The sequence below is a fragment of the Oryctolagus cuniculus genome, chromosome 8, assembly GCF_051225735.1.
Source record: "Oryctolagus cuniculus isolate XC-2025 breed Fujian yellow rabbit chromosome 8, ASM5122573v1, whole genome shotgun sequence".
NCBI classification, from domain to species: domain Eukaryota; kingdom Metazoa; phylum Chordata; class Mammalia; order Lagomorpha; family Leporidae; genus Oryctolagus; species Oryctolagus cuniculus.
The window spans coordinates 67,265,062-67,337,150 of record NC_142874.1 but is presented as its reverse complement, the minus strand read 5'-3'; the positions used below and the strand labels follow the sequence as shown (position 1 = coordinate 67,337,150).

The 72,089-nt window shown below is 36.8% G+C and overlaps 1 long non-coding RNA gene across 3 annotated transcripts; it reads right to left on the bottom strand.

Moving 5' to 3' along the window:
• Positions 1-28,555: 28,555 nt before the first annotated feature.
• On the bottom strand, positions 28,556-56,326 carry LOC149125040 (uncharacterized). 3 transcript variants are annotated; one of them, XR_016212561.1, is made up of 4 exons: positions 55,865-56,326; positions 38,633-38,733; positions 31,601-31,810; positions 28,556-29,571 (listed from the first exon to the last, which is right to left on the bottom strand). It is a non-coding gene; the product is annotated as an uncharacterized LOC149125040 (long non-coding RNA). The 3 variants fall into 3 exon arrangements; XR_016212559.1 differs by having other exon boundaries at positions 28,559-29,571; positions 55,869-56,321; XR_016212560.1 differs by lacking the exon at positions 38,633-38,733 and having other exon boundaries at positions 28,558-29,571; positions 55,869-56,319.
• Between the last annotated feature and the right edge of the window lie 15,763 nt (positions 56,327-72,089).

Sequence of the window (72,089 nt, the reverse complement as noted above, 5' to 3'; positions counted from 1 at the left end):
CCTGTGCTTTCTTGCATATGCTCAGGTGTACTCTCTTGCCCTTCTATATTCAGCCATGGTATTTCTTTCTTTTTTTTAAACTTTTATTTAATAAATATAAATTTCCAAAGTACAGCTTTTAGATTACAGTGGCTCCCCCCCCCGCCATAACTTCCATCCCACCCAAAATCCTCCCATGTCTTGCTCCCTCTCCCATCCCATTCACATCGATTCATTTTCAATTCTCTTTATATACAGAAGATCAATTTAGTATATACTAAGTAAAGATTTCAACAGTTTGCACACACACAGAAACACAAAGTGAAAAGTACTGTGTGAGTACTAGTTATAGCATTAATTCACATTGGGCAACACATTAAGGGCAGGTCCCACATGAGAAGTAAGTACACAGTGACTCCTGTTGTTGACTTAACAATTGACACTCTTGTTTATGGCATCAGTAATCTCCCTAGGCTCTAGTCGTGAGTTGCCAAGGCTATGGAAGCCTTTTGAGTTCGCCGACTTCAATCTCATTCAGACAGAGTCATAGTCAAAGCAGAAGTTCTCTCCTCCCTTCAGAGAAAGGTGCCTCCTTCTTTGATGGCCCTGTTCTTTCCACTGGGATCTCACTTGCAGAGATTTTTCATTTAGGTGCCTTTTGTTTGTTTGTTTGTTTGTTTTTTCCAGAGTGTCTTGGCTTTCCATGCCTAAAATGTTCTCATGGGCTCTTCAGCCAAATCTGAATGCCTTAAGAGCTGATTCTGAGGCCAGAGTGCTGTTTAGGACATCTGCCATTCTATGAGTCTGCTGTGTATCCCGCTTCCCATGCTGGATAATTCTCTCCCTTTTTAAATCTTTCAGTTAGTATTAGCAGACACCAGTCTTGTTTATGTGTTCCCTTTGACTCTTAATCCTTTCATTATAATACATTTTGAACTGAAACCAATCATTTTGACTAGTGAGATGGCATTGGTACATGCCACCTTGATGAGATTCAATTGGAATCCCCTGGCATGTTTCTAATTCTACCGTTTGTGCAAGTCTTATTGAGCATGCCCTAAATTGTACCTCTCCTCCCTCTCTTATTTCCACTCTTATATTTAACAGGGATCGCTTTTCAGTTAAATTTAAGCACCTAAGAATCATTGTCTGTTTTTTAAAGAGTTCAACCAATAGTATTAAGTAGAACAAAAAAAAAATACTAAAAGGGAAAAAGTATTAAGTTGTTCCTCGACAGTCATGACAAGGGCTGATCAAGTCACTGTTTCTCATAGTGTCCATTTCAGTTCAACAGGTTTCCTTTTTGGTGTTCAGTTAGTTGTCACAGATCAGGGAGAACAACTGATATTTGTCCCTTTTGGACAGGCTTATTTCACTCAGCATGACGTTTCCAGATTCCTCCATTTTGTTGCAAATGTCCGGATTTCATTTTTTTTTCACTGCTGTGTAGTATTCTATAGCATACATATCCCATAATTTCTTTATCCAGTCTACTGTTTATGGGCTTTTAGGTTGATTCCAGGTCTTAGCTATTGTGAATTGAGCTGCAATAAACACTGAGGTGCAGACAGCTCTTTTATGTGCCAATTTAATTTTCTTTGGGTAAATTCCAAGGAGTGGGATGGCTGGGTTGAATGATAGGGTTATATTCAGGTTTCTGAGGAATCTCCAAACTGAATTTTATAGTGGCTTTACCAGTTTGCATTCCCACCAACAGTGGGTTAGTGTCCCTATTTCCCCACATTGTCTCCAGCATCTGTTTTGGTAGATTTCTGTATGTAAACCATTCTAACCGGGGTGAGGTGAAACCTCACTGTGGTTTTGATTTGTATTTCCCTGATTGCTAGTGATCTTGAACATTTTTTCATGTGCCTGTTGGCCATTTGGATTTCTTCTTTTGAAAAATGTCTATTGAGGTCCTTGGCCCATCTCTTAAGTGGGTTGTTTGTTTTGTTGTTGTGGTGTTTCTGGATCTCTTTGTAGATTCTGGTTATCAACCCTTTATCTGTAGCATAGTTTGCAAATATTTTTTCCCATTCTGTCAGTTGCCTCTTCACTCTCCTGACTGTTTCTTTTGCAGTACAGAAACTTCTCAATTTGATGCAATCCCAATTATTCATTTTGGCTTTGACTGCTTGTACCTCCAGGGATTTTTCCAAGAAGTCTTTGCCTGTGCCTATATCTTGCAGGGTTTGGGTTTCTCCAATGTTCTCTAATAATTTGATGTTGTTGAATTGTATATTTAGATCTTTAATCCACGTTGAGTGGATTTTTGTATAAGATGTGAGGTAGGGGTCTTGTTTCATGTTTCTGTGTGGGGAGCAACTGGGAGCAACTCGGACTAGACTAAGTTACTGGAATTAAGACTTATTCTATGCATCTGCTCTCCCACAATATGGCGCTGGGAGAGGAGGAAACAGCTTCTACGCAGCTGCCTCTTGCCAACTTGAGTGATGACCTCCAGGAGCTGATCCTGCTCCTGATTGGAGGAGAGCAGCGTACTCGGCGTGTGGGCAGCAGAGTTGGGATTGGCGGAAGAGGACTATAAAGGAGGAGACAGACAACATGCACCAGGAACATCTAAGGGGAACATCTGAGGGAACACCTGTGCAGCCCCCCGAGAAAGCCTGCCGGCGGTGTGCCACTCCCCTGCGGAAGTGGGGAAAGTGGCCAGGGGGAACTGCCCTTCCACGGAGGTGGAAGGAACGGTAGCCAACCCAGGAAGAACCAGCAGCAAACCCAGGGAGGGCCGAGCAGACAAAAGAACAGCGCAGGGTCCTGTGTCGTTCCTCCATGAAGAGGGGGAGCGACATAATGGTGCCGTGACTCGGATAGGAAGCCTAGGCAGGGTTTAGTGTCATTCCTCCACGAAGAGGGGGAGCGACACTTCTGCATGTGCAAATCCAGTTTTCCCAGCACCATTTATTGAATAGACTCTCCTTGCTCCAGGAATTAGTTTTAGATCCTTGATCAAATATAAGTTGGCTGTAGATGTTTGGATTGATTTCTGGTGGAATTTATTTCGAATAAATAAATACAGTAAGTTCAAGAGAGAATGAAATTTAGTTATTTTCCACAAAAAAGATAAAATTTCATTCATATATAGTTGCCTAAAAAGCTTTGAAATTATTTACTTAGAAATAGGAACTATGGGGGGCCGCAATGTGGCATAGTAGGCTAAGCCTCTGTCCGTAGCGCTGGCATCTCATATGCATGCTGGTTTGTATCCTGGCTCCTCTTCTTCTGATGCAGCTCTCTGTTATGGCCTGGGAAAGCAGTAAAAGATTGCTCAGGTTCTTTGGCCCCTGCACTCTCATGGGAGACCCAAAGAAGCTCTTTGCTCCTGGCTTTGGATTAGCTCATCTCTGGCCATTGTGGCCATTTAGGGAAGGAACCAGCAGATGGAAGACCTTTCTCTAGGTCTCTCCCTCTATCTCTCTCTGTAACTCTACCCCTCAAATAAATAAATAAAATATTTATAAAATGGGAATTAGAATATAACATTAAAAAGGAAAAATAATAGGGGTGGATATTTGGCTCAGCAGTAAAGCCACTGCCTGGAATGCCAGATATATCAGAGGGCCAGGGTTCAATCCTACCTCTGCTTCTGATTCCAGCTTTCTGGTAAAGCAAATTTTGAAAAACAGCACAGGATGGCTCAAGTAATTGAAATTCTATGCCTTATTATATTCATAAATATATTTAAAAAGTACTTTAGAGGGACCAAGTGGTGTGGCATAGTAGGCTAGCCTCCACCTACAATTCTGGCATCCCGTTTGAGGACTGATTCATGTCCTGGCTAGTGCTCTTCTGATCCAGCTCTCTGCTTACGGATTTGGAAATCAGTGGAAGATGGCCCAGGTGTTTGGGCTCTTGTGCCTTCATGGGAGAACCCAAAGATTCCTCTGGCTCCTGACTTTGGATTGTCTCACCTCTGGCCATTGTGGCATTTTGGGGAGTAACCAGCGGATGGAAGACCTTCCTCTCTGCTTTCTGTCTCCCTTTCTCTCTGTCTCTAACTCTGCTTCTCAAATAAACAAGTAAAATTTTTTAAATCTTAAAAAAAAGGGTTTTTGGAAAAGCTAGAAGAAATTGACAAATTTTTGGACACACACAATCTACCAAAATTGATCATGAAGACATAGAAAATCTAAATGGACCAATAAGCTAGATGAAAATTGAATCACTAATAAAACCCTCCCAAGAAAGAAAAGTCTAGTAGTGGATGGCTTCATGGCTGAATACTACCAAAACTTTAAAGAAGAAATAATTCCAATTTTTCTCTAAAAGGGAGGGAATCTTCTGAATCTCCTGCTATGTGGTCAGCATCACCTTAATTCTAAAAACCAGAAAAAATATACAACAAAGAAAGAGAACTATAGACCAATAACCCTGACGAAGATAGATGTAAAAATCCCCAACAAAATACTAGCTAATTGAATCCAATAACGTATCACAAAGACCATTCACCATGATCAATTGAAATTTATCCCTGGTACACAAAATGGTTCAACTATATAAATAAATAAATGGTTTACATCACATTAACAAATAGAACAAAAACTATTTAATTATCTCAATGGAAGCAGAGAAGGTGTTTGATAAAATCCAACATCCTTTTATAATAAAAACCTTAAGCCAATTGGTAGAGAAGGTACATTCCTCAACACAATAAAGGGAATTGATAACAAACCCATGGCCAGAATCTTAATGAATGGGGGAAAGTTGGAAGCAGTTCCAATAACATCTGAAATCAGACAATGGTGCCCACTTTCACCAATGCTATGCAATATAGTTCTGGAAGTTTTAGTAAAAGCATCAGGGAAGAAAAAGAAATCCAAGGAAAACAAATTGGAAAGGAAGAAATCAAATTACCCCTATTTGCAAATGACATGGCTCTATATATAGGGAAATTGAAATATTCCACTAAGAAACTATTGGGACTCACAAGAGAGTTTGGTAAAGCTGCAGTATATAAAATAACACAAAAATCAATAGTTTTTCTCAACACAAACAATGCCATGCTGAAAAAGAAATTGTAGGAACAGTCCCACTCACGATAGCTACAATTTTTTTTAATATCTTGGAATAAATTTAACCAAGGAGGTGAAAGTTCTCTACAATGAAAATTTTAAAAAAATTAAAGAAACAGCAGAACACATAAAAAGTGAAAAAAATCTTCCATGTACATTGATTAGAAGAATTAATATCATCAGAATGTCCATATTATCCAGAGCAATTTACAGATTCAATCTGGTTCTAATAAAAATACCAATGACATTCTTTTCAGATAAAGAAAAAATGATACTAAAATTCATATGGAAGTATAAGAGACCTCTAATAGATAAAGCAATCTTAAACTATAAAAACAAAGCCAGAGGTATCAGAATTCCAGATTTCAAACATGTTACATGTCATTTATAATCAAAACAACCTGGTACTGGCAGAAAAATATATATGTAGACCAACAGAAAAGAATAGGAACCTCAGAAATTCATCCATGCATCTCCAATTAACTGATCTTTGAGAAACAAGATAAAATAAATCCCTGGACAAACAACAGTTTACAACAAATGATGCTAGGAAAATTGGATCTACACATGCTGATGTAAGAAACAATTCACCTTCCTTATACTTTATGCAAAAATCAACCCAAAATGTATCAAGGATCTATATCTATGACCTGCTATCTTCAAATTACTAGAGAAGAACATTGGGGAAACTCTACAAAACATCATCATAGGCAAAGAATTCTTGGGAAAGACTCCAGAAGCACAGAAATAAAAGCAAAAATAGACAAATTTGATTACATCAAACTAAGAAGTTTCTGCACTCCAAAGGAAACACTCAACAAAGTGAAGAGGCAACTGACAGAATGGGAGAAAATATTTGCAATCTATGCAACTGATAAAGGGTTACTATCCAGGATCTCTAAAGAGCTCAAAAAACTCAAAAACAGCCAAACAAATAATCCAATTATGAAATGGGCAAAGAATATGAACAGGCATTTTTCAAAGGATGAAATCCAAATGGCCAAAAGCATATGAAAAAATGCTCACCTCACCCCAGTCTTTATGGCTCTCACCCAAAAATCAAAAAACAATAAAAGCTGGTGAGGGTATAGGTAAAACAGTACCCTAATCCACTGTTGGTGAGAGAATGTTAAGTCATACAACCACTACGGAAGACAGTATGGATATCACTCAGAAATATGAAAATAGATCTGCTATATGACGACCCAAAAATTACACTCCTTGGAATTTACCCAAACAGAAATGAAATCAGTGTATGGAAGAGTTATCTGCATATCCATGTTTTTTGCAGATCAATTCACTATAGCTTGATATTGAATCAATCCAGATGTCCCATCAACTGATGTCTGGATAAAGAAAATATTAGATATACATACTATGGGGTACTATTCAGCCATGAAAAAGAATGAAATCTTGTGTTTTCCAACAAAATAGATGCAATTAGAAGCCATTATATTTAGTGAAATAATCCAGTCTCAAAAAGAAAAGTATTTTTGTTTTCTCTAAAATGTGGCAGTTAATGCAAAAAATGTATAAGAACTATGTGGAAATTTTGTGATATGATTTTTCTTTTTAGCCTTTTTTACATTCTGATGGAACTGTGGCCTTCCTACTTTTTACTTGCTAAATATTATCATTAGTCCTAGGATAACTTCCCAGAACAGTTTGCAATCAAAAGGCAAAGTAACTGGATCCACTCTCAGCGCAGGATCCAGATGCCAAGGCAAATCTTAAGGCAGAAACTGATGTGCAGTCAATGTACAGGAATGGAAGTTGCTGAGGGAAACAGATGGGACATTTGCAGCGTTGGCTAAATATATCTTTGGTAAAAGCTACAGAGTAAAACTTATTGGGGAAACTTTGATTTGACATATAAAAATTTACCAAAAGGAAGTAAAGTCTATATAAATGATGCCTTCTTTAGGAGTATGATAAATCATTCCTCAGGGTAAAATGTGGATGTTCTATGGAAACAATGGTAAAGGGTTTACCATAAAATTAACTCAATATGTGACACTACAGAATTATTTGGAAGAATTCATTGAACCTTTGGTATTTAAGGATGAATGATAGATAATTCAGTAGTAAATATAAATATAATGATGATACTGACTGTATAAAAGAAATAACTGTATAAATTAAATAACTAAGTATCAAGAGATAAAATGAAATACAAGATGACAATAATATGTGAGATTGTATGATAGTCAATGGGTTTACATGAGGCTTTAATATTATTTAGATACCAATAGACATACCATTAAAGGCTTTTGCCTCAAAAACTAAACATTCAAAATTGGAAGAATCACCATTGTTAGATTAGGAATGAAAAGTAGAAAGGTTGGGATAGTTGAAGGAAAAGGGATAATTAGGAAAAATATAAATCTAATACAGTGTGTGAAAGATTTTAAAAAGAAGGTAAAAATAAAACAAATAAATAAATAAGTTATGATGTAGTAAAACTCAGTTATACTATAATTAATGTCTCATAATCAGCCCTTAAGGCATGCAGATCCGGCTGAAATGCCCATGAGAGTATTTCAGGCATGGAAAGCCAAGACACTCTGGGGTGGGGGGGGACCTAAATGAAAGATCTCCACGAGTGAGATCCCAGTGGAAAGAACGGGTCATCAAAGAAGGAGGTACCTTTCTCTGAAGGGAGGAGAGAACTTCCACTTTGACCATGGCCTTGTCTAAATATGATCAGAGTCAGTGAACTCAGGGGGCTTCCATAGCCTTGGCAGCTCATGACAAGAGCCTAGGGTGATTACTGAGGCCATAAACAAGAGTGTTAATTTGTTAAGTCAACAACAGTAGTCACTGTGCACTTACTCCTCATGTACGTAGGATCTTTGTCCTTAGTGTGCTGCACATTGAGATTTAATGCTATAACTAGTACTCACACAGTACTTTTCACTTTATGTTTCTGTGTGGGAGCAAACTGTTGAAATCTTTACTTAATGTATGCTAAACTCACATGCAGAAATCTACCAACAACAGATGCTGGCGAGGATGTGGGGAAAAAGGGACACTAACCCACTGTTGGTGGGAATGCAAACTGGTCAAGCCACTATGGAAGTCAGTCTGGAGATTCCTCAGAAACCTGAAGATAACCCTACCGTTCGACCCAGCCATCCCACTCCTTGGAATTTACCCAAAGGAATTTAAATTGGCAAACAAAAAAGAGGTCTGCACATTAATGTTTATTGCAGCTCAATTCACAATAGCTAAGACCTGGAACCAACCTAAATGCCCATCAACAATAGACTGGATAAAGAAATTATGGGATATGTACTCTTTAGAATACTATACCGCAGTAAGAAACAACGAAATCCAGTCATTTGCAACAAAATGGAGGAATCTGGAACACATCATGCTGAGTGAAACAAGCCAGTCCCAAAGGGACAAATACCATATGTTCTCCCTGATCGGTGACGACTGACTGAACACCAAGAGGGAAACCTGTTGGAGTGAGGTGGACACTATGGGAAATGGTGGCTTGATCAGCATAGCCCTGACTGTTAATGAACAACTAAATACATTATCCCTCTTAGTAGTTTTTTTAACTGTTCTACTTAATATGACTGGTTTAGATCTGTAATTGATGCACAGTTATTCTTAAGTGTTGAAAATTAACTGAAATGTGATCCCTGTTGAACATGGTGGTGGGAATGGGAGAGGGAAGAGATGTATAATTTGGGACATGCTCAGGCTGACTTGCCCCAAGTGGTGGAGTTGGAAGCATACCAGGGGATTCCAATTCAATCCCATCGAGGTGGCATGTACCAATGCCATCTCACTGTTCTAGGTGATCAGTTTCAGTTCACAGTTGGTCATGGTGAAGGGACTGGGAGTCAAAGGGAGCACATAGACAAGTCTAGTACCTGCTAACGCTAACTGATGGAGTAAATAAAGGGGAGAGTGATCCAACATGGGAAGTGAGAATCTCAGCAGACTCATAGAATGGCAGATGTCCTAAATAGCACTCTGGCCTCAGAATCAGCCCTAAAGGCATTCGGAGCTGGCTGAAAAGCTCATGAGAGTATTTCAGGCATGGAAAGCCAAGACACTCTGGCAAAAGATCTCTGCGAGTGAGATCCCAGTGGAAAGAACAGGCCATCAAAGAAGGAGGTACCTTTCTCTGAAGGGAGGAGAGAACCTCCACTTTGACTATGAGCTTGTCTAAACAAGATAAGAATCGGAGAACTCAGAGGGCTTCCATAGCCTTGGAAACTCATGACTGGAGCATAGGGAGATTACTGATGCCATAGACAGGAGTGTCAATTGGTAAAGTCAACAACAGGAGTCACTGTGCACTTACTCCTCATGTAGGATCTCTATCCTTAATGTGCTGTACATTGAGATTTAATGCTATAACGAGTACTCAAACAATATATTTCACTTTGTGTTTCTATGGGGGTGCAAACTGTTGAAATCCTTACTTAATGCATATTAAACTGATCCTCTGTAAAAAAAAAAAAAAAAGAAATTATCAATTCCCAACTTGACTCTCACTGGGATTAAACATGACAATAGGTCTGCTCTGATTTCATCATCATTTTAAAAAATCATCTATTATTTTTCACTTTATGTTTCTGTGTGGGAGCAAACTGTTGAAATCCATACTTAATGTATACTAAGCTGATCTTCTGTATATTAAGATAATCGAAAATGAATCTTGATGTGAATGGAAGGGGAGAGGGAGTGGGAAAGGGGAGGGTTGTGGGTGGGAGGGACGGTATGGGGGGAAAGCCATTGTAATCCATAAGTCGTACTTTGGAAATTTATATGCATTAAATAAAAGTTTAAAAAAAAAAAAACCCAAAAAAAAAAAAAAAAAAACCACCTTGGCTTCTTTAGACTAAAAAAAAAAGTGCTGGAATAAGAATTGAAGTATGGGGGCAGGTGTTGTGGCAGTGGGTTAAGCCTCTGCTTTGGATACCCACATCCCGTATCAGAGTACCTGGTTTGAGTCCCACCTTCGCTTTAAAAAAAAAAAAAATGTATGCTAAACTGATCTTCTGTATATAAAGAGAATCGAAAATGAATCTTGATGTGAATGGAAGGGGAGAGGGAGTGGGAAAGGGGAGGGTTGCGGGTGGGAGGCACCTTATGGGGGGAAGCCATTGTAATCCATATTCTGTACTTTGGAAATTTATATTCATTAAATAAAAGTTAAAAAAAAAGAAAAAAAATTGTTCTCAAACATTTTGTGTGTGTGCACATGCAAATTATTGAAATCTTTACTTAGTATAGAATTGTTCTTCTGTATTAATTGAAAATGAATCTTAATGGAGAATGGGACTGAGAATGGGAGAGGGGGGAGGAATTGGGGTATGGTGGGAAGAATCACTATATTCCTAAAGTTTTACTTGTGAAATTTGTACTCATTAAATAAAAGACTTTCTTTGGGGAAAAAAAAAGAATGTAAATGAAGCAAAAAAAATGAAGGGTAAAAAACTGTGAAAATATTCTTTTTGTATGCTTGTTCAATGCCTACATTTATGGAAAAGAATTTCTTTGACTCAAAGAATCATATCTTCAATGATTTTGAAGTGTCCTCATCTTCATAAAATCCAATACACTGACATTGTTTGAAGAGCAATTGCAAACATAGTGTCTTCAGGATTTGCATATTTACTAGATGAATTAAAAATAAATATACCATTAATCACTAAGTCTTCTTAAGAATTGGTAAAGTATTTTAGAGACCAAATGCTGTTCAGAGTTTTAAAAATAGGCTACCTTTTGATAATAACATTGTGTTACAAACACCCAGGTAGAATGTGATTTTTCAAAAAGGGTCAGTGTAATGCACAATAAAATCTTTTTTATGATCTGATCATAGTGTAGTAGTACTTTTCACATAGCTTGCTTATAATTTTCACAATTAGAATACCATCATCTTCTTACCAATAAATGCTAGTCTCTGTGACATTTTATTTTCTTTGACAGGAAAAAAATGCAAATATAAATACAAAAAGAAGATTGGACAAGAAAAGTCAGTGAGTAGATCCAAATAATCAAGATGTAAGAACATGGAGAAATAATTTCATCTGTTCTTCTCCAAGTCAAATAAATTGATTTAGTTAATGATCTTGTAAAATTTCCAGTGAACATAAAATACTATATTAAAATTCACGTGGCTTGAGATTTAGACACAGGTGACTGAGCCCTCATCAAGAATAGCATCAGGCATTTAAATAATGATCATTTTTTTCTTTCACTGAACTATATTAAGATAATAGAAATTACCACATCACACATAAATATAAATCCAAACGTCTAATCCCATAAACCCAAAGCAATAAATTTTAATTAGATTTTCATTATTTAATATATCTTCCTTGAATATTACATCCTATACTAAGATTCAAGGTGGGCATTTATATTTCTTCTCACTCCTCTCATATCCAATACCACAAAATTTATCAGCTTAATTTAAAAAAATAAGATTCCTGCTCTGTGTTTTATTATTTCATGGCTGGTGGCTATGAAGTAGAGATTGTCACATTTTTATTTTCAATACACAGTAATTAAGAACAGGGCATTCTAGTTTGGGTTATCACCACATCCTGAGTGATTTTTAATATTTTATTAGTAAAAGGTACCCTTTTAGCCCTATGGTACTATGGCCTAAAATAAGTTGGGCATCCAGTCATGATATGAGATATTTCAAGTCCTCCAAAATTCCTTTGTGTTGCCCTTTTTTTTAACCAACTTGGGAGTATTTTTTGATTCTATACACCATCATTAGCCTTTCAATTGTCTCTATTTCTAGATATTTTGGTTTATGTAGGAAATAAACTTCTTCTCAAGTTTTACATTTTGGTTATGTTTTTGACACTCAAATCTGAATGACTTCTAATTAATTTAAAGTCTAGGATGTATAATTAATAGAATTAAGATTATTAAACTTAACTTTCTCGTTACGTAAAAGAACAAGCATTCGAAATCTCCAGATAGCAGAAACAGAATGAAAAATTTTAATGGCGTATTCAAGAAAAAGTAGCAAAGAAAAGATATAATCCTTGGCATTTGGATTAAAGTATTTGCCTTCAAAGAATAATCATATCTGATTTTATAATTAAATGAAGGGATTACAAAAGAAGCTATACATGAAGAATTTGGAATCTCAGTGATTTAAAATTTACGAAATAAAGGCAAAAATATAGGTAAATGAGTACTATAAAAATATGAAGACAATACAAAAGAAAGGAAGAAAGAGAAATAAAGAAAGAAAGGAAAATAAAGAAATTAAGTGAAAAATTTTAAAGGAGAATTTGCAGGACAGTGTGGTTGAAATATCCTCATTGTTGTAGATTCAAAATCTGCATCTCAGTTTTTAAAATTAATTCATTAATTATAGTCTCTAAATAAGTGCTTGTATGATTATGACCAAATCAATTTAATTTCCTCATAGCTTACCCAAAATAATTAATAATGAAAATATGCCAAGTTACTTCAAATGGCTGCCATAGTCAGGGCTCTGCCAGGCCAAACTTTACAACCCAACACTTGTTAGCAGGGAACTGCATCAGAAGTGGAGCAGCTGGTATATGAATCTGCATTTATCTAGGATGCCAGTATTGTAAGTGACAGCTTAACACACTGCGCCACAACACTGGCCCCAGAAAGCTTTTCTTTTAATCTGAGGCTTTCCTTAGGATACTCGTGTTTTCATGCAATTTGGGTATGAGTGAAACTACATGACAATATTCCATTCCCCCTTTTGTTATTCTCCCCAAATCCTCATTAGACCTAGGAATAATAGATGGTATCAACTATCTCCAGGATTCTCAAGGCCATTTTCCCAAATATCCGGCATACATTTTCTTGCAACTAGAGCACTCTAGAATTGGTTGGAACTCTCCTGGTATGAGAAGAGTGAACACAGATGGTAAACAAAGTCCAGAGCTGGACTGCAGAGGCAGCTGTTTTATGCTTCCTGGGGGCAAAGAAAACTTACATATTTGGAAGGAGAATTCTAAGCAAAGAAACTTAATGGTTCAAAGAGTTATTAATAATATCCCATTAGCAAATGGGGTGGCTCAGAATTTTCTTTCGCTGGGGTCAATTCCTATTCAACGGAAATAGAGTATTTTGCATGGACTGGAGTTGCATGAAACATGATTATTAGGGAAATTCATTAAAACTATTATGTCTGAGAATTCATATACCACCATAGCTGAATAATCAATAGAGTTGTAATTATCCAAAAAAGGTAAATTGAGAAAATACATATGCTTGAAATATATATGCATGTACATATGTGTGTGTATTTATCTTAAATAGTTATAGATAGAATCAGCAGTAAAAGCACAAAAGAAAAATCAAAGGTAGCCTGGAGTGCATTTAGAAGAATAAAAGATGTTCTAAAAGGCAACTATACAAAGGAACTAAAAAAGGAATTACATGACCCATGAAACTAACTGTGATATTGTAGCTACAGACACATGACATTTCATTAAGAAATCTGGCACAGAGTGGTACAGAAACATAACTAAGCAAGTTTAAAAGATAAGTCAAATACTTAATGTACTCATCTTATTCTTTTCTTCCCTGTGTTCCCAGCTCCGTTCCTACATATCACACATGTGCCCACAGAGGGAGATAATGGTACTGAGGCAATTAACTTCACTTAGAGTAAATAATATAACAATGTGATCATGACATATCAGAGATCAGATACAAAAACAAGTTCTGTTTTACTTAGCTAAAGACATGCTATTGTATACTCACTTGTAACCGCACTATAATTGGGTGACATCAATGATTTATTCAGATTTTACTCTAGAATGTAATATCAGTTACTGCTCATTGAAATTCTACTTGGCAGGCCAAGTAATACTTCACCCATATTCAATCTCTGGGATTGGTAGGCAGGAATAGTTTTTAAGCCCTTCATTCAGATAATCATTAGAACTCAACTTGGGTCAAAGTCAACAATCTGTATATGTTATATGCTTTGGAGATTACTCTGGGATACATGGCAAATGTGCTCATGGTCAAGTTTTTTTCCAGTTGATGCTGTTGCTGCTGTGATGATCATCTTTGCCAATGCCCCACCAGGAAGGGTAAAGGAAAAAACTCTGGTTACTGCTGGCAGCACCTATGAGTAATAAAGAACATGAGGACAAAGCTTCATGTTTGTGTGACAATGGCTGGTTAGAGAAGAGGATTAAAGTATTCCCATGCTTTACTCAGATTACTGAGCTATTTCTTTTATTTTTTAATTCAATCCCTCCTCTCACTGGGATTTATGAATAGATCCCAGTTAAGGAGAGAATATACTCATTGTCCCTCTTCCAATCCAAAACTTAAGGCTCTACATCTAGCTCAAGGCTACAGTGCCTGAAAGACTTTTCTGTTATAATTATTTTGTCAACAGTATCATTGTTGATTGCTGTTTCATGGACAGACTTCTCAAAACTACCTTTCTTTCAGGTTTTCAGAGCGAGCCAAAGTATGAAGTCTTTTCCAGGAGGTACTGAAACCCAGTGAAAATGGGATTATTTTGGTTATTATCCTCCAAAATTATCCAGAAGTGCCTGGTTCCCACCAATGGGATGAAGGTTTGGACACAAGCTGAGATCTCTTGTTATGCATTAAGTTTTGGAGTAGATGACTAGACTCAACCTCTACAAAGCCTAATCTTTCCATACCCATCAGCATCAAACATGCTATATTATCTACCCAGTTATTGCATTAGTGTTTTTTAAAAGGCATATTTATATGAAAGTCAGAGTGATGAAGATAGACGGAGAGACAAAGAGAGATCTTTCCTCTGCTGATTCATTCCTTAAATGTCAACAACACCCAGGTTTGGGCCTGGCCAAAGCCAAGAACCAGGAACTCCATATTGGTTTCCCACATGGATGGTAGAGGCCTGAACACGTGAGCCATTCTCTACTGCCTTCCCAGGCACATCAGATGGAAGCTGGAAGAGCAGCCAGTTCACGAACCATTATTCCAATATGGAATGCTGGTGTTGCAAATATTTTAGTTTTTAACAAAGTGCATTTTTGGATCTTGAGTCAATATGGAGTTCCACGAGAAAAAAAAAATCCATGTTCTATATTTTCCTTCAGGAATGTTTGAATTAACAATCTTGGCTAATCTAGAAAATTAGATTTTATAATTTTTCAAGATCCAATTACATTTTGCACTCTTTCATGTATGCTGAGTGAAATAAGCCAGTCCCAAAAGGACAAATATCATATGTTCTCCCTGATCGGTGACAACTAACTGAGCACCAAAAAGGAAACCTGTTGAAGTGTAATGGACACTATGGGAAACGGTGACTTGATCAGCCCTTGCTCTTTCTTAAATCTTGACCAAATTATTTTCACTTGTATGTGTGTTGATTAGGAAAACACATATTCTGCCATGATTACATGCACTACCATGTTTCTTAAAACATTTTTATGTTTACATTTTAAAATAATTTTAGACCTACAAAAGATTGTAAATATAGTTCAGAGAATCCATATACTACTCAGTAATATATGATAAAAGGTAACATATTATATAATCACAGTAAATTATCAGAATCAGATAGTAACAGAGATTTATACTATTAAATAATCTGTACAAACTATGTGTTCTGCTAATATCTTTTTATTAATCAGGGTTCATCCAGTTGAGGATCTCATATGCATATAGATTTCATGTCTTCTTAGTTTTCCCTTATGTAGCATAGTGTTTCATTATGTTTTAAGTCTGACACATTTTGAAAAGATAGCCAATTGTTATAGAATAGCACTCCTTTTATGTGTATCCATTTCCTTATAAAATTAGGGTTTTGCATTTTTTTGAAAAGAATTCTACATTAATTATGCACTCTTCTTAATACATCAAATCAGAAGACAGATGATATCAATATATATGTTTCTGTGATTTTAACTGTTGTGACTATTGAGATGGCACTGTAAAATTAACGATTTCCTGTGTAATTAGTACATATTTTAAATACATATTTTGAGATTGAGAAATATCCTATTTCTCATATTTTTGTCCGCTCATACTAACATCCATTGATGCAATAATTATTGTGGTGATATTATATGGTGGTTTCTATTTCTATCCTTTTTTTCTTTCTATTTATTACTTAGAATTCTACTCTTAGAGAATGCCCCCTTCTGTATTTATTCTTTCATTTATATCAACATGAACTCATAGATTGGGTTAAAATGTATAGTCTTGTTACACTGTGATTAAAGAATATTATTTATAATATTTCTATTTTATGGAACTGGTTGAAGTTTCTGTGGTTGTGCTTGTGTGTGTGTGCTAATATAGGTACCTTTTCAGAATTTACAGACATTTGAGAAGAAAATATGTTCTCTCTCATAAGAGTAGAAAGTTTGATCCATATTTATCAATTTTAGCTTACTGATTATGTTTCCAGTTCTTCTAACTTCTTACCTACTTTGTATGCCTTTCCTAAGTTACTGAAAAAAGAGAAAAGTAGTTCCTGGAATCCAGGAGCCGGACTTCAGTGTTGTTACAGCTGGCCTGGTGCTCACATCCAGGCCATGTTTTTCTGCTGTTGGAAAAATAACCTGACATCTGACAAGGTCATAGTCTGTGAATATGACGAAGTAAGACAAAACAAAACAAGACCACTTCATAATTTTGTCTAAGCACAGACCTAGAGACAGAGTCACTATGTAAACCATGAAGCACCAAATATTTCCCTACCAGCTACTGCAGAGTGGCTTCTGCTACTTTACTAATTAAACTTTTAGTTTCACACTAGTCGCCCTCTTTCTACCTAAGATTTACAAATTTTACCTAAGAAATACAAATAGAATTGTCCCTAGCCCAATAACCTTCCTCTATAAACTCTCCCTAAGACTTCTAAATAAGGCCAAGTCTTATAAATAATTTTTCACACACAGCTTTACACATTGGAAAGAGCATTAAATTGAACTTCATATATTTTGGATTAACTTTTGTCATAATGCTTGGTAATCATGTGTATAATTCTTGCTGTATTTCTTTACCTACAAAATGTATATTTATTTGCTTTCTGGATAAATACACATAAATACTTGTATTTAGGAAGGTTTGGTTTTTGTTCTAGTGGATATATTTGTATGTATACTTTTTAATGCCATTAGTTCATTGTTTTCTTATTTTTTTAACTCTCTCATTTGTCATTTTTAATGGAATCCTTAATTTTCACCTACTGCTTACACTGTGCTTTTTTTTTTTCATTGTCAAACATAATACGTGGCCATTATTATTTCACCCGCCTGTCTAACTTTGAAACTTTGATATCTGTGTGTGTGTGTTCCTCATCATTACCCTTTACGGAAGCATTCCTGGTCACATTTTGGAGGATGAAACACCTCTCACTATACACATATATACAAATATATGCATATCTGTTTGTATGGTTTTGTGTAACCTTAATGTTTCTCATGTTTCTCAGTATTACCTATGGAAGAACCACTGAGCGGCTTGTTACTTGGCTGTGTCCACATTCTTTAGCTATTTACATGTTTATTATATTCACTGTGGTAACCGTCTATCACTCCATTCTAGCTTTCATGTTCATTAGTTCCTCGAGGGCAAGAACTGCTTTAAATGATGTTTACATCAGCAGCAGAATCTAGACTCCCAGTACATGTTAGTTGGATGAAAGTACAGACTCTTGGTGATTGAGTCCACCCTCTACCCATTGTGCTAGTTCTTGCTGGTCTGTAATGACAGCTATAGATACGAGCCTTGAAAAGGTATAACACATCTTTACCAATTAGAACATGAGATTTTAAAAATATACTTACCTGATGAGAAATTAAAGTGAAATGAAATATTTTCCAATGGATTTCTTTTAAATCCCTGTATCTAGCTTAATATGTAAGAGAGCATTACTATTACCAAAAAAGCTTTAACTTTCTGGGTACATAGGTTGATTCCTCCTGAGAATATACATTGTGGATTTTCTGTTTAATCATATTTTTCTTCTTCTCCCATGTCCATATAGTTCTGATTTTTGTTCTGGCCTTCACTCCTCCTTCACTTGACCTGTGATAACAATGATTGATTTATGCAGAACAGGATTGCCCCACTCTTCTTGACTGCCTACTGAGATTTAAAGGGCATTCTGCTGAAGATATCTTGTGAAAGGTTTTTGTTTTGCACCCACAAATATTGATAAAAGAAAAAAAAACTAACCTTTTTGTGCATCTGCATGTTAGCATGTGGAGATGGGCTATTTGTATCTGACCTGATTACCTTGGAAAGTACTGAGTGAAAAGAAACTGGGTAGTTGATGAGGTCATAAAAACACTGTTTTGAGTATTAACCATCCTCAAATCTATCTGACCTCCAAACTTTTAGACTGTCAACCAATACCTTCTGTTTAAGCTATGCTGAATTAATGCTCAGTATTTTCTGAAGCTGGTGTTTCTGATAAAATGAAATGCATATTTTAGTTGCACTTTATTTCTCTAGATTTATTTTACCATTGTAATAGTGAAAGGAGAGGTTAGATCATCTCTTGAGATTTGATCAAGTAAATGTTACAAAAAATAACACAAACTAAGGTATAAATAAATAACTTTAAAGAATATCATGATAGGGATATTCTGAAAATGTAGAGTTTTTGCAAAATGGCAACAAGTGATTTTAAAATTTCTTAAATATTGGATTTTTACAATGGACAAAAAATCGTACATACTTATGGTATCTAATGCATTGTTTCACTATATGTATATATTCTATAATGAGCAAATCAAGGAAATTAGAATATCTCTCACATCAAACATCTATCATTTCTTTGTGATGAGAACATGCAATACTCTCTCTTCTAGCTGCTTGTAAATATACATTAGCAACTATAGCCAACCTGTGTAATAGGACATAAGAACTGACCTTTCCTTTCTAATTGTAACTTGTATACTTTAACAAACCTTTCACCTCACTTCCACATCCTCCATTCCCTTATTCTCCCCAGGCTCTGGAAGCCATTGCTCTCTTCTCTACTTCTATAAGAACAACTTTTTCAGCATCCCCAATAAGTGAGTTCATTTGGCATGCGTTTTTCTGTGTCTGGCTTCTTTCAATTGAAACAATGTCTCCCAGGTTAATTCATGTTATAAAAAATGACAGTTTTGTCATTTCAATGGCTGAATACTATTCTATTGTGTCTATATCTACCACATTTTCTGTATCTATTCAGATGTTGAAGGACTTAGGTTGATTCCATATTTAGGATATTGTGAATAGAATTACAAAAAATAGCAATGCAGATATCTCTGTGACATACTGATTTCATTTTCTTTTATATATCCCAAAATATGAGATTATTGACTCTATGGCAGTTCTAATTTTAATTTTATGAGGAAGCTCCACATTCTTTTCCATAATGACTGTGTTAATTTACATTTGCACTAATAGTTCATAAGGACTGCCTTTTCTCCAATCTTTGTCAATAATTGTTATACTTTTTCATAACTGCAGTCTAGCACAAGCAAGGTGCCAGCTCATTATTATTGATTTACATTTCCCTGGTGATTAGTGATATTGTGCATTTCTTCATATAACTATTGAAATGTCTATGTCTTCTCATGAGAAATCTAGCTTGTTCTTTAGCCCATTTCTAATTGTATTATTTGGCCTTCTTACTTACTATTGATTTCAGTTCCATATATATTCTGGATATTAAGTTCCTGTCGAAAATAGAGCTTACAAATACTTTCTTCTGTTATGTACATTGTTTCCTTGACTGAGGGCTGTTTCTTTTGCTACACAGAATGATTTTATTTCCCATTTGTATCTTTACTAGTGTTGCCTGTGCTTTTGTGGTCACATTATTATTAATATTATTATTGCTTTTAATACCCTTGCTCATGCTAATGAGATGAAACATTTCCCCAATGTTTTCTTCTAGTAGTTTCATAGCTGTGGGTCTCATATTTAAGTCTTTATTCCATTTTGAGTTTATTTGTGTACAGAGTGAAATATAGGGTTCAAGTTTCTCTCTTCTGCATGTTGTCATCTAATTTCCAAGCATCATTTATTGAGGAGACTATCTTTCATCTGATGGATGTCCTTGGAACATTTGTCAAAGACTAATTGGCTGTAGATATGCGGGTTTATTTGTGGGATCTCAATTCTGATCCTTCGCATTAAGTGTTTCTCTTTATGCCAGAATTATAAAGCTGTAGCTCCTCCCTCAATTTTGATTACATTATTATCATTTTTTCCCACAAATGATCAAAATTCCAAATTAGTATCATATGAATTAATCATTTTTCCATATTCTAACTTGATAATGATACTACCAGTAACATCTGTGTCACATTTTTTAGATATTCTCCATTTCAGGTTCCATTTAAAATATCTGGATTGATTTCATGAATCTCTTTAAAAAGGCATGTTTTATGAATATTTTTGCAAAATTTAAAATCCACTATGTTTAAAAAGCTGTCAGCAAATAAACACAATCTAAAACAACCCCACCCTTTAAATTTCATCAGATAGAGACTAAAATTTAATATCTGATTTTTCCACTAAACTTGAGCTATCTTTTGGTACTATTTTTATTGCAATTGTTTGCAATATAAGTCCACGAATAATGACAGTTTTATTTAATCAAAACATTAAAAATACTTTCATAAAACTCAATAATTCTTTTTTGTTTGTTTTTTTTTTTTGCACATTTGTTTGAGAAAGGGTAATAAGTGTGCTAGGAGGGAAATCAGAGTACAAGCAAAAATAATGTTTCAAGAAGGAAGAGAGCACCTATGCCTAATATGCAGAGGAGTCAAAGGAGTAGAAGACTGACAGCTGACTGTGAGATTCAGCAAATGGTAGGCATTAATAACTGACAGGAAAGCCACTTCTGTAGAATAGATGGGTGAACATAAAGTCTGACTGCAGTGGGTCCATAACATATTCAGAATAATTACTAACTGTGAATACACACTCTATGTTGTCAAACTTGCTCTAAAATGGAACAGAAAAATGGAACAATAGAAAAAGTCAAAAAATATTTTGGTATATTTGTTTTAAATTAGAGGCCCTTATAGCTTTTAAAAACAATTAGAGGAAAATTGATGAAGCAAGAGACGTAAGGCCTGCTGGAATGATGCCTTCAAGCAAGAAAAAATACTGAATATAGATTTATAAATACCGGCTTTGATATAGACAATACATGCACAGTAACAGGCAAACAGGTAGAGTGTATAATCATAAATGATGGGATTGTAATCATAAATGATGTGTAGTACTGGATTATAAGAGTTCCACTCTGACTTACTCTTTTGTCTCTGTGAAGTTGAATATAAATCTGGAGGTCCCAAAATTTTTCCCAAATGGGCTAAGTTATGAAAATGGGATCAAGAAACGAAAACGTCTAGGAAATACAGTGTGATTACTGGGAAGCAACAGGACACACTTGAATTTAGAGTCCATTGCAGTTAAACATGTGACACCAGGAAGGGAAAAGTATGAAATGATATGGATGCAGCAAATGCAACTAAGGATGTTTCAGTATAACCTATATTAGGTATTTGTATTCTCTTGCTTTGAATTTTTTGGAAGAATCCATTTTCTATAATTTATACATAAAGTGATGATTCATAGAAAGATAAATTTATTCTCTGAAGTGCACATGTTATTCCAGGTCCAGTCTCTTACATTTATATATAAATATATATATATATATGTTTATATATATATATACACATACGCATACACATACCGGTCTCTCTTCTGCTCACTTAGCTACACAACCTCCAAAATATATTAGATCTTATAGATTTATGAATTATTTGGATTATGTATTCTAATGCTGTAGTTACTCAATTACTGTACCACAATTTCAGGCCACTAACTTGCATTTGAAAAATAATAACTGAAAATATTTCCATAATTCAACCAAATTTCTTGAGCTCAAATGCTACCAGATGGTAATAAATTAAATATGATTCAGGAAAGCCTCTCCCAGTCCCCCAGGTTTGCATTTGAGGGATGCCGCTAGTAAGGTATCATTTCTATCCAAATATACAGCATGAGGCATCCCACTATGCCCTCCATTTTAGGCCGTGAGTCCTTGAACCTGGTGTTTAGCCACTCTGTTTTTCTAACCACAAAAACCTTCAGGACTGAAGCCCTGGTATACATCAAAGTCACCTCATGCCCCAGTACACTGAGATTACCAAAGGGCCGGGCAACAGGCAGGGCAGAGGGGGAGAGCAGGCAAGGAGAAAGAGGAAGTAAACGCTCTGCATCTTGCCCTCCTTCTGTTTCTCGTCTCCCTCCCCAGTCCTGGGAATCTATCTAAATTTAATAGTGGAAAGAGTTTCTCTGTCTCAAAATACAATTTTCCCTTATATTAGCCTGATTCTATTCAGTTCTCTGCAATTTCCTTCAGGGGCTGACAATTTGATTCTCAAAAGTTAGAAGACATTCTTTTTTTCTCTGTTTCCTACATGTCTAATTTTAACATATCCCTTTTCTCAGGTCCTGTTCCAGCACTGCCAAGCCGCTATCCACACGACCATTACTGTCACCCAATTTCAAAGAGAAGAGTTCCCAGGTGTTACAGAAAATAGGGGGAGGGAGGGGTAACATGCAATATTTCAGAGAATTTTCCTGCCTCACCGATGTGATGATGCTGAGCCAGGAGGAGCGAGTCAGAGTGCTATGGTACAGACAGCAACACTAATGCTGGGGAGGACTTGCTGGGGCACACATAACAGGAAGCAGCACAAATGCGGGGCATACTTGCATTTTTCAGCATGTACCTCTTTGAAATTACCTCAGCTGGACTGCTGGAACACCAATAAAAGGAAATATTCTTAAAAAGGAAGAAAGAAATCTATTTCTATATACACTTTTTAAAAAAATGTCCGCCCATGTAACCGGGGTATGCTTCACAATAAAATCAAGTCAGGAAAAACCAGAGTGCTTGCAGAATTTCAATCCCTGCCTTCAGATCCAGAACATCTGCAGGAGTAATAAGTTTTGTGATTTCTAAGAGGCTTGTGGTTAACCTCACAGCATGGAATGAATTATCTACAATTCCATCCTTCATTAAAACACCCTTTCCACGGAACGTGTCAATGAAGTCAGAACCTGGCTGGCCACTGATCAACCAGAGCACTGACCATCCACATATTTTTTCCCATTATATTCCTTAATTACAATAAAATACACTCGTTCTCTCCTAAGAGTTATAAACTGTTTATGCCTTGCCCTGTGTTGAGAATACCTATAATGTTTTAATGTGAGCAGGATGTGCATACACAAGGATCAAATTTAAATGACAAACACATGTAAACACAAATATCTTTGACCTCAAATGAGACAAAATTATTAAATTTAGTAATTTCTTACTCAGACTACACAAATATATTCCTCTGAAGCATACTTAATAGTATTTAGAAACTCTTTAATTTATAACTCAGCCAACAAAATATATAATTCCCCAAGACCACCTAATTTTAAGAGAAAACAAAGGGAAAGTCATTTCAAAAGTTGCTTTGGCAGCATTAATAGCACATTTTCAGTTCTGAGCACATGCAAATTATTCCTTTACTATTCCCAGTCCCTTTCAACTCTTGTAGTTCATGAGCTTGTTTAAAAAAGAGGGAGGGAGAGTTAGGTAAAGCAAATTCTTGTCTGTTTTTTAAAGTCTATATATCTACTGCTATGACACAATCAACCATAAAGATCCCCAAATTAAAAACATATCATTCCTTCAGTTGAATACTTGAGGAGATTTGCCAGAAGCCATTGGTTAGACTCTGGCTGTAGTTAGGAATAATGACCTTCCAACAGCTGTTAGAGATAAACAGATATGTACAGTAGGTAATAAAAATAACAATACTTGCACCTGATTCGAAATCCAAAATTGAACCAAGTGCTCTTGGAAGCAACAATTCTCTAAGGGGTGAAGGACTATATTACCCTTCAAAACCTTTACATTGGCTCATAGATCAATATAAAGATAAAGAAAGCCATTTAGAAAGGCATTTATACTCAAATCTCACATAAAGAAGAGAACTTATAATCGAATTTGCCTTTCTCAATAATATAACAAACATTATTTTGCACATTTTAAAGGCTATTAGTAAATAACTCTACCCAGTTTGCATAAGTGATATTAAGAGAAAACATATTTTCAAATTTGAATAATTCATCACTTTGAATAACTGTGTTGATATGTATGCTAGAAACTATTATTATGGTGCCAAACCACATATCAAAATCAGTTGTTTAAGTTCTAACTTACCATGTACTACTTATCCTTTTTCTCCTTATATTATTCTAAAATTTATTAATATGGAGTTTTATAATATTTATGATGAAATTTCTAGTCATTACATGCAAATTTTTCTCCACATGTTATGGTTTCTACAGCTGTTCTTAGAGGTGTAGCTTGATGAAGAAAAATATTAGCTTTGTTGTAATGAGAAATAAGAACACTACTTAATAAGATTTACTACTACACTGTGGGAAGGACTTCTAACACAAGCTAGCAGAGTCAAATTGTGTCACAAACTATTTTTATACAGATTTCAAAACTTTCTGGAAATGATTCTGCACCTCCTAACCAAAAGAGTCCAGGGATTTTTTTTTTAATTTTGGCAATGAGAGAGGCCTTGGCTAGAGTGCCATAACTTCACTCCCTTCTCCAGTTCCACAAGAATTCTTGTCACTGATTTATGAGAGAATCATTGGACAAATTCCTGCTGGTGATATTATTTTCAGAGGTGGGATTAGGAGTCATCTGTATTGATAACAGATTTATGCATTATATACAACTTTCTTTACTATGATTTCTTTTTAAGTGATGGAAAAACTTATAGTAGTATTTTATTTAATTGTCTTTATGTTCAAGTACATTCTTGTTCATATTGTAGGATTTGTTCAAATTACATCTATCATGTCGTTGGAACTGAAAAACCTAAATGAGCTTTATCTTTAACACAAATGAATTATAAGTAGATTAAGAAACAAAAAAGGTGATTTGTAGCCATACTATTTAAAAGTATGTTTCTTTAACACTCTAATTCTTCAGTTTTGCAAAGGATATGGTATGAAATCAGAAAGAAGATTTATGAAATTATGCATTAATTTTTTTTAATTAACATTGATTTATTTCCTATGCCAAGTAAATCCCAAGTGCTGTTTTTAGAAGACTAAATATGAGGCTGATTCTACATAGTGAGGTTGAGGAAAATAGGGTCTCTGGAACCAAATTATTTCTACCATGGCCTGTATGGATAGCACTGATGTGTTAACACTAAATGGCATTTTTTTTAGTATTTTCACTCAAGCAATTGTTTAAACTGTAAGCTTTGCAAACTCAAGAAGAACAAGATCCTAACAGGCATCTTGCCATTGAGATTTAATCAACAAAATTTATATCACTATTTTCCTGTAAGCCACAAGGCTCTGCCTTCCTTTGAAAAACCACAGTATCATTTCTCTCCTCTCTGTGGGACAATTTTTCATAGACTAATTGCCTCATATTTACTCAAGCACACGTGTTACACAGCCAGTTGAATCACAAGCTCCTTAAAGTTAAAGGATTTTATCTTATTCAGTTTTCTAGAGTATACATAATTTTTAACATACTGGGTGATTAATATAGGTCGAATTTTATTTAAAAATCAGATTCCATGGCCTTTTTATAAGAAAAAATACCTAAAGCATCCTGATTATAAAAAAGGCTAAAGAATGCGATTGATAATCAGTCCTACACCTGATAAAGGGGAACTTTAAAAAATGCTTCCCTCATAGATACTTCAAACTTCCACCAGAAACCAATGATGTATGAAAAATATTTCAATACTGTAAGCTTCTTTATCTATAGATAAATAAGGATACATATGCCATTTCGACATAGCACACTTTTTAGATTGGTTGCAAAATCATTTTTTACCTTCACCCAAATAGTTTAAATGTGTTTCTCTCTAAACATACTGCTACAATTTAATTTCAGCTTCCCCAGGGAAAACATAGTAAGAGTGTGCTCATTGTATGCAGCACAAATTAAACCCAGAGAACAGCTATGACAAAGAAGGGTTCCAAACATGCCATCCATCCCAGAATCCTAAATGATCCACTAGATCTCTCAGCACCAAAAACAGAGTGAGCACATTAGTTGAATTTTAAATCATTTCTTAATGTGCAATGGAAACTTATAAGTCCTGGATCTGATCTAAATTGTGTTTCAGCTCCATGATTTATAGCTATAGTATTCATCTTGTGTTTTAGGCAAAAATGCAGAATAGTTAGTCCCAGTGTGTTTGAGAACTGGGGTTAAACAGTAATATAAAATGCCATTTGTGTAACCATTTCTAGAATTCCTCTGGACTAAGTTCATTCTCCTTAAAACATATGCCTCAAATTCCATAAGGAACCCTTTTTCCAGATACAATTCTGGAGTTGCCCATCAGACAAAAGTTTCAGAGGACTACACATTTATCATGAATAATAGAGCCTAGATCCTCGGTGTACAGCTGCCCTTAGTAAGTCTTCTGAATCAATGGTGAATCAGGCCTCACTGAAGTGTCTTAGCTAAGTCTTTTTCATCCATGACAACATTCAAGGACTTATACTGTAAAACATATACTTTGATACAATGTTTGAGTTATACTTTATTTGACCCTAAACCAGGTTTTCTATTGAACCCAGCAAGTACAGAGTGAATGAGTCATTTTCAATACCAAGTAACTTTTCCAATCAATCAAAAAGTTATCTAAGTTTTCTTCTAGTGTAGTGGCCATGATTTTCAAATATAGTTTTCACCTTATATTTTAGTTGGATAGTAAATACTGATTAGTTTTAGAATTGGAGCTTAACAATAGCAGAAAATATTTCCTTTCTAATGTAGATCATAGTGTGAATAAAACTCATCTTACCACTGGCATTTTTGATTCACATTGTGATGCCATAGTCAAAGAGAGTCTGATTAAAGAGAGCTATTAAATGAGATGAATTCAAATTTATTGTTTAAGAATGACACCTATTGGGGCCGAAGCTGTGGCGCAGCTGGTTAACGCCCTGATCTGAAGTGCCGGCATCCCATATGGGATCCGGTTCTAGTCCTGGCTGCACTACTTCCAATCCAGCTCTCTGTTATGGCCTGGGAAAGCAGTAGAAGATGGCCCAAGGGCCCCTGAACCCACATGGGAGACCCGGAGGAGGCTCCTGGCTCCTGGCTTCTGATCAGCGATGCTCCGGCTGTTGCAGCCAATTGGGGAGTGAGCCAGAGGATGGAAGACCTCTCTCTTTCTCTCTGCCTCTCCTCTCTGTGTAACTCTGACTTTCAAATAAATAAATAAATCTTTAAAAAAAATGACACCTATGAATGTAGACTATTGATTGGCCTGTTCTTTGAATTGTATATATGAAGCACTATATTTGGTCAAAACATGAAAGTTCATTCCTCCATCATCATGACACTTGGATAAACATGGGTGTCAATATTTCTAAGAGGACATGAGTGTTAATGTTTCTATCCTAGTTGATTAAGCTGTGTAATAATGTACTACTCTGACTTAGAAACTTATGAAAAATCTCAAAACCATTTGAAAGAAATTGGCATGTTTTTTCAAGTGTTACTTATTAGAAAATATTTCTACTTTTAGATATTATAATATTAACTCTAATGCTCAATAACATATAAAAAGGCAGAATTATTCCAACTATTGTAAACATTATAAAGATAAATTAATTCTAAGATGGTTTTAATTTATTTTAGAGAACAATTTTTGTTTATATGAGCTCCTTTAGTTACACTGAGAAATTAATGCATTGCCATGATTGACCTTTGTTTGCAGTCAAACACAACACTTTCTTAAAATCATCCTTAGTAGCTTGTTCTTAATAAACCATAAATGGGTTACACTATCAAGCATCCATACCAATGAGAATCCAAGAAGGGAAGAAGAAAGCAGTGAAGAATAATTGAAGAAATAACAGTCTGAATATTCCAAATATGATAATAAAGACACAGGTTTATATATTCAGGAGGCTCAAAAAACTCCAAGTAAAATAATCAAAAAAATATGTACACCAGGACACATAAAATTAAATTTTCCAAAGCCAAAATAGAAATATTTCTGATAACAGCAAGAGGAGAAATTTGAAAGAGATAGATTTTCAATAATATTAACAGCAAACTTGTCATCACAAACCATAAAGGCCAGGAAAAAATGGATGACATTTGCAAAGTGGAAAAAAGTCAAGGACAATTCTATATCTAGCAAAAATAGCTATCCAAAATGAAGGAGAAATTAAGAGATCCCCAGATGAACAAAAGCTGAGGTAATTCACAAACAGATCTGTCCAAAAGAAGCACTAACAGGAATCCTGTTAACTGAAATGAAAGAATGCTAGATATTATTAGAAGTCATAAAGTATAACTTTAGTAAAACTAATTTCAAAGTAAATGCAAAAGCCTATATTATACTTTTAGTTTAAAACTTGTCTTTTTATTTCCCTTTATATCTAGTTTTTGCCTTTTTTACTTTTTATTAAATATTTCAAATAATAAAAAACAAAGTTCAATGAGCACATACAGATTTACACAGAAACACAAACTATTTTTCATGAAAGCAAGGATATTAATATTACATAACATGGAATTCATGACAAGGACATAAAGTGAAGAGAGAAGGATCCATTATTACCTAAAGTGTACAGTTCAGTGAAGATAGCATTTATAAATATCCACAATACTAAAAAATATGGCATTATTTATTTATCCTCTCAAAACCATAGGCTTGGGTAGTTATTCCAACTTTTGGAACCATCACAGGAAATCTGCTTAATCCAAAGGCAAACTTACAATGTTAAGTCAGTTAGATTTTTCTGATGTTTGATGTTTGTTATCATAATCATATTAAGAACACTTGGTCTATAAAGAATAACTGCCATACAAGGATTAAAAACTTGGGGTTACTACAGCATGATACCAAGTAACTAAAATATAATTTTCAATGGAGTCCCTGTAAATCAATCCAATCTAAATTAGACATAAAAGACAATTCAACAGGATCTGACATTCATTGGTCAAAATCTTTTGTTGGAGTATGTTGAAAATTAAGGACCACGGAATGCTGCAAAGTGGTCTGACCTAGAATGGATTATAATTGTGTGTTCTGGTGACACAAGTCATAGTGATCTAGTAACCAACCAAAAGAAATGTAAGAATTCAAAACTACTGGAACAACCAAGCTTGCCACCATTCAGGATGTTGGCAAAGTAACTGACAACTGTTTCCAGGGACACACTATGTGTTCCTTTCTCCCAAGAATGTCCTTGATGTATTTTGTTGCAGTATCCAGAGAAACAGTGTATCCATCATCTTTATTTACTTATCATTTATTTAAAAGACATATCAAGACCTACACAGACACTAACACCTAGAGAGAGAGCATTCTCATGTGCTGGTTCAATATCCAAATGCCTACAATGTCCAGAGCTGAGACAGGACTGAAGCCCGGAATTGCCGTATGTGTGGCAGAGACTCAATTGCTTGGACCATCACTGCTGCTTCCCAGAAAGCTGGAGTACAGTATCAAACCTGATCAGTGAGACACAGGCATCATACCTATTAGTTTAACCAATACCAATAACCACCTTCAGCTATCTTTTAATTAAACTCTCCACAGTATTATAATCATGAGAAATGAGAGAAACACTCACTTTTGTTCAGCATAATGCACAGGCTTCCAACTTGGGCAAAAAGGAGATTAAGAGCTGCAGGGTGCTCTATTACATGGCTTTGTTGTATATGAATATTCAAGGGAGGCTCTTATGTATCTGAATCCCTGAGAGGCCTAACTAGCTAAGCAGTCAGGATCCTCCCAACTTATAGATCAGTGTTAGATTCTGTCAACCATCACCTCACTAACAGCAAGAGTAGTCCTCAAGGGCCACATTTGAACTTCTCCTAGTATAATTCAATTCATCCTCATCCACCTCAAGTAGACTGATCACTTTGACCTACGATTAAGGTAAGCAGTCTGAGAATTTTCATGGAAAGCTATTTAGAAGGAATGAGTAAACCAGGACGAATAGCAAGATCTCTGAACAAAGTGGTTGGACAGAATAGATAAATTTTCCACCAACATATAGGTCCTTATAACTGGCAAGGAGGACCATTTTGTGGCATCTGAGCAGGGGTTGGTTTTCTCTGTTGTTCCTTAAATCTGCACAACTCTTCAACAAGGTCCAAAGGATGATTTGCTATTTGGTGAACTCCCTATCACATAACATAGGGGTACATAATCATATTTATTGACAAGAATCCAAACTGGATTTAATCCAATGACTCTATAAGTAAACTCAGGCACACATAGGTAGTTACAAGGTCTTCAATGTGTGTTGCTGTGAAGTACAATACACCTCACTGAAGAATCGGTGAGATAATTTTCTAGATTTACTCACAGGCTAACATTTGGGGAAATCAGGGCATTGCTTCCAAAGGGTACATTGAAAATATGTAATAATGGTGAAAATATGAAGAATATATCTTGCTTTGGGGTTTTGGGTTATCTCTCATTGAGATTACAGAGAGAGACTGGCAGTAATAGAATAATTCTCTTGGCCGGTGCCGCTGCTCAATAGGCTAATCCTCTGCCTGCAGCGCCAGCACACCAGGTTCTAGTCCCGGTCGGGGCACCAGATTCTGTCCCGGTTGCTCCTCTTCCAGTCCAGCTCTCTGCTGTGGCCTGGGAGTGCAGTGGAGGATGGCCCAAGTGCTTGGGCCCTGCACCCGCATGGGAGACCAGGAGAAGCACCTGGCTCCTGGCTTTGGATCATTGCGGTGCGCCGGCCGCAGCAGCCACTGGGGGGTGAACCAATAGAAAAGGAAGACCTTTCTTTCTGTCTCTCTCTCTCACTGTCCACACTGTCAAAAAAAAAAATTCTCGGATCTTTTTTGTTTGTTTGTTTAGTGCAGAAATTAAACCATCATTCCAGTTCCTCACAATGCATAAGCCTTTCCTACAGTCCACTACAAATTAGGGCTCTGTGGATTATCTTCCAAAGAAAGAGAAAGGGCCAACACATTGTTATGAATTAATGTTTGTCATATGTATATAGAGGGCAAAAAATGTATAGGCTTTGGGATTCTTAATGGTTTCAGGCACCCACTAGAGTATTTGAACAAATGTCGGCCCCCATGCATATTGCTTTAAATTTCATTCCTTAGCCAATGCACATCACAGTGATTCCAGATCTTGGATCCTGTGAATAGTGCTGCAGTGAACATGGAAGCACAGGCATCTCTTTAATATGCTGATTTTATTTCCTTTACATACAAACCCAGAAGTTAGATAAATGGGTAAAAGGACAGATTCTTAATTTTTTTTTACTTTATTTTCATTTTGTTTGAAAGAAAGCAAAGTGGAGAGAGAGAGAAAGAGAGAGGTAGAGAGAGAGATGAAGAGAGAGAGAGAAAGAGAGAGAGAGAGAGAGAGAGAGAGATCTTCTATCAACTGGTTCACTCCCTAAATACCTACAACAGCCAAGGCAGGACCAGGAAAAAGACAGAGGTTCAGAACTCAGATTAGGTCTCCTACACGGAGAGCAAAGACCCAGGCACTCACCTGCTACCTCCCAATATGCACAAAAGCAGGAAACCGGATCCAAAGCAGAATAGCCATGACTTGAACCAGGCAACCCAGAGGGTACACGGGCGTCCCAAGAAGTGAATTAACTGAGTTAACTGCTATGCCACATGCCACCTGAAGTTTCTTGTTCTCATAGTCTACATCCTGATGGAGGGAAATAAATTCGCCCAGTCCAGTTTTTCTTTCCTTGAGGGATTTAGAAAACAATAGATGTATGTATGTTAGAGTTGGGATATGGGAAAGGAGATTAAGGGAATGAATAAGAACTGTTTGAGTTGTTCCTTAAATTATATTATTTTAAAGCTTAAATTTTGATGGTCAAGACGAAGCTCTTCAACATATTTTATAACTCAATGTATATATATTGTATCCCTAGATATAGAAAGACCATACACTTTTTCATATCACAGACTCTAAATAAATCTACAGCCTTTTCTGCAGAGCCAGTAATACAAAACCCCAGCAACACAAAGAGAGGCACTGTGGTAAGATGGCATCCTTAGCATTGACTCTTTTATGAAAACAATTAATCTGGGATTGATTTTACATGGTACAAGCAGTGTTTACCATTGAAAATTAGAGTTGTTGAAAATAAAATAGGGCCGTAGACACATGGAAGTAACTTATCTTGCATAATGTTTGTAATTAAGTCAACAAAGTTTGCTTTTTTTCCTTCTAAAAGTCCTTTTACCCTGAACCAAATCTAACTTTATTTTCTGTGTTGTTCTGTATTTTACTATATCAGAAAGTCACAACCCAAAGTTTGAACATACTAAATTGAGGAAATATCTGCATAAATAATCATTAAGGCAGGTGGAACATATCTTGTCATCATTCATGTCAAAGACATGGCTAACATCTCTGTCTTAAACCCATTTCAAATAATATGTGAGATACATTCAATAAGTTTACTCTGTATTTCACAAAGGACTATTGAAACAAATAGTAATGTTTCTGGAACTTTGTGGTCAGTTAGGACTGATTGCACCTAGCATCTTTCCTTCTGCTTATAACCTTGCTGCACAGGTGCTGGATGGGCATCCTAACTGCCAGAAAGGTCAAAAGAGATGAGACAAGGACTATCAAGGGGACATGTGGAATGATTCATTTATTTGCCCAGCAGAGTGTCATTTAAATTAACATGAGTCCTGTGTGATTTCCCTTTCTTAGCACATAAATAAATACATCAGAAATGTTTTGTATAATGCTATATGGATTCCCATGGTGTGAACTGTACTTAGTACTTCATTACTAAAGATGACTGAGATAAAGTTACTGATCACAACCAACATAAAATCTAGCTGCACAAACATACATTAAGCAAATAAACTATCAAATATAATCTATCATATGAATTTATGAAATTAGAAGAATGAGTAGAGAGCAATGGTCAATACAGAGTCATAACAGTCACGTGGTTTGCTGAACCATAAGCAGGCAGAATTTGATAAAATGAAAGCAAAGCAAAATACAAAGATTACAAATTGCAATTGCAAAGAACAGAAATGCAAGACTGAGAAGAGGAAAACGAGGATACTACTGATAATAAGGAAATCAGAAAAATGATATTTTGAAGTTTTCAATCAGTGTAACAGGAACTAAATAATTTTCAAGATATAAAATTTAAGGTAAATCTAGTTCTGCTTTGAAGTAAGTGGTGTACCATTCCATCCAGAGAGAGACATGGCATCAGAAGAAAATCTGTAAACTTTCTTCACATGCCTACAAGAGTACAATGAGAGAAGACAAGGAAGGCAATGGAATGGTTAGTGGGTTACTTTTCAATATATATTTGTAAAAATCATATATTCAAATAAATTACTGAATTATTTCTGCCATTTACTTAGAATTAATTTTTACAAGCAACATACACACAAAAATCAGTGGCATTTTTTCTATAGACCATTTTGAAATGAAAAAGTATATTATCCAGCTAACATGTTCCCCCCTCAACATGCATGCAAAGGATTTTAAGCTTTCAAAAATATAAACTATCAATGAAAGTACTAATTGTCACCACTGGAGTTATTCTGAAAAAGACACAAGGAAATCTGAAGAAGCAATTTAAAGGAGCAACAGCTTTATGATTAAGCAAGTAGCACCCCAAAGCATCTTCTTTGAGGATGAAAATACATGGGAATAAATAATCACAATAGTTTAAAAAAAAAAAAACTAGTCACTTTAGTTTGTGTTTCTACCTGTTACTGTTAAGAAGAAAACCAAAAGCTACCTTTTGTAATCTGATTCAAATTCTTTTTGAAAGGAGGCAGGAGGTATTTTAATGTCTAAATGTGTCATTTTTGGAAATTCTGTGAGAATTAATTTTGTGAACTAATTCCTAGGGAAAAGTGTCTTTCTTCATCTTTTTTTTTTTTTTTTTTTTTTGCTTCATGGGTCATTTTCTCCTGAGTTTTTTTTAGCTTTACATGGTCAAGATCTGGCTTTTCTTGCAAAAAGCTTGAGAGAATCACGCTTTGTCATGGTTCACAAAATTCAAAAAGCCAACATCAAAATCTTCTTACCCTAAGCAGATTGCATACAGGTCAGGTACTTTAAATCTAATCATCAGCAATGTGTTTTCAATTCAGGAGGGGATGCAGTGGAGTCTGCAGTCAATGACACAGTCTTGTCTAGTCTGCCGCTGTGGGTAATGGTGCAGAAAAAAATAATATACGATGCATGACAGATGAAGAGTGAGGACTGAGAATCAAAACAGACAGGGCACTTTGTTCACAGAGCAACTGAGCTACAGTAATCAATTTATCTATGACCAAGTGAGTGTTAGGATGATAAAAATGTCAGGGGTCGATTGAAATCCCATCTTGGGAATCCTAGAATCCTGCTGACAAATACAGCAAGAAAACAAGAGAACACACACCCTCCCCTGCCAGGAGCATCTAGAATTCTCCGTCAGAGACGGCTGGTACTTCTAAATAAAAGAGGCTTTCAGTAGACATTAGAGAAAACATTTACTTCACCCAGTGTCAGATGGCAGTAATGCTTAACATTCCCACACAGTATCGGAATGGGGTCTACAAGTATCCTCCCAGTGCGGAACCTTAGGTAGCACACACAAATATACTTCTCCCAGATACAGCCCAATATGCGATCATTCACCTCCACACAACCATGCTGAGAACAAAAAGAAAACTGTTACTTCTTTTTCATTTTCATAAACCTTCCAATTAGCTTTGGAAGCTTATTAAGCTGGAGGGCGTACAAAAGATATGCAAATATTTCTCTAGTTTAAGATTTGAAACTAGCAACTTTGGACTAAATGGATGCCAGGTGAAGAGCTATCTTTAATATCTGGCTTTGTTTGAAAGTAGCCCGAGAGAATTAAGTTCTGTCATGGTTCACAAAAAAAAAATAAAGTTCACAAAAACAAAAAGTTAATCTTACCCCAAGATGACTCTAAGAAAGATTTTTTTTTTTTTTTTTTTGGATAGAGAAAAAAAGAAGAGAGACAAGGAGTAATTATGAGGTTATAGGAAGATTCATACTCCTTTACAAATCTTAATAATTATGTTGGTTAATTTTATATCTACTTAACTGTGCTAACTGATGTCATCAAGCTGGCAAAACATTATTTCTGGGTGTATGTGTGAGGTGTTTCTGAAGGAAGTTAGCAATCGAATCAGAAAAGAAAAATCTGTCCTCACCAACATGGATAGGCATCATGAGGTCCACTGAGGAGTCAAATGGAAGAAAAACATGGTACAAGGGCAAGCTCTCCCCTTGCCCTGGAACTACAACACCCATCTTCAGCCACCTGTGACTCCAGGATTCACAGGCCCCAGCACCACAGCTACCAGTTCTCAGGCTTTCAGAGTCAGACCCAAACTAGGGATTATGCTGCTGGTTCCCCTCGTTCTAAGGCCTTTGGACTCAGACTAATTATGGCACCAACTTTCCTCATTCCACAACTTGGATACACATCAAGATTTGTTTGGCTTCATGTTGATAGAAGTCAATTATATCCTTTCGACCCGCATCTCTACAGAAACCTTTCTGAATTGTTGCTACCTTGCCAACATGAATTAGAAAAGAGCTTTTTACTATGGATGTGATTCTTAAATTCACAGATCTCCATATTGCTCTGTGATTGACCACTGGAACACTGACATCATGATCTCACCAAAAGAAATAGAAAATATTCAACAAACTAAAGAAAAGAGTAAAACTATCTGCAATAGCTAAGACTCTAGTTACCACAAATAGGCTATTAAAAGATTGGATTTACAATGGACAGAGACTACTAGTTGATTATGAAACATTCCCCACTTGTTTAAAATGATTTTAATTGTATCAAACATTGATATTTAAGATATCACTTTGGAGCATAAGAATGTCATAGTTTACTTGTTTGAAATGAGAAGTATTCAATTACTTGGCATTTACTGTATTTATGAAGTGTGTTTTGAATGAAATGACTTAAGGTGGTAGAAGGGAGAGCAAAGGCACACACCCCATTCCACCTCCATATTCCTCCTCCATATATATACTCTATCTTAGGTCTTGGAGAAAACCAGATGATTAAAATATTAATTAGGGGCCAGCTTTGTGGCACAGGCAGGTTGGGTTGTCACTAGAGATGCAAGCATCCCACGGCAGAATGCATGTATGGGTTCCATGTGTTCCACTTCTGATCTGGCTCCCTGCTGGGATCCTGGGAAGGCACTGGAAATGGCCCAGGTGTTTGTGCTCCTGGCATCTGTGTGGGTGGGGCATCTAGATGGAGTTCTGGGCTCCAGACTGGCATGGTCCAGTCCTGGATAATGTCATCATTTGGGGAGTGAGCCAGCAGACAGAAGATGTCTCTTTCTTTGTCTCCCCCACCCCCCGTCAGTCTGCCCTTTAAATAGATAAAGAGGTGTTTCTTAACATGATAGTAATTACATAATTTCTATCTTTTCCTTCCCACTCTCACCCCACAATCACTTGAAAAAAAAATCTAACACGGGACAGATGTAGATGCATAAACTGATAATTTCAGTAAGATTGATTATTTTCATCATAAAGATACATGTTAGGAATTGTACCCAAATTGTAAAGCCTAGATTAGAAACAAAGATTAGAAGACCAGTTGAGGCTGGTGCCATGGCTCACTAGGCTAATCCTCCACCTGTGGCACTGGCACCCCACGTTCTAGTCCCGGTTGGGGCATCAGTTCTGTCCCAGTTGCTCCTCTTCCAGTCCAGCTCTCTGCTGTGGCCCGGGAAGGCAGTGGAGGATGGCCCAAGTCCTTGGGCCCTGCACCCGCTTGGGAGACCAGGGGAAGCACCTGGCTCCTGGCTTCGGATCAGCACAACACGTCAGCCACAGCGGCCATTTGGGAGGTGAACCAACAGAAGGAAGACCTTTCTGTCTCTCTCACTGTCTAACTCTGCCTGTCAAAAAACAAACAAACAAAAAACCAGTTGAGCTAGTTGGACTAGGGAAAATGTAATTTACAAAATAAACACATCCCATTGTCCATGAGATAACATTTAGCTAGTCTCCTGAACACTGACAACAGAAGGTACCTAAAAGCAATGTTCAATGTTCAATGGCCAACACTGTGTGCTGTGGGGCAGGAATAGACCGTGTGCCTTTCCTCCTCTACCACCTTAAGTCACTTCCTTCAAAACATGCTTCATAAACAAAGTAAATAGTAACTGAATACTGCTCATTTCCAACCAGTAAACTGCGACATCCTTCTGTTCCAAAGTGATATCTTTAATATCAAATCTCAGAAAATTCAACTTTTAAACTCTCATAATTGTAAACTTTTCACTCACTTTGGTCACATTGGTTAACCGTTAATAGTAAAATCATAGTACAATACTATAGCTGTACTGATTTATATATTTATTTATTTATTGTTTAAAAGCCAGAGAGTATCAAGGACAGAAGAAGAGACAGAGAGAGAGAGAGAGAGAGAGAGATCTTATATCCACTGTTTCATTCCTTAAATAACAACAGCCAGCTCTAGGCCAGGTTGAACCCAGATTCCAGGAATCCCATCATGGATTCTCAAATGGGTGGCAGGGGACTAAATACCTGGGTCGCCATTTGCTGCCTTCTCAGACACATTAGCATGAAGGTGCACTAGAATCAGAGCCTCCAGGATTCAAACTGGCACTCCAATATGGAGTTGAATCTACTGCGCCACAACATCAGCCTCTGTTTTCCTGACCTTTTTTTTTTTTTAATTATTTTATGTCTACTTGAAAGGCAGAGACACAGAGAGAGATAAACAGAAAGACAGAGGTTTTCCATCCACTGGTTCACTTCCAAAATGCTGCAACAACTGGGGCGCGGCCAGGCTGAAACCAGGAACCCAAAACTTAATCCAGGTAATCAATGTTGTGACCCAACTACTTGAGCTATCATCCATTCTTTATCAGGGTGTGCATTAGCACGGACCTAGAATTAGAAGCAAAGTCAGGACTGGAACCTAAGCACTCCCATATGGTAAGTGGACATCCCAAGTCGCGTCTTAACCACTGTGCCAAACGCCCACTTCACTGATTTTTCATACACGACAAGATGTTCCAAATTACACAGAAAACCTTTAGCATGCATTTTCCAGAAATGGACAAAAAACAACATGTATTATGTCATGAAATCTTTTCCAGCCTTCATTTATTACTGTTCCTCACCCTAAATACTATATTTACATAAAAATCTAAAAGGACAAACTATTGTGTTTATTGATGTTATTTTAACATAGAGCTGAAATACATAATGCAACAAATTTAATTGGTTATAATTAAAGTAAAACTATCTTTTTTTAAGTTGAAGAATGATGTTTCACCAGAAGTAGTCTCTTGATTCTGAAAAATGTTATTTAGGTAGAATTCTCCCTTGAATTTGTCACTATTCACATATCACCATACTCCTCTTTTTTGCATCTTCCTTTTATTATTCCATCTCTTCATGTCTTAGAAATTGATACTTCATGTTCTTCTGTTTATTCTAAAGGCTAGTAAATGATATAATACATTTCTCCAGGCAGATACTTGCCTTGTGGTTAAGACGTGGGTTGGGACATCTGCATCCCCTGTGAAGCGTCTGGTTTGAGTTCTGGCTTTGGTCCTGATTCCAGCACCCTGCTCATGCCCTCCCTGGAGAAAAACAGTGAAGGCTTAAATATTTGGTCTCTGACCACACATGTGACAGTCCTGGATTGAGTTCCCAATTTGGCCTGGCCCAGCCCAAGTCAATGTGGGCATTTGGGGAGTGAACCAAAAAATGAAAGTGCTCTTGCTCTCTCACTCTCTCCCCCTGCCTCTTAAATAAATTAAAAAAAATTTTTTTTACGTTACACAATTCATTTCTATATGACCTTTCATAAATTAACAGAAAACCAGATGAATTTTGGGGTAAGTAAAACTTCATAGTAGAAGATGCAAACCTTTGTGGAAAACTACAGAAAAAGATATATTTCCTGATGAAAGATTATAGAGAATCTCTCACATACAAGTAAACTAAATATACACATATGCATGCACATACACACACACACACACACACAAGCATCCATTCCTGAAAAAAAAGAAAGTCTGAGATTACAACACCTTAATCTGAGGGGATTCATACTTTTGGAAAGAAAAACATGACATATTTTTCAGCATAAAGAAATAAATTTTACATTATGAATTCATTAAAAATGACATAGGACTTAGTCATTCCAGTGATGTCATTCTTTGAAGATACTTTAATTTTTCCAGTCGCAGGGATCCATTTTATAAGCTTTTTCTAAATTCCAACACCATTTCTCAATACTAAACAGAACTGCATTGAAAAAAGTCAAAGCATTCTGAAAGGTGAGAAATGTGTTCCTTATGAATCAAGCAGAACATTCACAAATAATATATAACATTCATGAGTCATAAATGTGTCACAACATGTATCTATTAATTTAAAAAATTTAAAATTAAAATGTCTCACATGATGAACATTTGATATGAGATGCTGAGTTTAAATATGGATATTTTATGTTTATATACCCCTTCCCTATTACTTTTCTCTTATTTCCTAAACTGAGCTTTAAATATTTCATGGATTTTAACTATGGCACTCATCATCAAACTGTCCAATACACACGGCCCTGGGATAATAGCAGAAAGACACAGGACTCCAAATAAGTGTTGATGTGTAGTGTAGCTTTTATGTCACTATTAGTTGTCATAAATATGTTACTGTATAAGACATTGAAAATAAATATATATATTTGTGTGAAACTTACTTCGCATGTATTTGTATATATTATGAATCATAACATTCAGAAATAACTTAAGTGAATAGATTGAAGTTAAAGACTTAGCTTGTTTGGGGGACCATAACATTTATTTTTAGTTTGACTCAACAATTAGCTATTCAGATTGCTCTTTTGATTTGAGTAAATACAACCAAAACAGTTACTCTGAGTAGAGAATTCCTGGGAATTAAGATCTTCACCCTTAAACCAACAGTGATAGTTTCTGAAATCTTGTATTTTAGAGGATTTGTACAGCTACAGATTTTTCTTTTCTTTTTTTTTTTAGAAATGCAAATAAAGTTAAGAAAGTAGCAGAGCTGTTTAGAGATGTGCATTAATCATTAAACTATTTTAGGTACTGGTTTCAAATGTCTGAAATGATATTTTCAGTTGATGGCTAACATTCACTTTTGTTAGATAAAAAGTAAAATGGAGGAGAAAAGCAGTCTTTCCTTTAAAAAAAATGCATTCTTAAGAGGATTATAAAGCCAAACTTTAAATTCCCCCGAAATCAAAATCAAAGCCTGAAAACATAAAAAAGACAAATTCCAAAAACTTTAACATTTGAACTTTTGCATCTGCTACTCAAAGTAAACTGAACTGTATTCACCTAAAGTCTTAACGATCTTCCTAAAGCTTTACAGGCCTGACTTAGTAGTAATAGATTTGCGTGTTGACAAATTAGTGCTTGGGGCTGACAATGAACTAGAACACATGGAAGGAGGTACTATTTTCCCAGCATCCCAATTCATTCTACATTGTTTAGCCTAGAAATCTAGAGACCTAGCCACAAGTTCTAATTCTGTAACTTGACTGCCTTGTGACTTTTCGAAGTCTGTTGATGCACCTAGCTCTAATTTCCTCATCTCCAAAAACAAAGGGCTGTGAGAGAATAATATCTGTGCATTGAAGGACTGCAATCAAGTGGTTTTTCACCTGTGAATGCTGAGAAGGAGGCAGGATGTCTTTCACATGTGAGCAAGATGACACTGAGGGGTTGCAGAGCCCACTGCAATAACTCCCACAGGCAGCTCAGAGGCAGAGGAGGCAGAGCCTGCAAAGTGTGTTGGGAAGCAGGGGCAGGCAGAACCGGGTGGGACAGACAGAGCAGTGAGAACATTTGGAGGAGCAGGCCTGTGGGAGTCAGGAGAAACACAGCCTGAACTGTGCTCCCCTCATTCTGCCAAGGGTCTGCTGAGTCTCAGTTATCATCTGTAATCAGGAACATCAAGTGGAGAAATTACAGAATAAAGAAGTGATCATGATGATGGAAGAGAGGCCTGAAGGAAGAGAGCAAAGGAAGGTGAAAAATGAGAGAAACCAAGTCTGTAGGTCTCCCTGTTTAGCCATCTGCAGGGCTGCAGGGTGGAGATTGAGAGTAAGAACCTCTAGGAGACATCTGGAATGCAAGACCTGAGGAGCATCTTTAGGGAGCCGCACTTGGAAGGGAGTGGCTGTTCCATCTCGATGGAAGCCTTTGATATTATATAAATTATAAGAAGCAATTGATACTTCAGCTCCTAACAATTTCCCAAGTACTGATGATTTTTAAGGAGCTACTTAATCAGGTTTATAGCAAGGGAAGAAGGGAGGTGAGCTGGGATGTTTTATCAAAATGAAGTTACCAAAATCTGTTGGAAAAGAAGAGATAATGGATAATCACAATTTGAAAACAATTAGTACTCTTCAGAATGGCTGAAATCTTGGAGCCTGTAAAACTCAGAAAATCCGTTACCAATGGTGGACAATTCAATCATGGGAACATATTTTGAGCGTGACGGTTTCTATGCTGTTTAGTTGCCACAGACTGAGGTACCAGGGAGGATTCCATCTGGGAGGCAGGACCACAGTGACAGGGGCAGAAAATGGGCTTTACCTTATGCAACAGGATGAGCACATAAAGACAATCATGAAAGGCCTATGAGAACAGCCTTAATGTCACTGTAAATCACCAAGACCAGCAATCATGAGAAAAGAATAAAAAACAAAAACAAAAATAAATACTGTGGAGGCAAAACCATGAAAAGTACTGGCAAACTGGAACCTACAATGGAACTGGGCTTCCACAAGAACCGAACGGAACCTCTGTGTATCTCCCAGTACTTCCAAACTCAAAGGCTTGAGTGACACAGCTCAAGAAGTTGGTGCCCTTCACTGTGGAGTGAACAAATGATTGGCCGAGAATTCAGGAATTTTTAATAAAGAAATCGAGAGGGAACTAAGGAGCTGCAAGCTCTACACCTAAAAGCTAAAGCAGTAAATTGGCAACGTTGGCGATTACAGGATGACAGGCACCCTTCCTAGCAAAATGGCTCCCTTGAATCTCACAGAAATGTCTTTTATATTCCACTAAATGCAGAGCCAGACAGGTACAAGAATTCTGGGAAATGTAGATGTAGCTTAGCTAAAATGACACAGGATAAAACCCACAAACTTCCTGGCCTCTCCCTAAATCTATTGCAATAGTTGCTTAATAATTTGCCTGCTACCATCTCTCTTCCTCCCTCCCTATATATTCTCCACTTTGTCAACAGCACTTTATTCTTAACTTAAAAACAATATTTTCATTTCTAGCTGGGATTAAGTGCTACCCTTTCCCCAAGTATTACAAACTGAGGAAATACGAGAATTTTTCAATTATTTTTCACTTTTTTCAAAAAAAAAAATCTGATGTCATTATTAGGTCAGTCACCTATGGAATTTTGTACAAGGTATGGTGCAAACTAGTTTGCAATGTGGGAGATACTCATGTCTCTGTAACTCTCAAAGTAAAGACTTTCCTTGAAACTTGGTGGGAATGATTTCACTGTGGCAGAAGAGGCAGATGGATGACTGTGAGTGGGTCAGATAAGGTAAAGACTAGGGAAGAACACTAGGATGGGGACTTTGGATAAAATTAGCTGGTCAACAGGGTCACTTCCAAGGCTTGGCAAATGTACGGAAATAGTGCACTAAGTGTAAGTAAGTTACAAATTAGCACTGTTGTAGGTGACTCCAAATGACAGACTTCTCCTCTGAAGGGGTCAGCACCATCCTAATTTTAAGGTAGTTAATGAAATATTGTGAGGAAACAATCCCATTCCTTATGACCTATGCATCTGTAACTACACACATAGTAGCCTCTCCTCTTACATAATTGATGTTAAAAATCTAATATGGTATTCACCAACTTGCAGCAGAAACCAGAGATAGTGCTGAGGTTGGGGGTAGTTTAACGGGACAAGGGAGGAATCCAAAGGCAGATGCAATGATGCTCTTCTACTCAGAATCTTAAGTTGATGTGGCAACTCTTTGGCCTCATGGTTAAGACTTGCCTTGGGACACTCATATCACATGTGACAATGCCTGGGTTTGAGACCTGACTCTGCTCCTGGTGATGTGTACTCTGGGAGGCAGGTGGTGCTTACTGAAGTAGTTGCAGCCCTGCCACCCACGCAGGAGACTCAGAATGAATTCCCAGCTCCTGGTATCAGCCTAACTCAGTCCTGGCCGTTAAGGCCATTTGGGGAATGAACCAGAGAATAGGAGCTCTTTATTTCTGTCTCTTTCTCCCCCCCCCCAATATCTCTATGTCATGTTTGTCTCTCTGCCCCTGAAAAAAGTTTTGTTTTTTTTTTTTTAATATTGAGTGTTGGATTCACGGTTTTAAAATCTGTGTGTTTTAAAACTTATGAATAAGTTTCATATATTTTTGCTTGATTCAAGTACTGTATAATATAAAATTTTGAAAATAAAAAGGGAGTTATAAACAGGTGGCTTAGAGATAATAAGAAACAAAATAAAAGGAAATAGTAGTGTTGAAATGATCCTATTTTTTTCCAAAAGAGCCTTAGTTTCTACCTGTGGTCAGAGTAATTACTAGCAGCATATTATTGCCTAAAAATGTCCCATTTTGAACTCTCCCCACCCCAAGTTTTAAGCCCTTCAGGAAATATGGAGTTCCCACTCTAGTGCTTGGGTTATGTTAAATGGCATAGCTGGCTTTTAAAAAGGTAAACTATTCTGAGTGTACCTGACTTAATTTGGTGAGCCTCTAGAAAGAACAGGGCTATTCCTGAAGAGAGATTTGGAGAGCAACATGCGAGAGGGATGTGTTACAAGGGAGATATCCCATTGCTATCCGGAGACAAAGGGAGCCATATGGCAAGGATTGCAATCAGAGAGTGGCCCCTGCTGACAGCCAGTACAATACTGTGAATACTGTGAATTCAGTCCTACAACTACAAGGAATAAATCTTGATACAACCATATTGCTTTGGGAGAGATCCCAAAGTGTGAAGCGAGATAGCTTCACCAAACAATACCTTATTTGAACTTTAGAAGATCTGAGTGTACTCTGTCCACACTTCCAAGCTACAAAAATGTGTGCCAATAAGTAGATGTCCATAGCATCAACATTTGTGGTGAGTTATTATATAGCACTTGAAAATAAATCCATTGACTCCAGAGAAAACTTGAATATTCAAAAATTTTAAGTAGAGGGAGGGGAAAATGAGGGAGAGAGAGAGAGGGAGATAAAGAGAGAGAGATAGAGAGACAGAGAGAGAATCTTGCATCCACTGTTGACTCTCTAAACACTCATGACAGTCATGTCTCCCCAGTAAGTAGCAGGGACCCAAGGACTCGAGCCATCACCCTCTGCCTCCCAGCGTGTATATTAGCAGGAAGATGGATCAGAAGCGGAGCCAGAACTCGAGTCCAAGCACTCTGATTCAGATGTGGAAATCCCACATCTTAACCACTGCGCCAAATGCCCACGCCTCAGATTGGTTTGAAGCATTATCGTATAAAAAAAGTGGCAAAAATGATACGTTGCAGAATGCAAAAACTTCAAACTTATGATAAGCCATTTTGCTGAGGTTATACTAATAATTCTGGAAAAATATAAACAAATGAAAGAAGCAAGGATTATTCTGAGAACTGCAAACTCCTGAACCGAAGTGGGAAAACAATTGCAGCATTTTACTTACAAATTTGACAGTGCTGTGGTTTGATTGTTAGGAAGAAATAGTTCCATTTGATTGCTGGAACTGAGTTTAACAGACCCATTTTCCTGGGTATTTGAAACTTGAGTATAGATTGAGAGTTACTAGAGGATAGTTATTTTTTTTTAAAACTTTATTTAACAAATATAAATTTCCAAAGTACAGCTTATGGATTACAGTGGCTTCCCACTCCCCATAACTTCCCTCCCACCTGAAACCCTCCCATCTCCTGCTCCCTCTCACATTCCATTCACATCAAGATTCATTTTCAATTATCTTTATATACAGAAGATCGATTTAGTATATATTAAGTAAAGATTTCATCAGTTTGCACCCACACAGAAACACAAAGTGTAAAGTACAGTTTGAGTACTAGTTATAGCATTAATTCACATTGGACAACACATTAAGGACAGAGAACCTACATGGGGAGTAAGTGCACAGTGACTCCTGTTGTTGACTTAACAATTTGACAATCTTGTTTATGGCATCAGTAATCTCCCTAGGCTCTAGTCATGAGTTGCCAAGGCTATGGAAGCCTTTTGAGTTTGTCAACTCCAATCTTATTTGGACAAGGTCATAGTCAAAGTGGAAGTTCTCTCTTCCCTTCAGAGAAAGAGAAAGGTATCTCCTTCTTTGATGGCCCCGTTCTTTCCACTGGGATCTCTATCTTTCATCTAGGTTTGGTGGTGTTTTTTTTTTTTTGTTGTTTTGTTTTGTTTTGTTTTGTTTTGTTTTTTTTTTTGCCAGAGTGTCTTGACTTTCCATGCCTAAAATACTCTCATGGGCTTGTTAGCAAGATCCGCATGCCTTAAGGGCTGATTCTGAGGCCAGAGTGCTGTTTAGGACATCTGCCCTTCTATGAGTCTGCTGTGTATCCCGCTTCCCATGTTGGATCATTCTCTCCTTTTTAATTCTATCAATTAGTATTAGCAGACACAAGTCCTGTTTATGTGATCCCTTTGACTCTTAATCCTATCATTATGATCAGTTGTGAACTGAAATTGATTGCTTTGACCAGTGAGATGGCATTGGTCCATGCCACCTTGATGGGATTGAATTGGAATCCCCTGGCAGTGACTTCTGTAATTCATGGATCAGCAGAATTTTCCTGTAAGGGCTCCAATGGTACTTATTTTCAGCCTTGCATGCCACAGGGTCTCTGTCACTAGAACTCTCCATTGTAGCATGAAAACAGCCATTAACATTGCATAAAGTAATGAGTGGAAATGGGATCCAATAAAATTTTATTTATAGATAATTGAAATTTGAATTTCATATAATTTTATGATATATAAAATAGAATTTTTTGAATTTGTTTTTAACCATCAAAAGTTAAAACATACATTCTTAGCTCACAGGTTCCACAAAACAGAGGCATGTTTATATTGGGCACTTGGCAAGCTGCAATTTGCAGACAACAGCTTTCAGTGAAATTCTCACAATTCTTAGTGCTGAGTCCCCCATGCTCCCTGATGCATCTCCTTCAGTAGCCTTGATTTTCTACAGCTCATAAATAACATTTCTGCTAAACCTATTGTTGTTTGCTTAATAATTGTTCAAAGTGACCTGGTTACTTTGTGCGTATATGAAACTATGCTTGATAGATACTAGTATGCACTAAATTTAGTGATGTTACAGAATTTTTGATGATGACTTAGTGGTAAGAAAACAACCTTCAACCTGTAATGAGAAAAATAACTTTTCTAAGAGGAAAACTATGTCTTGAGTATCTTGAGGTAAAGTATATGAAAATATCTTTAAGAGCACAATGCATTATTTATGTAATAATTTCATATAACTATAAACATACTAAAAGTAGCAAATGTGCCTAATTTATCCCCAAGGTCTCAAGAAGTGCTGATTGAATTCATTTTGGAAGTAGATGGTTTAGTAAATAAATGAAATAAAAACTTCCTTAATGAGATTTTTAAATCAGGTTGTCTGAGCAAGCCTTCAGTTATAAGTGAATTTACTTCATTCCTGGGCTATTTTACACAATTCCAAGTTGAAAAATCATTATGGATAACAAATTCAAGTTAACTGGAACCTAATTCTGCCTCTAATATCACATTAATTAATTTCATGATATTTTTAGTCAACTCATTTTTAGAATAAAAATAATAAGTGATACATTAATTAACTCCCAGAAAGACTTTTAGTCAATTTAGTTTTTGTAGTATATTAGTGAAAACACCTGCACAATTCCATCAGTTATTTGACTGGTCTCATGATTCTACTATTTGTATATAAACCAGAAATAAGCTATGCACTGTACATAAGCATTAGTCAAAGGGCATGGGAATCAATCCTGTTAACATCTTTTCTCCCAAAATATGTGTTCACACTGGTCAGACATATCTCAATTTTCTGGGTGGGATAGGATTTCTTCATACTACCAGCCAAAATTATGATATAAATGTTTTTGCAAATACCTATATTATTGATGATTACAAATTATTAAAGTTAGCTTTACTATGTTAATTTTGTAAAAGCCATAAATTCGTAACTGCATACAACCTAAATGACAAAAATCAGGGAGCTGTTTAGCACAGACAAATGCCAGTGAGCTGGGTTTTATTAGCTGTGACTCACAGATGGGTGATTTTGCATGTCATTCAAACCTTTTTTCTTTCTGTTTCTGATTTTAAGTCAAAAACAAGACTGCAAAATCTATTAGAAACATGAGGGACATGTGGGTACACCCAATTCTTTTAGGTCAGTCCTCTGCTCCTTATAGTCTAGGATTCTTTTCTCTTGTGATATTTATATGCTCATGCCTGGTCTATTCTTACACTTTCACATAAACAGATTCAGTCTCCTGGAGGCTATGAATTATGCTCCTCTTCTTAAATTTGCCCAATGGCACTTGATTTGGCTCAGCATTTGCTTTACAATTCTGAGATGACGGAATCAAGGGCAGAATTCTGATGTCTTGACTTTAATTATAAAATGCACATATGCCCAGGCACACACACACAGAGCAGCCTTTAAGAAAAAATAAGATTGTAAGGCCTTTTTAATCTTCTGTGGAAGATCAGCTAAATGGCTGTCATTTCAACTTTTTCAGCTTGTTCATCAAATTAGGAAAATACTCAGTGAGAAAATTAAATCCTTATTTATCTTCATATTTTCAGATATGCCATAGGCAACAATAAATTACTTTAAACTTTCTTGAAAATATGCACATGGAGATTTTCATCTGCAGTTTTCCATTCTTGTTGACAAATTTCAAGATTATACCATGTATATTATTTAGACAAGTTTTGATTGCATTCACATCAAATCATGTTAAAGGGATTAAAATAAAACCAAGCGTAGCTGTGCTTGACAATACCCATATTATGGACTGCTCACATATGAGAATCACAAGTACACAAATAATTTTCAAAATCACTCTTACTTCTCCAGTCACTCAAAGGTCACTTTACCTCCAGTATTGCTGTATCTGGAAACACTTGGAGCACAGTGATGCTACTTCCTGGCCTGCCTCACAAATGTCTCTGACCAAGTATTTAAATTATTTTTCCCTTCTTCCCTAACAAAAAAATGCATGATGCATACAGAAATTTGATGGTCTCTCATTCTGATTCACAACTTAGTGTACAGCACTTGAGACATACATGTCATACATATTAGTTAGCTTGATTTTATGGTACTTCAGTGAAAAAACACACATTGTTATATCCAGTGCTCCTACCATGCATGTATATACTTAGAACAGCTCTCTGGCTTGATATAGTCTATTTACAATGATGCAGGATATAGATATTTATATACCATTAAACCTGTCTGATGTGATGGTTAAGCGGATGGTCTCTAGAGCCAGATCATCAAGGTTTAGATGCTGATTGCATCAATCCCCAAATATGTTGAGAGAATTAATCAATTATTTTGTTCTTCCATTTTTTTTTCTGTAGTGAAATGGGTAACATCATCCACCTTACAGTGTGAGGGTGAGATTATTTCATAGATGGGGAGCATCTAGAACAGGACATGGCAAATGGTTTGCACTCAATTATCTATTATCTGTTTTTAAACCCTTCATTTCTTTCCCTAGGTTTTTCAACATTCCCAATCATCTGAAGAAAAACTCATCATTCAATATTTGAAATATCCATAGATATGAGTTCCCCAAAGTGCATTTTATGAAAAATTATGCATCAGTTACAAAGATGTTTGTACCAAAATCAATTTATCTGGTTGAATTTCAAAAATAAATAAATAAATAAATTGATTTAAAAGGCAGAGAGCCACAAGAAGAGAAAGAGATGGAATCACAGAGATCTTTCTCTCACCTACTAGTTCACTCCCCAAATGCTCACAGCAGCCTGGGCTGGGCCAGGCCTGTTCCAGATCCAGGACCTCCATCAGGGCCACTGAGTGATCCAAAATCAGGACTTGCCCCTCCCATAGGTACCTCCTGCAGGCTCCCTAACAGAATTGCACATATCCAGGCTCTTCTCCCTCCAACTCGTCCTTCATGAAGGCAACTGAGCATTTTTTCTAAAAGGCTTCTTGTTACTCCACAGATTACACGCCTTCAATGACTCTCTATTACTCTTAGAGTAACAGTTAAAACCTTGTACAAAGCCCTCTGCATCAGTGAGGCCCTTTTCCATTGTAGTCTCATAGCACTCACAGCCCTGTCAACTATGTTTTCTAGTTCTTCAGATATGCAACAATCTCTCTGAACCCCACCCCCTTCTGCTGCTAATACTGTTGATCTCTACCATATTTTCCATATAATCTTTTAAAAACTGTGCCTCTCTTACTAGTTTTTTTTTTCTTTTTTAATTAAAGGGCAAGTCCTCTGACCAGGCTTCTCTGCCTATGTTGTGTAACTTTGAAGCACCTTAAATTTTCTTTTTCAGATCACATGCTACTCTAGCTCCTAATTTTTTATTAAGAAAAAAACTGCACTGTAGTTCAGCAGGTTAAAGCCCTAGTCAGCAGTACAGCATCACATATGGACAGAAGTTCCAGTTCCAGTTGTTCTACTTCTAATCCAGCACCCTGCTAATGTGCTTGGAAAAGCAGTGAAGAATGGCCCAAGTGCTTGGGTCCTGGACCCATGTGGGAGACCCAGAAGTTCCTGGCTCCTGGGTCAGCCTAACTCAGTGCTGGCTGTTGTGGCCATTTGGAGAGTGAACCAGAGGATGGAAGATCTCCCTCTGTTTCTCTCTATCTCTCTCTCTCTTTCTGTAACTCAGCCTTTCAAATAAATACATCTTTCTTAAAAAAAAGCACTAAGACATATTTTAGAAACATGCACATAGTTTAATTTTGCCCTTTGAATACTGAATAGTGTACGGTACAAGAATAAATAACACAATGCATCTGTTGTCCTGAGTGTACCTGTTAACCTCCCACCACATCATAGAAGGGAGTATAGGATACAATATATTAGTCAGGCAGACTAAACTGACTCATCAGCAAGCACAAAACCTCAATTTATTTCTGAAAAGAAATAAAAGAAAGCAAGTCAAAGTATGCCCTCTGATGAAACATGGAAGAAGAAATTGCATGATATGGCATGTGAGTTGGGAGTAAATTTGTCCATTGGAAGCCAGGAGAAGATCCTACATCAGAATCAGTTTTTATGATAGGATGGGGAATTGACTGAACATAAAAAACTGCTGTTTCACTGTCATCTTGGTAAGCCCTGCACTATCTATCCCTAGCCAAAAAACAAAGATCTCATCTCTAAATTAATTTTTTAAACATGGGGGAAACTCTGGCTTTTAAACAGGCATTGTTGCCCCTAATTATAAGTTTGGCCCATTTATGGAAGGCTGTCAGTACTTCCTCTCATCCAATATATGACATGATAGTTGGCTTCATTCACCTAAAGTCACAGGGATCCCTCATGAATCAATCTTTCCTACTTGAGTATAATAACAGGAAACAGAGAGCAGAATCCAGAGAGAAAGGTCTTCCTTCCGTTGGTTCACTCCCCAAATAATCGCTAAGGTTGGCACTGTGCCGATCCGAAGCCAGGAGCCAGGTGCTTCCTTCCAGTCTCTCATGCGGGTGCAGAGACCCAAGCACTTGGGCCATCCTCCATTGCCCTCCCAGGCCACAGCAGAGAGCTGGACTGGAAGAGGAGCAACCAGGACTAGAACCTGGCACCCATATGGGATGCAGGCGCCGCAGGTGGAGGATTAACCAAGTGAGCCACGGTGCCGGCCCCGAAAAAATTTTTTATCTAGAAAAATTAATATCATTCTTCAACCTTCCACAAACATGGACAAATAGTATCCTCAAAAATAAGTCGGAAATAAAAAGCTAAAATTAAATATATAATTAATCTCAGAAAAATCAGAATAGTTCAATAAATGAAAGAGAATATTATTTATTATTTTACTTGTACATATTAGTAGAGGACAATGGGATAATACAAAACATGTTCAATGTGTACAAATCAAATTAGGTTAGTTAGCATTTTTATCTCTTTGAAAATCTGAAAAATTATTAATAAAATTATACGTATTTATGGGGTGTTGTGTGACAATGCATACTTATCAAATCACAATATAATGTATATAGATCACTATTTTTCACTATAATTGTGCATTACACTTCAAGTTAAGATTATCAAACCTTTGGAATACAGAAAGTCAATTTTTTTTCTCTTTCAACACGGTTAGTCTTTTAAAATACATTTCTTGTCATGGACAAGAAATTGTCATTTGAGATGCAACCCTGAGCAATGTTCACTGTTCTAGATGGTCTTGACCTATTGAAACAGTGAGCTATGGGACAAAAAGGAACAGGGATCATTCAGAGTAGAAACACATAAGCTTAATATTCAAAAATACTCTATTGTATCAACATCAATCTTCTCATTTGTAGCACTGAATGCTATGAGACAATTAAGCTGCACTTTCATTTTTTAAAACAAAATTATCTGGGCCTAAATTCTGTAACCAACAAACTGATAATCATTTGGAAGCAAGAACAAAGAAATGTAGCACAGCAGTTAAGCAGTTAAGATACTGCCTGGGTTCAAGTCTTGGCTCTGCTCCTAATTCCAGTTTCCTGCTAATGCACACTCTGGGAGGCAGCAGGTAATAGTCAAGTTCTTGGGTCTTTGCCATACATAAGAGAGACTGGGATTGTGTTCCAGGCTCCTGGCTTCAGCCTGAGCCAACTCTGGCTATTGATGGGCATTTGAGGCGTGAATCAGCAGATTGGAAATCTCTCTCTCTCTCTCTCTCTCTCTCTCTCTCAACCTCTCTCTCTATTTTTCTAACAAGTAGCCCCATATGTGTACATTTTTATACAAAGACAGATTATACTCCAGGAGAAATTCTCCCAATCTTTTTTTCTCTTCCTTTCCATCCATCTTTTGATAATAAATGTGTAGCCATCGAGAACACGCAGGTGTGTTGCTAGATGGAAGGCTCCAATGACAAAGAGACAGAAATGTTAATTATTCTGATTTGATGTACACATTGTATACATTTATTGAAGTGTCACACTGTGCCCCATAAATGTACAATTTATGTTAACCAAAAAATTTAATGCTTAAGGAAATGTAAATGTTAATTAACCTGAGCTGATCTTCACACATTGAATGCATATGACTTATCACACTGTACTCCATAAATCTTCATAATTAAAGTTTTTTAAAAAGTAAGGGAAAAGTCTTAAAGTTTTAGAAACTGTTCACACACTGACTAGTCAAAAGTTGTCTTTTAGATCACCTTCATTTTTAATCGGTTTCTATTTGTGAAATGGAAACTGTCCTGATAATAAAAAGTAATGGGCCAGTGCTGCGGCTCACTAGACTAATCCTGCACCTGCAGCGCCGGCACACCGGGTTCTAGTCCCAGTAGGGGCGCCGGTTCTGTCCCAGTTGCTCCTCTTCCAGTCCAGCTCTCTGCTGTGGCCCGGGAGGGCAGTAGAAGATGGCCCAAGTGCTTAGGCCTTTCACCCGCATGCGAGACCAGGAAGGGGCACCTGGCTCCTGGTTTGGGATCAGGGCACTGTGCCGGCCGCAAAGTGCCAGCCGTAGTGGCCACTTGGGGGGTGAACCAACGGAAAAGGAAGACCTTTCTCTCTGTCTCTCTCTCACTAACTCTGCCTGTCAAAAAATAAAATAAAATAAATAAATAGATAATAAAAAGTACGTCACTTTATTTTTCATTAAAAAGAAAAATTATCATCTGTGGATTTCTAATATCATTTCATAATATAAACCACAAAAACATTGCTATGAAGAAAAATGTAGAATTCAGAAAGTTTGGGGAACTGATGTCAAATGCCAGGGGCCAGATGCCAGTGCCATCTGGGAAGTTAAGGGCATGGTTAAGACATCTTTTGAAACAGAGAAATAAAAGGCCTAGAATACATAGCAAGGGTACAGAGACAAAGCAAACATTTTTCACATTGCCTCAAGTACATTTTCTGTAACTTTTTCTTCAAGTACAAGTACAAAAAGCTTATCTACAGTAGGGAACATACAGCCTGCGAGCCATGTAATGCCCACAGAAATCATTTGGTCTGGTGCTTCCAAGGCAACAGTAGGTAGGACTCAAAAATACATAAATTTATAGCAGTCTAATTTTTCAGTTGAAAATTTTGTATGGCCTATGAATGATGTCTATTTGGGGAGGGTATTTTTAATAATTTTAATTTTTAATAGATTCAAAGTAGATACAATTTCAAGAACATAAATATCCAAATGGCACTTAGCAGAAAAAGTTTCACCACACCTGTTGACCACTTCTTTCCAAGTATGATCAAATTCCTCCACAATGATCAAAAATTGTTGGGATTTAAACTTCACAATCGTTACATTACAATGTAATATCAAGTTTAATTTCCAAACAAATATTAATGAATCACAATAAACATTGAAAGAAGAGCCAGATGCATCATTAAACATGACTAACATGGATACTAGAGAGCACAGAAGGATTTGCATAACTGTAAGAGATGGTTGAATAACATGTATGATTTAAGCCTATGTTTTCTTTAAGTAACCATTTTTTTTTCCAAATCATCCTCAGTGTTATTGTTGCTAAAAATGTACTACAAACTTCTCTACACTGTGTCTGTATTACCAAATTGTATATTTTTACAATATAGGGAATATAGTGAAGATGAGAAGGTATCAATGAGATTTATCAACACTGAGGCAAATGATTTTATTTCAGAAATAAAAGAGAAAGGGTGGGTGTTGTGGCACAGTATGTTATACTGTCACTTGGGATATCTGTATGTCATATCAGAGTGCTAACTCAAGTCCTGGCTACTCCACTTCTTATTCAGCTTCCTGTTAATGCACCTGGGAGGAAGCTGGTGATGGCCCTGGTACCCTGGTACTTGGAATAGTGCCACCCACATGGAAATCCTGAATGAAATTCCAGACTCCTGGCTTCCAGCTGGCACAGTCCTGGCTGTTGCAAGCCTGTCTCTCTGTCACTCTGCCTTTTAAATTAATAAGTATATCTTTTAAAAAGAAGTAAGAGAGGAGAGATGGATTACGAGAGATGTAAGGGCTCAGTTTGTGAAACCACCAGGAGAGATCACAGTATTGCATCTGTCTTAATTCCTCTTCTGTATACAATAGTTTATAGTTACAAAGTATTTCTACAGAAATTATTTCTTTTATCAAATCCAAGTCAGGGTTTTGTTTTCTTTCATTCCTTCTGTGATATACATGTAGTTACGAGCCTTGTGAGTTTTACCTGAAACTGAACTAACACAATAAAAATCAATCTAATATTTGTGAATTAAATTATAATTAATTATATGAGGAAGGTAAACTGTTGGAAATGCACCCTGAAGTTGAACATACTATGAAATAAAATGTCACTGTAACATTGCTATTCACTCCTAAGTGCTGTTTCCCAAACATTGAAGCTTTACTGGTCTCCCAGATCTTTTGCTATAACCTCAGACTATCTGTACTAGCATTTACTAAATTTTTTTCTTTCTCTTACTGGCTCACTCTTACAATACCTTTTATTTATTTATTTTTCATAGTTATAATTCTCAGAATATAATGATATCCCCTCCCTCCCTCCATCTCCCTTTCTTTCTTCTTTTAGGTTTTGAGATAACATTTTAATTTACATTATAGTCAAAGGCTTAGAGCATTTTGAAATAAAGAGTTCAACAGTGTAGGGTTAATCTTATGAGTATAAAATAAACTGAAAATAGATCTTTGAAAAAATTAAGAGTGGGAATAGGAAAGGGAGGAGGAAGATGGGTGGGAGTGTGGGTAGGAGTGAGGGTAGGATGGAAAGGTATAAACCTTACATAAAATTTTTAAAAATAATAAAAAAGAAAGCTAAAAGTAAAAAAAAAAATATTAAAAAGAGTTCAATAAGTAAAAAGTTTAGGTGGAATATAGGCAAGGGCTATAAATAATAACCAATGAAAATATGACCATTTCACCCTTACACAGTAAATTTTAAAATAATCACAGGGCATTAAAACTATAGTACTATATCAGTCCTAACCATTGGTTTGACCTAGATATAAAACCAAATTTTAAAAACTATATTTGCAGCAATACTGATATACACAGGCATTTATTACTTTGTTTTTGCTTTTATTTTCTCTTTTTTTTAAATTTTAACTCCCACGCATGAGGGAGAACAAACATGTAGTATTTGTCTTTCTGTGTCCAGCTTATTTCACTGAACATGATGTCCTCCACATGCATCCATTTTGATACAAAAGATAGAGGTTCGTTCTTTTGGATAGCTGAGTATTTCATAGTATATATGATATCTACATATGCATGCACATACGTACACCGCATTTCCCTTATCCAGTCATCTGAATATGTGCTCCTTGGTTGACTTCGTAGTTTGGGTATTGTGAAGAGTGCTGTCATTACTGTGGTGGTGCCAGGTATCCTTTCCATACATGTGTTCGTGTCTTTTGGGTATCTAATGCTCATGAAACCAAGATTTGGATGCACTTGTCATGTTTTTCTAACATCAATAAATATACGTAAGTAAAAATTAAAATTTGAAAATATTGATGTACCTACCTGTCGCTCCCCCTCTTCGTGGAGGAACGACACAGGACCCTGCGCTGTTCTCTCGTCTGCTCGGCCCTCCCCGGGTTTGCTGCTGGTTCTTCCCGGGTTGGCTACTATCCCTTCCACCTCCATGGAAGGGCAGTTCCCCCTGGCCACATTCCCCACTTCCGCAGGGGAGCGGCACACCGCCGGCCGGCTTTCTCGGGGGCTGCACAGGTGTTCCTTCAGCTAGATGTTCCCCTTAGCTGTTCCCGGTGCATGCCGTCTCTCTCCTCCTTTATAGTCCTCCTCTGCCAATCCCAACTCGGCTGCCCACACGCCGAGTACGCTGCTCTCCTCCAATCAGGAGCAAGTCCTACAGTTTATTAGCTGAACTGGAGGCAGCTGTGCAGAAGCTGTTTACTTCTCTCCCAGCGCCATATTGTGGGAGAGCAGATGCATAGAATAAGTCTTAATTCCAGTAACTCAGTCTAGTCCGGATTGCTCCCCACACCTACCCTAATGCTATTTTCACAGTCTACCAGTCATGGCAAAACATCTTAATAGATGCTATTTTATCCAGCTCCTTTGTATGCCATTCATTTTTAAACTCTATTTTTGTGAAGAATTATGTTATGTGTTTTGTTATCAGCACTTACTAAAGAAAGTCATGAATGAATACAAAAATATGGATCAAAATGTTTTGTCTTTAAGTATAACTGCATAGAAATATCTATCAAAGATTCATGAGATGTTCAGCACATCCAAAAAAATGAAAAATGAACTAACAGTGCTGTCTTTTTTTTTTTCTTGTTTAGGCATATGTTGAATATTTGATTACAGACAACCTCCAGAATGATAGAGCACGTGTCTTTTTCCTGTTCAGATTTAGATTGGATTTTTTTCAAATCTTTTCAATGAAGATAGAATTTCAAAGTTCAGCTTTATTTTTAAATAAAAATGACATTGTTCTCCTAAGTTTCATTGGTTTATTAGACTGATACCTCCTAACTTGATAAATCAAATGATAAAAGACCACAAGAAAAACATCTATGACATAAGGAATTTTCCAGATCCCTTTTACTAGCTAAAATATTATGGCAAACAACATTAAATAGATTCCATAAGTTCAGTATGTTTCAAAAACTATAAAAATGACAGAAAAAATATAAATTAAATGATTCTAATGTTTACAGTAGCTAGAGTGTTTAATATGTTAAACAAAAAATACTCAATGTGTGTTTAAGATAAGCAAAATTGAAATTCTATAATCATTTGATATATAATAGATTTTTTTTCCTTCTAGGGTAACAACTATTAGAAAATGTGCTAAAACAGGAATATCAACTGTAGTTAAAGTACATAAGGATAGCTCAAAAAGAATACAGTATATAGAATATATCATGTTGCATATGATACATAGTATGTATATTGTATTATTACAGTTTGGTTGAATCTTTGATAAATTCTTTCAGCAAAAACTTTCAAAAGAAAAAGACATTGATTGCTTATTCAAGTTTAAGATTATTTAAATTACATGCATGTTTTACCTTATTGTACCAAAACTAGACAAGTTGTCCTAACATATTTCAAACAGAAAAATTGTAATGACAAAATACCCGAGACAGAGAATGGTGAAATGAAAGATATAAAAGATAACAGAAAGCAAGTCAGCAAAACAAAGGAATAGGAGGTCCTCACTCATCCTCCCCCTGCCCCAGCAATAATAATCTCATAACCAAGCACACACAAAAATGTCTTTGTGGGAGCCTCAGAATTCAAGTAAGAGCTTACAGAACACCAGTGGAACTCAAGATCTAAAACGGTCATTCTGAGAGCAGAGCCTGGCCTTAGGGGGCAGACTCATTGAGTGATTCTGGCTTCATCCGGAAAAAGGCCCATCCTGTGATGGACTCTGCTGTAGCCTCATTTGGCCTTGTCTCTGCAATCACAACTGCCAAGAAGCCCAGGACCAGTCATGCACACTTGTGTCTCAGGTGACAGGCATGCCAGCATTGATCTTAGCTGTGAACCTTGAAAGGACTCTAAACCCCAGCTTTAAATCCTCTCAGCTATGGTCCAAGAGCAAGGTTGCATGCACAAGACAAAGGAGACAGACCCAAGACAGTGTCCCATAGCAGATCAGATATGACCCTAAGACTCAGCCACAGTCCCTTTTGGCTACAATCTTGGGGAAGTTTTGTGCATTCAGTGGCTTGGGGGTAGAAATATCATTTGTACCCCTGCATAACCATGGCAGATCTTGAAGTCTTCCAGTAGATTGGCTGCAGCTCCTGTCATCTATGGTCTCACAGCAATCTTAGCCATCCCAGACTCACTGAGAGCAATGTCCATCTGTGATTCTGAAGGCAAGTGTGCACACCTTGGACTTCAGTGGACCCTTCAACAGTACTATGACTCAGTCCTTCCTGAGCTCTGATCTGGAGACACTACAGCCTACCTAGCGTATTTACCCAGTGACCTAGCAGGAAAAGTATAGGCGCCCCCAAAGATACCACCAAATGTACAAATTTTTAATTTCCAGAAATTCTGGAAGAAAAAAAAAGGGCATAAAGCTTATTTTTACAATTCTGGCTTAAAACTTCATAAATCTTGGGAAGAATATGGACATTTAGATTGATGAAGCTCAAAGAATATTAAGATCAACTCACAGAATAGTCCACTGTATATTATTCTTAAACTGTCAAAAGTAAAAGACAAAAGGAGAATCTTTTTTAAAAAGATTTATTTATTTACTTGAAAGTCAGAGTTACACAGAGAGAAGGAGAGGCAGAGAGAGAGAGAGAGAGAGGTCTTCCATCCACTGGTTCACTCCTCTATTGGCCACAATGGCCAGAGCTTCGCCGATCCAAAGCTAGGAGCAATGAGCTTCTTCCAGGTCTCCCACACAGGTGCAGGGGCCCAAGAACTTGGGCCATCTTCTACTGCTTTCCCAGGCCACAGCAGAGAGCTGGATTGGAGGTAGAGCAGCTTGAAACAGTGCCCAAATGGGATGCCGTCACTGCAGGTGGTGGCGTCTTTACCTGGTATGCCACGGCACTAGCCCCCCCAAAAAGAATATTGAAAGCAGCAAGAGAATAGAAAACTTGTTACACATAAAGGAATAACCCTAAAACTATCAGCAAACTTCTCAACTGAAATTCTAAAAGCCAGCAAGCACCAGGGATGACATATTCAAAGTGCTAAAACAAAACAAAACGGCCAATCAGGACTATCATACCTGGCAATACTGTACTTCAGAAATAAAGGTGAGATAAAGACTAGTCCCAGAAAAGGCAATACAGGAGAAAAAGTAGATGATCTGGGAAATTGCAATGTCTTTTCAGATACCATACAGAGACATGATTCATGAGAAGAAATAATAATGTAGATGTCACTAGAAGTAAAAACATCTGCTCCACAAAAGCACTACTGTAGAGAGAATTAGACCAGTCACAGATTAGGAGAAAATACTTGCAAGACACATGTGAAAAAAGATTCTTATTCAAAATATACCAAGAACTCTTAAAATTCAACAATAACAATAAAGAACAATCTGATTAAGAAACTGGCAAAAGATATAAACAGTTCATTAAATATACACACATTGCAAATAAGCATTTGAAAGTGTTTTAACATCATTAAGAATTGCAAATGTAAACAAAATGAGATACAATTACATGCCCATTAGCATGGTCAAAATTCAAAATACAGACAACACTTAATGTTGGTAGGAATGTGAAGCAAGAGGTACAACTATCAGACACTTATTCAAATGAATTAAAGCCTGCGTCCATGCAGAGACTTGTGCATGGATGAGCCACTTTATTATAACTGCCAAAAGACAGAAGCGACCAAGATATCCTTCAGTTGGTGAATGGATGAATAAATGACTATACATCCAGACAATGCAATATTATTCATCACTAAAAAGAAAGGAGTGACCAAAGCATGGGAAGAAAATTAAATAGAGGAAATTTAATTGTATTACTATGTGAAGAAAGACAATCTCAAAACTTTACATACTGTAGGATTCCAAACTATAATATTCTTGAAAAAACAAAATTGTGGAGACAGTGAAAAGATCACTGGTTGCCAGTAATAAAGGAGAAGTATGGGAGAGGCAAAGAATAGAGGATTTGTAAGGCAGTGAACTATTCTGTATACAGTGAACTATTCTACAATGATAGATAAACACTAATACATTTATTAAAATCAGTAGAATATATATCACCAAGAAAGAACTTTAATGTAATCTACAGACTTTGAATACCAATGATGTTCCAAGGTAGGTTACTGATTGTAACAGTAATTGGGGAAACCGCTAATATGTGGAGACAGAGGAGATATGGAACTCTACATACTTTCCACTCAATTTTAATGCAGAACAACAACTCTTCTAAAAACAAATTTATTATTTTTACAAAACAAAAGAATAATGCAAATCTTATGCAAATAACCAGACCTTGCCAATCTGCACATCACTCCCAAATAGGAAGTTAGGCATAAGAGAATGGACTGTTTCCCAAGAAGAAATCAAACAGTTATTGAAAAGCTCAGAGTTTTCCAAAGTACTCTTGGAAAGAATGTTTCCATTGGGAATTAATTTTGAGAAATGCTTTCTACATATTCTGTCTTGGAAAGCAACAGTGCATATTTTCTAGTAAGTCCTGAAGTAAAGAAACCTGCTTAATTTTGTTTAATGCAGTGCTAACTTATTCAACAAACCCTTTTATAGCATTTCCTTTATGGAGGTACTGTTTTATCCATTTGTTTAAATATTAATGCTTTTAATCCTCATAAGAACTTTGTAAAAGAGTCATCATTCATATTCCCACCTGACACATTTTTTAAAGATTTATTTTATTCAAAAGACAGAGTTATAGAGAAAGAAGAAGAGATAGAGAAAGAGAAAGAGAGACAAATCTCTTCCATTTGCTGATTCACTCCCCAAATGTTTGCAATGACCACTGCTGGCTCAGGCCAAAGCCAGGAGCCAGAAGCCAAGAGCCAAGAGCCAGGAATTTTGACCCAGTCTCCTACATGGGTAGCAGGGGTCCAAGTATTTGGGCCATCTTCTTCTGCTTTCCCAGGTGCATTAGCAGGGAGTGGGAGGGGAAGTGGAACAGCTGGGATTCTAACTGGTGCCCATTTGGGATGCTGTGGTTTAACCTGCTGCACCACAATGCCAGCCACACTATATTACACATTTGAAAATTGATATTTACTTGGGGCTGCTATTGTGACATAATAGGTAAGGGTGCTGCCTGTGATGGCAGCATCCCATATACATATTGATTCAAGTCCCAGCTGCTTCACTTCTAATCCATCTGCCTGATAATGGCCTGGGAAAAACTGCAGAAGATGGCCCAAGTATTTGGGGCACCCGACACCCATGTGGGAGACTGGAAGAAGCCTTGGCTCCTGGCTCCTTGCTCCTGGCTTTGGCCTGGCCCAGCCCCAGCCGTGGTGGCCATCTGGAGAGTGAGCTGCCAGATAGAAGATCTCTCTCTCTTTCCTTCTCTCTCTCTCTCTCTTTCTCCCTCTCTCTATATAACTCGGATTTTCAGATAAATAAATTAATAAATAAATAAATAATTTAAAATAAATTAAAAAATAAATAAATTTTTAAAAAATCTGAAATTTACTTAACAAATAGATTAAATAAGTTATCCAAAGTTAGCAGCTGGTAACCTGTGACACTATAAATCAAGCAAAAATAATCATAAAAACTTTTTTCTTAAAACAACGAAAATAAAATGGATTTAGTGTCCTGGTACTTGGGAGTTACTGGTATATCAAATAACGGTTTCTAAAATTATTTCCTGTAAGATTTTTCATTTGGAAGTGCAATCATTCTAGAGATGGTGACACTAAAACATTCTGTAAATATTAAATGATTTTTCAGGATTTCGGCAATAAAAGTAATGTACTTGAGTTTTTAATTTTGGTCTGCTGCACTGTGAAATCTGTTCTCTTTGCAGCATAATCTACAGGGCAGAGCCACAATCTCCAATGTACAAATGAAAATGGGAAAGAGAGAGGCAATGAGGTGATATTGGGCTTGATTTTTTCTATTGCTGTGGATAATGACACAGAAATTCTAAAGCAAATTGCATTAAGACTGAGGATTGCTTTGGTGACATTTTAAAAATATTAATCCTTGGGATGGCATTTGGCACGCGGTTAAATATAACTTGGGACAACTGCTTCCCATATTGGAGTCCTTGGCATTGTGCTCTGGCTCCACTCCTAATTCCAGTTTCCTGCTAATGCACACCATGGGAGGCCCAAGCCGTTGGTTTCTGTCACCCATGTAGGAACCCTGGATTGAGCTACTGGCCCATGTCTCATGGCTTTTAACTTTGGCCTGACCCAAATTTGGCCATTGCAGGCTTTTGGGGAATGAGCCAATAGATGGGCTATTAATCTCTCTCTCCCTTTCTTTCACTGTGCCTCTAAGTTAAAAATTAAAACAATATTAATCTATTCAATCCATGAACATGAACATCTCTTCATTTTGTGTCTTCTTCAATTTATTTTTATCAACATTTTATAGTTTTCAGTGTATATAACTTTCATTTTTTATTAAGTTGACTTTTTAAAAAATTTTACTTATTTAAAAGGTAGAGTGACAGAGAGAGAGAAGAATGTGAGAATGACAGAGAGAGAGAGAGAAAATATCTTTCATCCACTAGTTCACTCCCCGATGACCACAAAAGCAGGGGTTTGGCCCAGCCAAAGCCAGAAGCACAGAACTCCATACAGGTTTCCCACCTGCTGGTAAGGTCCCAAGCACTTGGGCCATCACCTGCTGCTTTTCCAGCATATTAATAGAGAGCTGTACCACAAGTGAAGGGGCTTGAACCAGTGCTCTGATAAGGGACCAGACCAGCATTACAGGCAGGAGCTTAACCTGCTAACCACAACGTTGGTCCCTAAATTTACTCTCAATTATTTTCTTGATGCTAACGTAAACAGCATTGTAGTGGAATGAGAAGGCCGTGCCAAGATCGCCACTGGCAAGCCAGCGTGTTATTCAGGAATGGTTTCCGGAATCCACCTGGCAACGGAGCATGCCTGGCAACAGGCAGTGATTGGTTAGGGCATAAACCGCCCCTTGAATGGATTGGCTGCCTTGGCTATATAAGCTGCTGTACCAACTGAAATAAACGAGTCTGTGGGCTGCTCGCTTCTGGCCCACTTTCACCCGACTCTCGGTGTCTGTGTGGTGACTCCGCGCCTCTTGCTCCCACCCACGCTCTCCTCTCAGAACGAATACACAGCAACACGGCATTGTATTTTAATTTATTTTAAGCCAAAGCAATCTTGATCTAAAGAACATTTTCTTATTTAAAAATATATCTCAAAGCTATTGCAATAAAAATTTCAGGTTTGTAAAGAAATAAAAATAAATACACTGATGGACTTAAATAGAAAGCCTAGAAATAAACCCAAAAAATTTACAGTTAATTGTATTTCAACAAAGCCACATAAAACACACTGGGGAAAGGACTGTGTCTTCAATAAATGGAGTAGGGACAACTGAATATCTATGTGCACAAGAATAATACAGAGCCCTTGTCTTATACCATCTACAAGGGTAAACAATATGCATCAAAGACTCAAGTGTAATTTTGAAAACTATAAAGTTACTAGAAGAAAATACAGGAGAAATATCTCATGGCATTAGTCTGGGCAATATTTTGAAGACAGTACTTCAAAAGCACAGGAAACAAAAGTAGAAATAAACAAATGAGATTACATCAAACAAAAAGCTTTGATACAAAAAAAAAGAATACAATGAATAAAAAGGAAACCCACATATTCAGGGAAAATATTTCAGAATAGATATCTGATAAGGGAGTAATATCCAAATTATATAAGGTAATCAAGCAACTCGATAGCAAGAATACAAATAATTCAATTTAAAATTTAAAAATGAGTAAAGGATCTGAATAACAGTTAAGATAATAAGACGGAAATAGACAACAGATAGTGAAATAATAGCCAATCATCAGGAAAGTGCAAATGAAAATTATAAAATATTATATCTTTAGAATGACTATTGTCAAAAAAGATAACAAGTGCTGTTGAGATTGGAGGGAAAGGGAAATTCATGTATACTGTTGATGGGAACATAAATAAGTCCAGCAGCTTAGCCACTATACCAAATGCCTATTCCAAAGCCATTATGTTGAAGAGACATCTGTTCTGTCATAATCATTTTGTCAGTATCTTCAATAATCAAGGTACAGAAGCAACTTAATTATCAACCAATGAATACATAAAGAAAATGCATTACGTATACACAATGAACTACTAGTCAGCTTTTAAAAACACTATATAGTCATCTGCAACAACGTGGATTGAACGGAACATTATGCTAAGAGAATTAAGCCAGGCATAGAAAAACTAACTCTGAATAATCTCACTTACATGTGGAATCCAAAGTGTCAACATCATAGAGAATGGAAAAGTGATTTCCAGAGATGCAAGGGTCAAGGAGGGATAGGAAAAAGGCAACTGTTAACCAAAGGTTAGAAAGTTTCACTTATACTAAAGGAGTAATTTTAGTGATCTATTGCACTTCCTGGTGATATAATAATGTATATTTCAAAATTACTAAAACAATAATGTACATTTCAAAATGACTAAAACAGATCTTTAACATTCTCTCCATAAATAAATGACAAACTGTTGATTAGCTTGTTTGACTATTCTTTCCACAACATTTACATGGATCAAAATATCACATTGTATCCCATGAATACATATAATCATCATTTATCAATTAAAAATAAATTTTAGAATACCTTAAAAGGCCGAACAGGAATTTGAAGAACAAATATAAAACAGGAAGGAACCCTAACTCCAGGCCAAAAATCTTGGATATTTTAGAATAGAAAATGGTGATTCACTAGGAGATTTCAAACTGATCAGAGAATAAGCAATCAGTTTCTCTGTAGAGGTGGATGGATGAGTGTACCACATGAGAACACATATGGGCTGAACAAAGAATGAAAACTTGGAGATACACAAAATTATTTAGTAATTATAGTTTAAAGTAATTATAGTCTAAAGTAAACATTATATTATATCCCTGAGTTATAAAAAAGTTTACATATGGAATATTAGCATTAAAATAAATTTACATGGACATTGAAATCTATTCATTTTATATTTATTTCTCTATTTCACCTATAGGCAGAGTTAAGTTCCTTCTGTGCTTCTCTTCAGGAAGAGAGAGAACCAATTTCTGTCTTAGACTGGAAAGATTCCTGCATGGCTACTCCACTGCATGAAATAGGGAAAGCATGTGCTATCTACCAGAACCCCCTTGCCAACTGCTATACGTCCTTTATCGGCATTTTACAACAAGGCCTCCTTTTTCCTTCAAGGCACCTGGACCCTTTTTAATCTTAAAATTCTAAAGCCAATAAACACACACATATACACATGTGGGGAAAAAAGAGATTTTAAAGCAATTACAGAATGCTGGTTTCACTTGATTAGATCAACTTGACAAATATTTAGGACTGAAACAGAACGCCAAACCAAGCTGCACACAAGGACATAAGCACAGCCTTGATAAACATTTGAAAGTTGTGACAAGAACATGATGCAGGAATCCCTCCCCAGGAAAGGCAAATCTGAGGAAAATCAATCGTGACCATGAAATATATATACATATATATATATATGCATATGTATTGTAATGTGATTTTTACTATTAAATAACTAATCCCAAACTACTACATATGTTCCTATCCTTGGGATGAATCCATCCTAGAGAAATGACCACAGGAGCCAACACAGTGACCTTGAGCCTTGCAGACCTCAGGACTGCTCGCAGGCAGGCTGTAGAGCAGAAGGGGTCAGGTACTACAGGGATTCCCATCTTGGCTGGAGGGTAGGGTGCACATTTTGGGATCATTTCTGCCAGCGTTGTCAGTATACTATGCTCCAGGCTATATGCGGTTTCTATTCTCATTTCCATTCTGTTGCTTTCAATGTTTTTGGAATCAGTTGAAGTTGAAACATCTTGGAAGAAAAGTTTGGCTTTTTGAGCCCCCTGGTTTCAATTATTTTTAAATCTGACGCACAAACACTGCTTTTAAAGATATGTGACTGAAGTGCCAAATAAGGATCTTTTGATTTTTTTGAAATACATGTGGTTGAAATTTGAGACCCAACTGCTGCCAAGCTGCAGTTCAGGGAATAGAATACTGGCATAAGAAAATGAGTCGTTGTTCGGAGGATAACGTTAGAAGGAACTGTCGTAAAGAACGAAAATGTAAATTTTCATGATTTAGCTTATGCTTGTGGGACAATTCCATAATCCTTTGTTAAACATGTAAAAATTGAAATCCCGACTCTCCTGTTGTTTATTCAGGTTCTTGGCTGTAAGTTTCTCATATGTATAAGCCTGATTTAGATTGAATCCTTGTACTAACAATTTTTTAATAATGCATTCACAAGATATCATGCCACACTGATGCTAATTCAAACAGTTTTTCATTTGTCAGTGTGCCCTGAAGTAATGTGCACTGATTCCCCTAAAAGCACAGAGTTTAACAGACTCTTTTGGTGCATTATTAAAGCTAAAATATTATTTAGGCTAAGTAAGGTTATTTAGGCTAAAATATTATTCAGGAGCAAAGTATTATAGTACAGTTTACCTGTTTGTGGCAGGTGCTATCAGTGAGTACCTCCAATAAATTATATTAGAGGAATCATTGTAAAAAGTCACTGCAGTTCATCATTCAGCCTTTGGCCAAGGCTATAGATAGAAAGTACAATCAACAGATTAGTTAATGGTAGATACCACATCTGTCACAATACACCAGACAATTCTTGCATCAACTGGGAAGGCATAAAAATTAAGACTAGATTATGCTGCCAAAGGGGACCTTGAGGAAATTGAAAAACCATTTGGGAAAACTAGCATGCATGAAAGCCAATGGGGGCAAATTATAAAAATCATAGAAGTAATAGAAAAAGGCACTATTTAAATACGGCCAGAGTATATTACCAAATCTCTAGAATCGGTTATCTCAGACAGAGCTGGAAGAGAAAGTAAGACTATTAATATTTTATATATTTTATTTGTATAAATATTTATATATTTAATAATGTTCCATATATTTGGAGTACTTACATAATCAGTGAGCATATATTAGTTTAAAAATAAACATTTATTAGAGTTAGCTTTGTAAAATTCAATATAAATTCCCAGGATCACTGTACTCTTCTAAAACTGTCCACTATGCACCTTGTATTTTATAGAAACAAAAATAGTATCAATAAACATAAGATTTTTTTGTAATTTATTATATCATTGTATTATATCAAATCTACAGATTAAATGTGAAAATATAGTCCTACACTTGGTGTAATAGAAGATGAATATCCAGGCAAATTAAGTAACATTTACTCTTTATGCTTTAATAGCATAAGGCACAATCACAAAACTATTACCTACAAGTCTGAAGGACAAAACTGTCCTTACACACTGTACTACTTAAATTTGTAATATAGTCAGTAAAGGGAAATAATTTGGGAATATATTTTCAGGTAATAAGAGCATTTTATGAACACTATATGTTTATGGCAGAGTATGGGGGAGTAGAAAATAGCTTTTCTCTATATCATCTTAGGTACCCCAGGGAAAAAAAAAAAAGCCTAAGATTTTATAAGTTAATATTGGAACCTAGATAAAGGCTTGGTAAGCCAAAAAGAATGCTGGGTGTCAATTAAAGATGTGAGATATGGATGCAGAAACTTACTAGTTGTTTTAAAAAAAAGTTACGAGGACTGAAAAATAGTAACAAGTAAAACCTAAGGCATTTGTCCTGCAGGAAAGAACACTCTCCTCTGGTTACTTAATCTGGCATTTTTATGAATACGTGTAGTTGTACGAATTATGAGGAAAAAGATCATGTGCGCCTTCTTTGATATATATTTACTCTTTCCTTAAGCAGGTAACTGGGTCTAAAAGAATATGAATTAAAGAAGGCTAACGTGAAAGAAGGCTAGCTATCATAAACGCCTCAAGTGTCCTTCTGAAGTTTAAGGATTTGATGTGTAAGTGGCATTTGTGGCAAAATCACCATGCTGTAAAAGGGATGGCTATTACTCCATTTTAATAAACTAATTTTTTTCCAATTTCACTGATTTCACTAGCAAATAAGGAATTCACAGTGTGAAATATATTATGAACAAAAGCCAGAACCCATGAAGATCTACATGCAGGTCACTTTCTCCCAATGAGAGATAGTCTAGCAGTAAAAATTTCTAACCCCTCTTGCTTAAAAGAGCCCATGGCTCAGGCTTAACCTACTTCATTTTATGAACCACTCTGAGATAATAGCATTGTGTTCCTACTTTTATATAGAAATATGGAAATCCTGGTATTTAAACAGGATGGATATCTTTCATGATGAGCACAGAGATTTTACATGCTACATAGTTCTATGCTACCACTTGGAGTTGCCTGTTTCTTTCTGGCCCCTAAAAAGGTGATTCACAAATAATTCTGAATTTTATGGGTAGGAACATGTATAAACACACACATACATATATACATATATGTGAGTTTGTATGAGTATAAATATATTACCAACATAGGTAAAATCAGATAGATCATAAATTAATAACAACTTAAGAGAGTTTTAACACCTGCAAGAGGAGAACATTTAAATAACAGGAAATCAGGTTATTAAAATAATTTGAAAAGATGCATGGAAAATTACACTTGAATTTTAAATATTTTGCAAGGAGCTAAAAAGACAAAAATTTTTAGATAAAAATAACATGTATAAAACATTGAGTAAGAAAACTACTAAGAAATTTTGGAATTCAAATAATAGAGTCATTGGAAAAATTTTGTCAACTTTTTCAAATGATAGACTAAACCTTAGGTACCTGTTGAAGTGAAATGGACACTATGAGAAACAGAGACTTGATCAGCCCTTGTCCTGACTGTTGAGGAACAACTTAATACTTTATCCCGTTTAGTATTATTTTTTATTCTACTTAATACTATTGGTTGAACTCTTTAAAAAACAGACAATGATTCTTAGGTGCTTAAATTTAACTGAAAAGTGATTCCTGTTAAATATAACAGTGGGAATAAGAGACGGAGGGGATGTACAGTTTGGGGCATGTTCAATCAGACTTGCCCCAAATGCTGGAGTTAGAAATGTGCCAGGGGATTCCAATTCAATCCCATCAAGGTGGCATGTACCAATGCCATCGCACTAGTCCAAGTGATCAGTTTCAGTTCACAGTTGATCACACTGATAGGACTAAGAGCCAAAGGGATCACATAAACAAGAATAGTGTCTGCTAATACTAACTGATAGAATTAAAAAGGGAGAAAACGATCCAACATGGGAAGCAGGATACACAGCAGACTCATAGAAGGGCAGATGTCATAAACAGCACTCTGGCCTCAGAATCAACCCTTAAGGCATTTGGATCTGGCTGAAGAGCCCAGGACAGTATTTTAGGCATGGAAAGCCAAGACACTCTGGTAAAAAACTAAAAAAAAAAAAAAATACACCACCTATATGAAAGAGATCCCAGTGGAAAGAATGGGCCATCAAAAAAGAGGTACCTTTCTCTGAAGGGAGGAGAGAACTTCCACATTGACTATGACCTTGTCTAAATAAGATCGAAGTCAGCGAACTCAAAAGGCTTCCATAGCCTTGGCAACTCATGACTAGAGCCTGGAGAGATTACTGACGCCATAAACAAGAGTGTCAAATTGTTAACTCAACAATAGGAGTCACTGTGCACTTACTCCTCATGTAGGATCTCTGTCCTTAATGTGCTGTACATTGAGATTTAATGCTATAACTAGTACTCAAATAGTATTTTTCACTTTGTGTTTCTGTGTAGGTGCAAACTGTTGAAATCTTTACTTAATATATACTAAATTGATCTTCCTTATGTAAAGAGATTTGAAAATGAATCTTGATGTGAATGGAATGGGACAGGCAGCAGGAGATGGGAGGGTTGCAGGTGGGAGGGAAGTTATGGAGGGAAAAAGCCACTGTAATCCAAAAGCTGTACTTTGGAAATTTATATTAATTAAATAAAAGTTTTAAAAATACATCATTAATAAAAATGCAAAAAAAAAAGAAATTTAGGGAATAAATTAATGAATTAGAAGACAGGACTCAGGATTCTCCCAGAAGCTGGAAGAGAGGGACAGAGAGATTCAGAGACACGCAGCACGGTTTAAGTAGCTTGAGTAGTTGACTGACTCCAGAAAGAAAGCTTACTCAAAGGACAAAAAGAGACACTATTTGAAGATATAAAAGCTAATATTTTCCCAGAACTAATAGCACAAATCTTTAAGATTAATTTATTTATTATTTGAAAGAGTTACAGAGAGGCAAACACACACATACACACACACACACACACACACACACACAGAGAGAGAGAGAGAGAGAGAGAGAATCTTCCATCCAAGGGTTCATTTCCCAAATGGCTGCAATGACTGGAGCTGGGCTGATCCAAAGCCAGAAGCCAGGGGTTTCTTCTGGATCTCCCACAAGGGTGCAGGGGCCCAAGGACTTGGGCCATCTTCTACCACTTTCCCAGGCCATAGCAGGGAGCTGGATCAGAAGTCGAGCAGCCGGGACTTAAACCAGTGCCCACATGGAATGCTGGCACTGTAGGATGTGGCTTTACCTGCTATGACACAGTGCCAGCCCCAATGACATGCATCTTTAAGTTAAAAGTAACCACTGGGACCAGTGCTGTGACATACCAGGTTAAGCTGCTGCTGCAGTGCCAGCATCCCATATGGGCGCAGGTTCGAGACCCGGATGCTCCACTTCCAGTCCAGCTTTCTGCTGTGGCCTGGGAATGCAGTAGAAGATGGCCCAAGTCCTTGGGCCACTGCACCCATATGGGAAGACCCAGAGGAAGCTCCTGGCTCCTAGCTTGGTATTGGTGCAGCTCCAGCCATTGCAGCCAATTGAGGAGTGAACGATGTCGCTCCCCCTCTTCGTGGAGGAACGACACAGGACCCTGCGCTGTTCTTTCGTCTGCTCGGCCCTCCCCGGGTTTGCTGCTGGTTCTTCCCGGGTTGGCTACTATCCCTTCCACCTCCGTGAAGGGCGGTTCCCCCTGGCCACATTCCCCACTTCCGCAGGGGAGCGGCACTCCGCCGGCCGGCTCTCTCGGGGGCTGCACAGGCGTTCCCCTTAGATGTTCCCCTTAGCTGTTCCCGGTGCATGCCGTCTCTCTCCTCCTTTATAGTCCTCCTCTGCCAATCCTAACTTGGCTGCCCACACACCGAGTATGCTGCTCTCCAATCAGGAGCAAGTCCTACAGTTTATTGGTTGAACTGGAGGCAGCTGTGCGGAAGCTGTTTACTTCTCTCCCAGCGCCATATTGTGGGAGAGCAGATCCATAGAATAAGTCTTAATTCCAGTAACTCAGTCCAGTCCGGGCTGCTCCCCACAAACGAGAAGATAGAAGATCTCTCTCTCTCTCTGTAGCTCTGAGATTCAAATAAATACATAAATCTTAAACAAAAAACTTAAAACCCATAAAAATAATTGCCAGGGCCAGCATTACACTATAGCAGGTTAAGCTTCCCCTTGAGATGCTGACATCCCAGATGAGTGTCGGTTCGAGTCCTGGCTGTTCCAATTCTGATCCAGCTCCCTGCTAATGAGCCTGGGAAAACAGCAGAAGATGGTCCAAGTGCTTGGGCCTTGCTACCCATGTGGGAGACCGGGATGAAATGCCTTGCTCTTGGCTTCTGTTTATTCCAGCCATGGCTGCAGCAGCCATTTGAGAAGTGAACCCTGGATGGAAGATTTTCTCTCTCTCCCTCATTCTCTTTATGTGTCTTTTTTCCCTCCCTCTCTGTAACTCTACCTTCCAAATAAATAATAAATAAATATTTTTAAAAATTCAGATCATGGCCCAAATAGTTAAGTTCTTTCCACTAATTGGGAGACCAGGGCTGAGTACCATGTTCCTGGCTTCAGCCTGGCCCAGCCTCAGATCCTGTGGGCATTTGGAGAGTGAACCAGCAAATGGGAGATCTCTCTCTTTCTCTCTCTCTCTCTGTCTTTCCCTCTGACTTCCCCATTTGTCTCTGTCACCCTGGCTTTCAAATTAATAAATAAATCTTTTTAAAAAATTCAAAAAAGCCTAATATATAATGATACACACCATAATTAAGTTTATTATTTTAATAATGACTTAGTAAGTTTTTTA